Genomic DNA, 72,089 nt, shown 5'->3' with positions numbered 1-72,089 from the left:
TGTCTTTACATCTATTTGTTCAATTTCCCAGTCCATTTTGAGCTGCTAGAGCAAGCATTAGTTTGATGGTTTTCATCTTAATAACAGGAGAGAAAATTTCATCGTAGTCTACCTCTTCAACTTGAGTGTAGTCCTTAGCTACTAACCTTGCCATGGACCTTTTTGGACTTTTTCCACCGGCTTCTTCTTTTATCATGTAAATCCATTTATTTTCAATTATTTTATGATTACTTGGTGAAATTCCGTTTTTGTAAGATTACCAACTGAATTTAACAAACAATTTAATTAATGCGGAATACTTAAACAATTGTTTGATCAGACATATATTCTGATGTATTATGACAGATTGCTAATGAATCAGAATATACGAATAGAAAGTAAATAAACTAAAAACAACGTGACACAAGAAGTTCTTTACGTGGTTTGGAAAACCTACTCCATGGGGCCACGCCCATAGATAAAATAAATTAGTAGTCTCAAGAATATAATAAGAAATTGACTTATACAAGTTTAGACTCCCTCTAAATTCTTGTCGCAACCTTGAAGTACTCCACTTTAATAATCTAATTTTGATAAACACAAAGAACACGAAATCCCTTCTGATCTTGATGAGTGCTCGCTTCCTCCCGAAGTAAGACTTATGGAAATCTTCTCCCGAAGATTGTATGTCACGTTCACAAGCTTTATGACCCGTTTAAGAATAAACAACATAAATCAAAACAAACAAACAAAGATATAGTTGAACAAAGACTACTCTTTACATAAAAAAGATCTCTTCAAAGCATGAAATGTTAGAAGGGTGAAGAGATGAGAATGACTGCTTAGGTCTGGTATTTATATAGTTTATAATCCCCTAAGTTAGCCAATATCGTTAATGGCCTAAATCAGACCAAATCAAGAAGTTACTCAAAATAACATCTCATTTCATTTACTGCAGGAATTTCCAGATGTGACAGACAACTATTCTATAGCATCAAGAAATGGACGAACCTGGTCTTAAAACCCAACTAGGTTCATTTTGAATTTTCCTTCCTTTGGGCACAACCTTCATTCAATTTCCTTATTTTAGACAGATAAAATCAAGGGAAAATACACAGAGAGTAATTCTTTAATATACACTCATTATAAACAAGTTTACCATAAATGTTTAAGGAAACTTGACTATATATAAAATGCACTTAAGAAAGAATTGATTCTTACCAAAATGAGACACAATCACACTTAAATACCCAATATATAATTTCAAAAAATACCAAATAAATAATAAAATATATTTATTAAAAAGGTTAGCCAATAATAGGACTTTACAATCTCCCCCTTTGATAAATTTTTAGACAAAATATATTTTTAGCAATATGAGCTCAAAAACCTGCAGCAAACACTTTGTTAGAAAAAAAATAAAAGTTCCTAAGAACTCCCCCTGCAAACAAGCATACTAACAAAGAAAAAAAGATTTTTCAGCTTTTTGGAAAAGTTTAACAAGACATGTTAACAACTCCCCCTGAAAATAGGGTCCAGAGTTGTACACAAAAACAATTAACCACTACTCCCCTTTCTGTCCATCAAGGAGCCAAATTAACAAAAATAAAAAACAAAAGACAAGAGACCTTGTTCTTTGGACACAAAAAAGTTTAACATGATAGAGAATTAAGCAAGAAAGAAAACTAAACACCCTTGGATTTGGCAGAAAGCTGAGCAAGGATTGCTTGTTGGCTGGCCTCCATGGTTCCAAGGCGAAGTACCAGATCAGCTTTGACAACGAGAATGTATGTTGTCTCAGGAATAACATCAGATGGAGCAAAGGAACTGGAAGCACCTACATAGGGCTTGGGAGAACCGACGGTCGTGGTTTGAGCCATTGATTCCTGCACACTAGGAAGCACAAGAGAGAAAAACAACAGAGAAGAACCAAGAAGAAATAACCAAAAAAAAAATGATAGAGTGAGTAAATGGGAGAGTGATAGAGTGATCGTGGGAGTGAGGTGCCAAACATGGGATATAGGCAGAACAAAATGGGCAGTTACCTGTTTTTGACTATGAGAGAAAAATGCAACTTTTGTCTTCATTGTGACCAAACCAAAAAGGCTGCAAATATATATATATATAAGGAAATTTTCAAACATTACTTTTTCTTCACACATAACACAATTAATAATTAGACAACCTTAACTTTAGAGAGAAAGATGACAAAAATAACACAAAATCATATTGGACCAAAAAAAATGAACACGCAATGAAATTCAATATACCCCACGAGATTCAATTGGTTTACTCTTCAATTTTTTTTCGATATTTCATTTTTATATATATATTTTATTTAATAAATGACCAAAAAATTTCATTCTGCTATTATCAAAAATGTGAAAACTGAAAAACACTAACCAACCAATACAAAAATTAAGTGAGTACTGATAATGTTAGAAAAATGATTTGATCTATAGAACATGCTTGAGAGTGTTGGAATAAAGATAAATTTTTCTAGAGCACAAAGTATTTTTTAAGAAAAACATTAACATAGAGGATGACTTACACTTTTTATTTTTTCTTCATACAGAACATGTATTTGTGTGTGAAGTGTAAAAATAGGGTCATTGCCCATGTTGGCAATTTTGGCCTTACCTGTAGTACCCAAAGGAGACGTTGTCACACTACACCAGTGGTAGCCCTTTTCAATGGTAGCGTGTCCTCTACATAGGTCTAATTACATAGTCTCAACTTAAAGCTGGCTTTTACACACTGACATAGGTAGCTCTATTCTCACAGAGGAACCTGAAACTGAAGAAGATTTGTTAATTAAGCTCAATGCCCTCTTAGTAGGTGTTTTTCCCAAAAATAAATTGTGAAGACATTTTTATTTTGAAACCAATAAACTTAGCATGTCATATATAAAAAATAATTAATCTAACAGAAAGTACTCACAAATTTTTTAAAATTGTTTGAGAATCGTTAAACAGGAAAACACATAAAAGATAAATAGCTGGGATGGTCATGAGAAAAATAAATAATTACATACTACAAACCCCCAAGGATTTCCTGAGGGAATCAAACCGAATCGAATCCAGGGACTTTGTGAAAATATTAGCAATTTTCTTGTCACTCTCAATGTATTCCATGATTAATGTCTAATTCTCAACAAGCTCTCTAATGAAATGGTGTCTAATATCAATATGCTTTGTGCGTGAGTGTCGAACATGATTTTTAGATTTATTGCACTGGTGTTGTCACAAAAAACAGTTAAAGTATCCAATTGAAACCCATAGTCAATCATCATTTGTTTCACCCACAATAGTTGAGTACAACAATTTCTAGGAGCAATGTACTCGGTCTCGGCAGTAGATAATGAAATTAAAATTTTCTTTTTGTTGTGCCACGACACCAAGTTATTCCCCAAATAGAAACATCCTCCACTTGTGCTTATCCTATCTTCCTTTTCTTTCATAGCTTTAATCCAAGACTTATCAGTTAAAGCTTCTTTCACATTTTTTGATTCAAGTGAAGAGGTAAAGCACACATATTGGATGAGATTTACATACCTTTTCCTTGTGGCCATGCTTCTAAATCTCCCAGAATGAGATCAGCTGGAAGATTATTTTTAACCCTGGCTGAAGGTTCTCTCTGAATTGGATCAATGATAATTTTAGGCATTTGCGTCTCTGTCTGTTCAGATGAGGATGTATCAGATGTGTCAGGTGATGATTCAGCTTCAGTTCCTGTGGCAACAGATGGAATTGCTGATACATCATTCTGGACTATTGATTGATCAGGAGTTCTTCCATAAATTTATCTATCTCGTCTTCTATTGAAAAATTTGAAAAGTCTTTGTGATCATCAACAACAACATTAACAGACTCCATAATAGTTTGAGTTCTCATGTTGTACACACGATATGCATTACTGTTTATGGAATAATCAAGAAATACACCTACATCACTTTTAGCATCAAATTTTCCAACATTTTCTCGATCTCTTAATATGTAACACATACACCAAAAAATGTGAAAAAAAACTTACATTTGGACGCTTACCTTTCCAGATCTCATAAGGAGTTTTGGTAGTACCTGGACGCAAAAGTACCCTGTTTATAGTGTAACAAGCAGTATTAATAGCTTCTGCCCACAATCTTTTGGATAGTTTCTTGCTATTCAACATTACTCTTGCCATTTCCTGTAGAGTGTGATTCTTTCTTTCAAAAACTCTATTTTGCTCAGGAGTTTTGGGAGCTAAAAATTCACGAGATATTCCACAAGATTTACAGAATTCATCATACACAACATTCTCAAATTCTTTTCAATGATCACTACTAATCATAACAATTTTGTAAATATTACAGTCTTTTTTAACTTTTAATTTTAAACAAAGAGTTTTGAAAGCTTCAAAAGTGTCAGATTTTTCTCTTAAAAAATAAACCCAAGTAAAACAAGAGAAATCATCTACACACAAAAATATATCTTTTTCCATTTAAGCTTTCAATCTGTATTGGACCTATTAGATCCATGTGAAGAAATTCTAAAACCTTGGTGGTATTCACATTTGTGATACCTTTGTGAGTGATCTTTAATTGCTTACCAAGTTAGCAAGATTCACACTTACTGGTAGATTATCTACCCAGTTTGGGTAAACCACGAACAATACCTGCATTTGACAATTTTTTCAAGTTTTTGAAATTAATGTGACCAAGTTCTTCATGCCACAGATCAATAGAATTGTTTATGGCTGAGTGACATGACAAATTTTGAGAAAGAGTATAACAATTGCCAATTGATCAGAAACCTTTTAAAACACAATTTCCATCTTTATCAATCACACTATAATCATCACAAGAAAAATTAACAATAAGTCATTGATCAAAAATTTGACTTATGCTAATTGGATTAGCTTTCAATCCATCAACCAGTAGGACATTTTTCAGTTTAGATAACCCTTCCAAATTTAGGGTTCCCTTTCCAAGTACTTTACCTGCCACACCATCACCAAAAGTGACTGCACCACAACTTATAGCTTTAAAATGAATGAGAATATTTTTGTCACCTGTCATATGTCTACAACATCCACTATCAAAGTACCAAGAATTAGATGTATAAGTTCTATGACATGTAAATGTAGCAAGACAATTATTCACATTCTTTTTGACCCATTTTTGTTTAAGTGTAGGATGTTTCTTTTGCACCTTTTTGAATTTTGCATGATGAAAATAATTTGTATTGAAAAAATTCATCATTGTAAAACACTTTGGTCAAATGTGGCCTTTGATTCCACAAAAATGGCAAGTGGGAATGAATTTCTTAGTCCTTTCATTGGACGTAAGATTCTTACCTATCTGTCTCTTTCTTGATGAGACATTTTGAGATGTTGATGGTTAAGAAACCTGCAATATTAGATCAAAAGACTTCATAGGTAATGAACAAGCTTGAACAAACATTGTTTTTCCCTTTGATTTAGACCCTTTGGCTCCTAATCCAGCATTGTTTCGTTGACCCGCATTCTGGACGTCCTCAAAAATTGTAGAACCTGGATTAATCATTTTAACATTTCTCTTTATAAGATCAAACTCCTTTTTTAGGCGGTTAATTTCAACATTTTTATCAAAAATCTTAGTTTCAAATTTTTTAGCATTTGATTCAAGTTCATCATTTCTACAAGAAAGAGATTTGACAATTTTTGCATTTGACCGATTTACAGCACATAATTTAATCTATTCAACATACATTTTTTCGTAAGATTCTTCTAGCGCATCTTCATTGACTTTTGATTTATCAGAATCAATGTCAACCACATCATCAGTACCAGTCCTATCTGTTATAAAACTTATACATGATCTTTATTTATTTTCATGTAAATCTAATATTAAACAAGTTAATTTGAGACAACCTAGAACATGTTTCTAAAATTGAATTCAAAGAGAAATAATGATAAGAATACTTACATTATGCGTAGTGGAATGAATGACATTCCTTTAATTTCTCTAACCCTTGTATCCTTTCTGTCGTAGAGTATTACCAAGAAACTGAACCAATCTTCAATTTTCTTCACAACCTTCCAAAGTATCCTTAGAATCCCCTAAACTAGAGTGGGAAATTCTCAACACATGAGATAGATACAGAGAGAAGAAGAGAAAAGAACAATAAGGCTTAGAAAATGACTTATGTTTAGAGAGAATCTAAAAATTATCAGAAAACTAGTGTCTGTCATCTTGTGTTTTGAATTATGTTTTCAACTCTCTCTTAACATTCCTTTTATAAACTCAATTTGGTCATTTATTTAATTAAAAAATCAATAAAATAATAGCCAATAATCAGCCCTAGGTCAAAATTATCATGGGCTTTAGGCTTGTGAAATTTCTCATTTGATTATAAGCCCATTGGACCTAAAATCAAGGCTTGTATTATATTCTATTGATTTAATTAATTAAATAATTATTCAAATCCTTTATAAAATTAATTATTTATAATTTGAACCTTGATTTAAACTTTTTATTAATTTAGATACCAATTTATCTTAATTAATATATCTGCCCTAATTTTTCTTTTCTTCTCTGAATTGTATAACTCTATGAAACTATCCAAAATTGACCTGGTCAACTTTGATAATTCTAATTAATAATTAATCAATTAATTGAGACTGTCTAGATAATTTTATCCAAGGTACAGTGGGGACCATGGACCTACGAAATCAAGCTCTAATAAGTTATCATAAATCTAACAAATAAATTTACCAACTTATTAATTCCTCGTGACTCCACTAAAGACTCAGAATTGCACTCTTGAATTCATAGAACGCTCTATAAAAAATATAGATACATTATTAATTATCCATTGTTACTACCATAATTGTCACTCAATCCTTTATAGGCGATCTACAATGAGATGGGACTAAAATACCGTTTTACCCCTTATTGTATTTTATCCTCAAAACATTTAGTTCCTTGTAAATGATATTTCAGTAAACTAATATTAATTACTGAAATGAGATCTCTATCATTTAACACCTTTAACCAAACTAAAAGGAAAATATAGTTTCACTTCTTCACCAGAAGCTATAGATGTTTATATCTTTGATCAACACTTGTAGAGTCCCAGAATGTTTACTTAGCTAGCTAGATGGTAGTAGTAGTAGTAGTAGTAGTAGTAGTAGTAGTAGTAGTAGCAGCAACAGGCAGCAGGCAGCAGCAGCAGTAGTTAGTATTAGTTAGTAGTATGTTAGTTACCGTGGATTTTGATACAAGTCGGGACTTAGTTGGAAACTCATAGCAACCGTTATGGATTTTATAAGATTAACCTATAGTTTAAGAATATTAATTATAACATAAGGTTTGATTAATGTTGCTGGTCATAAAGATATTATTTATTATAACCTAAGGTTTAGATAGAGCCAACAAGAGCATGACACTTGTCATAATCATGATTATTAAGGAATTAAGTATTTTGATGAATAGTTTTAATAAAAGAAAGATCTAGAAGCTCTAGAACCTTCCAACAACAGTTAGGATCGTATTATGACTCAGTCAAAGCTGTTTATCCAATTCAAATTATGTTGAAAAAGTACAAATACGTGTTTAATATATCCACATATGCCGATATATCGCAGCATAGGGGCCGATATATCACCTATGGAAGATACGGAAAATACGTCGACTTTGCATGAACGTACGAATAGGGGCTCGGGATTAGAGTAGAGCCAATATATCGCCTATGGAGGGGGGGGGCGATATATCGCCCTTTGTGTATATTTTTGGAAGTTTGACTTTTTGAATTTTAAAAATAGCCTTAACAACTTAGACTTGCCTTTGAACGATTTTGACCGAGTTCTGGGCGTCAGTTGAACGAAAATTCAAATTTTTTTCATTTTATAATCATTTATTTATTCAAATTAAAAGGGGTTAGTTTCACTCCTTGAACTCTATAAATAGGACCTAGTGCTCAACCATTTTCTTCATTCTTCAAGCAATTGATCAGAGCCTCCAAGTTGCTAGTGTTACTATAGAGAGATACACTTGGGTTTTGGGTTAAAAGATTTATTATTCTAAGATTTTATAAACACTTGGGAAGTGAGAAATAGTGTGATTATGATATTGAGGTTTAGACCAATCCATAAGGTCATTCAAGGTATTCCTATTCCTTAAGTTCAGTTCTTTATAATTCTTTAGTTTTCTTTAGTTTCTTGTATTCGGATCCTAACTCTTGTTATTGATTCTTGATTAGGTATTTAAGTTCTTGAAACTTAAGGTCTTTCTTGGTAAGTTTCTTCTTGATGGTTTAGTTCTCATATTCATCTTTATTCTTAGAGATTCTCACCTTTTCTACCGTTGGTTTATAGGAGTTTCTAAATCTCGTTCTTGTTCCCAAATATCCCGGCTTTTGGTAAGGAAAATAGGATAGATTTTATGTGCTTATATGTTTATGTTATGATATGTTTATGCTATGATATGTTTATGCTATGATATGTATATGTATGATATGTTTTTAGTCGCTTGGGCATATGACTTTCTTAGATAGTAAGCCCCAAGATTATTTATCATTTCACGGGTAGAGTTATGATTTACTCTACCTTGACTAGTAAAGGACCAAATGGGTTATCATATACTACCATGTGATCTACCTACCTCAATTAGTAGACAGAGGACCTAGATGATTTATCACATGCCATGTTAATGAGTTAATGTCCATTAATATTGTAGTCCTATGTGATATATGTTTTAGAGTATATGTTTATGATATAATCTTATGTTTATGATTTATGTTATATGATTGTTAGTAGATTTTTCCTTGCTGGGCATTAGGCTCACTCCTTTATTTTTTTTAGTATGATGCAAGAAAATAGATATGGAGGCGGAAGGATTCTTGGTAGCTTGGCTTGTGTGTTGAGGATGAATGGACTGCGTGTCGATCGAGGACGAAGTTATTTATTTTTAGTCTTTTAAATTATGTTTTCTTAATGTAATTCTGCATTTAGTATTTAAAATTATGCTTTATGTTTTGTAAACAATGGGATCCCATACCCTATCATATTTTATTTTATACTATTGATACAATAATTATTTTAGAGTTTTAATAAAGTTATGATTATTTCTTATGTATGTTTTCTCCAAAAATAGTAGCTATGCTAGTAGTTTTAATGGTCCAAAGTCTTAGAAATAGTTGGGCCATTACAGTTGGTATCAGAGCAACGGTCCATATGCATGAAGTTCTCCTTGATACACACGCTCAAGCTCCGAATCTAACTACTAATGTAAGTGTTTATGTTATAATTAATATGTTTAGCTAATGTTTTTAGTTAAGAATGGATGGAGCCTTAACCTATGAGGATATCCAAGCCATTAAGGCCTTGAAAAGAATTAGAGAGCCAAGAAATATAGTAGGAGTGCTAGAAAGAATCACTCGAAGATTACTCTTATTCCACAATGAGATAGGTCACCTCCAAACAACTAAACAAATCATGATGAGAGCAACAGAGCAATATCTTTTATTGATTAGAATTTTTAAAGATTATCCTACTGTAATTGCAGCTTTAGAAGAAATATGGAAGACTATAGATGATGAAGATGAATTACCAGTAGCTATGAGATATTATTTTCTCATACTTAGGTTCACCTCTAAGATGGAATTCCAATTCACAAATGAGCAAAAACATAGAATCTTTACGAATCTTCCTAGAGGAAATTTTGACGCTCAAGATAATGATGATTATGAGGAGATAGATGATGATATGTTAGATGAAGGGTCAGATGTAGAAGATCCTAATTTTTAGATTAGATTAGTTTCTTTATTTATTTTATTTATTATCTTTGCATTTATGAATGTATATAGTGAATTTTTTTTTCCAAATAAATATCATTGTTATTTTTGAATGACATGTATGAGTTTGGTTTTTTTTTTTACAATTATAATAAATAATGACCAAGTTTGGTGAGGGTGGATACAAATCAATGGAACAGGTTCTATATTGAGAGTTAGGGGGCCATAGTAGTGGGAACAATTTTACTGATCCCAGCCCTCCCTCAATATGGTTAACTTTGGAACAACGACGAGTTTCGAGCCTGAGAATTAAGTCATATAGAATGGTTAGAAACACACTTAGAAAATAATAAAGATGGCTTATTTTTTTTTCTAAGTATAGAAACACACCCTAATTATAAGAAGGCTTATATAATTATTTTCATAAGAAGTCATAATTAATAGGTCCGATTTATGTTTGCTTAGATTAAATTTTGTTTTAGAGCCTATAAGGGTAAGTTCTAACATGTTTTTCTCGACTGTTAGAACTCTGCTGAAGATGTCACTCAGAAGGTCTGCATGCACCAATGGCAATGCCTCCAGCGTCGCTCCTAAAAATAATGAAGCCCCTCCTGTTCGCAGAAGGGGAGTGCGTGCTACCACTGCTGCTGCTAACAGAAGTGCGCCACCGCCGCCACCGGTTGAAAACACTGCAGAAATTGTCAGACTTCGACAACAAGTGGAGGAATTGCTGTAGCAATAGCGACAACAGGCTCAGCCGCAACCTCAGACTCAGCCTCCACCTCAACTGCAACCGCAGCCTCAACAAATGGCTCAAGCACCCCATCAAGTAGGTCCTTATGGGGGATGGCCAATGGCAAACTATGCGCTGTACCCAGCTCAGCACATGGAGCCAATCTATGAGCAGTTTCATAAGCAACACGCTCCAAACTTTGAAGGGACAACTGACCCCTTCGAGGCGGAAGAATGGCTCAGAAATGTAGAGCTGATCCTAGTGCACATGAATCTTGGCAACGCGGACCGCATATCCTGCGTTTCGTCTCTACTAAAGAAGGATGCTAGAATATGGTGGGACTTAGATCATCAGACTCACGACGTCACCTCCATGACATGGACCAGATTTGTGGAGCTGTTCCACAAAAAGTACTACAACTCGGCAGTCATCGCCACAAGGGTCGAGGAGTTCGCTAGTCTGAAGCAAGGCAACTTGACGATAGCAGAGTATGCTTGGCAGTTTGACAGACTAGCCAAGTTTGCACCAGAGTTGGTTCCAACTGAATTTCTGAGGGTTACCAAGTTCGTTAGAGGACTTAGACCAAAGATTGAGCTAGGGGTTAAGCTAGCAAACCTGGGAAATACTACTTATGCCAATGTTCTAGAAACAACAATAGAAGTAGAAAGGCTTCAGGCGAATGTTACTAAAGAGGAGGCCAGCAAGCCATAACCTAAGCAGCAGAGTCAACCTTAGAATGATCGGAACAACAACCACAACAACCATCAGTCTAGCAACAATAGTAATGGTCAGAAAAGAAGGCATCCTGGCAACAAGCAGTCTGACAACAATAAAAGAGCACAGACAAACAATGGAGGTAGTAGGTCGGGTTATGTAGAATACCCGCAATGTGCTAAGTGCCAAAAGAAACATCCTGGTGAGTGTCGTGCAAACACCAAGGGATGCTTCAATTGTGGCTAGTAAGGTCACCAGAAGAGAGAATGTCCCCAGCTCAAGCAAGAGGAGAAAAAGGACAACAAGATGGTTCCTGCTAGAGACTTTTCCTTAACCCAGGGAGAAGCTAATGCTAGCAAAAAAGTAGTCACAGGTCAGATTTCTATCCTTAATAAAGTATATTCAGTATTATTTGATTCGAGAGCCACTCACTCGTATATCTCGTTAGGAATGATAGAGAAATTAGACAAACCTTGTGAAAGATTTAGAACTAGGTTTGTAACAGAGTTGCCTTCGGGCGAAGTAGTCCTATCATCATGGATAGTACGAGGCGTACCGATCAAAATTGAGGACGTAGAACTAGAAGGAGACCTGATAGAACTAGAGATCAAAGACTTCGACATTATTCTGGGCATGGATTGGCTAGCAAGGCATGGCGCAACCATCGACTGCAAATGCAAGAAATTGATATTCGAGACTCCTGACGGTCAGAGACTATACTTTATGGGACAAGTTTCAGGACTACACACACTGCTTATTTCATCTCTCAAAGCTCAGAGGATGATAGAAAAAGGATGTCAAGCATTCTTAGCCAGCGTCATGGATGTGGTAAAGGAAACACCACTAAAAGTTGGAGACGTCCGCATTGTAAAAGAATTCCCAGAAGTATTTCTTGACGACTTACCAGGGTTGCCGCCGACTCGGGAAATTGACTTCACAATCAAGCTAGTACCGAGCATCGAGCCTATCTCCAAGGAACCATACCAGATGGCACCTACCGAACTCAAGGAATTAAAGACGCAGTTGCAAGAACTCTTACACTTGGGTTTCATTAGATCGAGTCATTCGCCATGTGGAGCACCGGTTCTATTTGTGAAGAAAAAGGACAGAAGCATGCGGATGTGCATAGATTATCGCGAGCTGAATAAGGTGACAATTAAGAATAAATACCTGCTACCCTGAATTGACGACTTGTTTGATCAACTCTGAGGAGCAACCATGTTTTCAAAGATTGATCTACGGTCCGGGTATCACCAACTCAAGGTACGGGAAGAGGATATTCCTAAGAGAGCTTTTAGAACTCGTTATGGACATTACGAGTTTCTAGTTATGTTTTTTGGTCTTACCAACGCTTCGGCCGCATTTATGGAGTTAATGAATATGGTCTTCAAGGATTACTTGGACAAATTCATCGTTGTGTTCATCGACGATATCTTGGTGTATTCAAAGGAGGAAGACGAGCACGAGGAACATTTAAGGTTGATCTTGTTGCGATTAAGAGAGCATAAACTTTACGCCAAGTTCAAGAAGTGTGAATTTTGGCTTTCGCAAGTAGCATTCCTCGGGCACATTGTATCCAAGGAAGGAGTAGTAGAGGCTGTGAAGGATTGGCCAAGACCAAAGAATGCGTCAGAGGTAAGAAGTTTTCTGGGACTATCAGGTTATTATCGGAGATTTGTTGAGGGATTTTCTAAGATAGCCACCCCATTCACTGACTTGACTCGGAAACAGCAGAGGTTCAGCTGGACGGATAAGTGTGAAGACAGCTTCTAGTTGCTTAAGGATAAGTTATGCTCAACACCAGTACTTTGTGTGCCGACACCCAACGAAAAGTTTGTAGTCTACTGTGATGCGTCGAAGCAAGGATTGGGTTATGTGCTGATGCAGAATGATAAGGTGATAGCCTACGCCTCAAGGTAGCTGAAGGAATACGAGCAACGCTATCCAATGCACGATATGGAGTTGGCAGCGATGGTCTTTGCATTGAAAATCTGGTGCCATTATCTTTATGGAGAACTGTGTGGGATTTATACGGACCACAAAAGCTTAAAGTATTTCTTCACGCAAAAGGAGCTCAACATGAGGCAGCACAGGTGGTTAGAACTAGTGAAGGATTATGATTGTGAAATCCTATACCACCCGGGAAAGGCTAACGTAGTTGCTGATGCGCTAAGCAGGAAGAGTTATGGAAGTCTAGCAGCGTTAGCTAGAATAGAAAAGCCGCTTCAGCAAAAGCTGATTAGTGCCGGAATAGAGATAGTCATTGGTAAACTGGCTAACTTGTTCATCCAGTCAAGTCTATTAGATGATATATAGATTGGGCAAGGGAACGATGACACATTAGTAGCACATATGGATGCAGTTAAAGAAGAAAAGGCCACATATTTCTCAATATCAGGACAGGGGTTCTTGAGATATAAGGATCGGGTATGCGTGCCGAATGATAAAGGGATTACGATGAAGATTTTGGAAGAAGCGCACAATACCCCATACTCAGTTCACCCAGGGTCGACCAAGATGACTCACGATCTTAAATCACTGTATTGGTGGCTAGGAATGAAAAAGATATAGCGGAGTATGTGTCTAAATGCTTAGTATGCCAGCAAGTGAAAGCGGAACATCAGCGGCCTGCAGGCTTATTACAACCACTTAGTATTCCAGAATGGAAGTGGGACGGCATAGCCATGGATTTTGTGACAGGACTTCCACGAACAAATAAGCAGCACGACTCGACTTGGGTAGTAATAGATAGACTAACCAAGTCAGCTCATTTCTTGCCTGTCAAGACTATGTACATAGAAGATCAGTACGCAGACGTTTATGTTCAAGAAATAGTAAGACTGCATGGAATTCCTAAGAAAATAGTATCTGATAGAGGATCAGTGTTTACATCGAGATTTTGGGGAAGTTTGCAGCAAGCCATGGGAACCAAGTTAAGTCTTAGTACAACATTTCATCCTCAGACAGACAGTCAGTCCGAGCGTACCATACAAATTTTAGAAGATATGTTGCATGCTTGTGTACTTGACTTCGGAGGATCTTGGAGTAAGTATTTGTCGCTGATAGAATTCTCCTACAACAATAGCTACCAATCAACAATCGGGATGGCACCCTACGAGTTACTTTACAGAAGAAGGTGTCGATCGCCGTTACATTGGGACGAGGTAGGAGAAAGGCAACTTCTTGGACCCGAAGCCGTTAGAGAAGATCAGAATACAGTAGCGTTGATTAGAAAGTGAATGCTCATTGCTCAGAGCCGTCAGAAAAGTTATGCGGATGCCAAGCGGCGTGATGTGGAATTCAAAGTCGGAGATAAAGTTTTCTTAAAGATATCTCCTATGAAAGGTGTGAAGCAGTTTGGGAAGAAAGGCAAGCTTAGTCCCCGGTTTATAGGTCCTTTTGAGATATTGGACAAAGTGGGAGCAGTTGCATATAGATTAGCCCTACCACCAGCTCTCGCAGATAGCCACAATGTGTTCCACATATCGATGCTATGTAGATATGTGACAGACCCATTTCACGTCCTCAAGTATGATACGATAGCACATAGAAAGACTTGAGTTACGAGGAACGACCGGTTAGCATCCTAGATAGAAGGATGAATGAATTACGGTCTAAGAGTATTCCGATAGTCAAGGTCCTATGGAGTAATAGTTCTGAATGGGAGGCAACGTGGGAGTTGGAGGAGGACATGTTAGCCCGGTATCCGGAATTGTTTGGTAAGTAAATTTCAGGGACGAAATTCTTTGTAGTAGGGGAGAATTATAGGTCTCAGAATGTTTACCTAGCTAGCTAGATGGTAGTAGTAGTAGTTATTAGTATTAGTTAGTAGTATGTTAGTTACCGTGGATTTTGGTTCAAGTCAGGACTTAGTTGGAAACTCATAGCAACAGTTATTGATTTTATAAGATTAACCTATAGTTTAAGAATATTAATTATAACATAAGGTTTGATTAATATTGCTAGTCATAAAGATATTATTTATTATAACCTAAGGTTTAGATAGAGCCAATAAGAGCACGAAACTTGTCATAATCATGATTATTAAGGAATTAAGTATTTTGATGAATAGTTTTAATAAAAGAAAGATCTAGAAGCTCTAGAACCTTCCAACAACTGTTAGGATCGTATTATGACTCAGTCAAAGCTGTTTATCCAATTCAAATTATGTTGAAAAAGTGCAAATACGTGCTTAATATATCCACGTATGTCGATATATCGCAGCATAGGGGCCGATATATCGCCTATGGAAGATACAAAAAACACGTCGACTTTGCACGAACGTACAAGCAGGGACTTAGGATTAGAGTAGAGCCGATATATCGCCTATGGGGGGGGGGGGGGGGAGATATATCGCCCTTTGTGTATATTTTTGGAAGTTTGACTTTTTGAATTTTAGAAATAGCCTTAACCACTTAGACCTGCCTTTGAACGATTTTGACCGAGTTCTGGGCATTAGTTGAACGAAAATTCAAATTTTTTTTCATTTTATAATCATTTATTTATTCAAATTAAAAGGGGTTAGTTTGACTCCTTGAACTCTATAAATAGGACCTAGTGCTCAACCATTTTCTTCATTCTTCAAGCAATTGATCAGAGCCTCCAAGTTGCTAGTGTTACTATAGAGAGATACACTTGGGTTTTGGGTTAAAAGATTTATTATTCTAAGTTTTTATAAACACTTGGGAAGTGAGATATAGTGTGATTATGATATTGAGGTTTAGACCAATCCATAAGGTCATTCAAGGTATTCCTATTCCTTAAGTTCAGTTCTTTATAATTCTTTAGTTTACTTTAGTTTCTTGTATTCGGATCCTAACTCTTGTTATTGATTCTCGATTAGGTATTTAAGTTCTTGAAACTGAAGGTCTTTCTTGGTAAGTTTCTTCTTGATGGTTTAGTTCTTATATTCATCTTTATTCTTAGAGATTCTCACATTTTTTACTATTGATTTATAGGAGTTTCTAAATCTCGTTCTTGTTCCCAAATATCCCGACTTTTGGTAAGGAAAATAGGATAGATTTTATGTGCTAATATGTTTATGTTATGATATGTTTACGCTATGCTATGATATGTTTATGCTATGATATGTTTTTAGTCGCTTGGGCATATGACTTTCTTAGATAGTAAGCCCCAAGATTATTTATCATTTCATGGGTTAGAGTTATGATTTACTCTACCTTGACTAGTAGAGGACCTAGATGTGTTATCATATACTACCATGTGATCTACCTACCTCTATTAGTAGATAGAGGACCTAGATGGTTTGTCAAATGTCATGTTAATGAGTTAATGGCCATTAATATTGTAGTCCTATGTGATATTTGTTTTATAGTATATGTTTATGATATAGTCTTATGTTTATGATTTATGTTATATGATTGTTAGTAGATTTTTCCTTGCTGGGCATTAGGCTCACTCCTTTATTTTTTTAGTATGATGCAGGAAAATAGATATGGAGGCGGAATGATTCTTGGTAGCTTGGCTTATGTGTTGAGGATGAATGGAATGAATAGACTGCGTGTCGATCGAGGATGAATTTATTTATTTTTAGTCTTTTAAATTATGTTTTCTTAATGTAATTCTGCATTTAGTATTTAATATTATGTTTTATGTTTTGTAAACAATGGGATCCCATACCCTATCATATTTTATTTTATACTATTGATACAATAATTATTTTAGAGTTTTAATAAAGTTATGATTATTTCTTATGTATGTTTTCTCCAAAAATAGTAGCTATGTCTAGTAGTTTTAATGGTCCAAAGTCTTAGAAATAGTTGGGTCATTACAACACTCCCACTCAGTTATACTACTGAGTTCCCAAGATGTAAGTATGGGCTAGTCCGTAGGGTAAGCTGGTAACGAACAAGTCAAAGAACTCAAATAATACAATCAGTTAGAATACTAACCACTCAGAATTGAGATTGAATTAACCTATGGTCAACTATATGATATGACTAGAATAGATAATAACGGTATGTTTACTTATCCTATCAACTATCAATATCGGTCCAGTCCGATGTAACAAATACATCCGATCTTATCTATTTTGCTAATGTTCTGGAAAGAACATAACACTATAGTGTGTAAGTAGATCATATCGTAGATTGGCAAGTCAGTGTAAATCCTGTGCACTGACTAATCTTAGGACTAACTTTTTTGGAACATATAATCATATTTATATTCCACTGTGATTATGTCATTGTAAATATGATTAGCTATATGCTCGGTGTAACGCCCTGGCTACCCCAGAACAGTTACGGTGAACGGTGGAACGGAAATTTGACTCGTTACCTGAGTCCTTTGGTCAAAAACGTGCTCTAAGTGTAATTAACGGGTTAAGGTATAAAACCAATAAAAAGGGAAATGGAGATTTTATTACAAACTGCTCTGCAGAGCTAAACAAAACATTTACAAGTGGTTCTCAGTACAAAATGGTCATTACTGTTTAAGATTTACAATCCCGCCAACCTAAGCGGCAAAAATAGGGTAATCCCCCTAGTTCCTCTGAGAACACCTTGGCCGTGGTGGTCAAGCGGCCGCATATGTACACAACACCACATCAGCTCTCCACTCAAGGCTAGGTGAGCTTTTCTTTTCCTTTACCTGCACCACATAGCACCCATGAGCCAAAGCCCAGCAAGAAATCATAACATTTTTCATAAACATTATCAAATGATTATCATTATAACCACACTGAGCATAAAGCTTTCAAACAAATGAGTAACACATGACTTTAGCGGGAGAGTGGATGTTAGGTAAGCCACCAGCCTCCAAGCTCTGTTTTCTAGCGGGAGAGTGGCCGCTAGGTAAGCCACTAGCCTCCAAGCTCTGTTTGTTCATCGACCCTCAGAGTCGGTCAGGCATTAATGCTCCTTGAGTCATTCAATGCTAGTAGTCGATTAGATCTAATCTCTGTTGGCTTGCGTGACTCACGCTAAGGCCGTTCTGACAAATAAATCAGCGCTACCTGACCTGTGTCCAGTATCACTGCCGAACCTGACAAATAAGTCACAGCTTCATAGCTGATACTAACACTTTTGTCGCTTCTGTATTCAATCCATGACCATATTTATACAATCAACATGCCTCACAAATATCCATGCATGTCACACTTTGGGTGCAGTTTTCTTACCTTTGTTTCGAGCTAGAAATAATATAAGAACATCCCTGAGAACGATCGACTTTTTGGTCCTTTAGCGGTTACCTGGTCATAAGAAAATTATGGGATTCCATCAATAAAATGAATAATAAAAGGTTCCCAAACCAAAACCTAACCTCCGGGACCTCAAACACTACTCAACCGGGTAGTAGGTTCAATCCCGAGGCCTTAGGTTTGAATCCCCAAGCCAAAAAGCTCACTTTGGCCAAAAATGCCTTAAGGGCCGCGGCCCTCCTTGGCCATGCCGCGGCCCGCCCCTCAAACAGAGGCACCTAAACCCAGCAGCTCCCAAGGGCCGCGGCTCACCCCTGCCATGCCGCGGCGCAAGCTCCAGCTCAGCCAAAACCCCTGTTTTTCTTCCCTTGCGTTTTCTCTTGGAACCAACCCTTCAAACCCAATTTAAACACCACCCAAACCTCTTTCAAATACCCATTTAAACCACCAAACATCACTCATAACTCTCCCTCATCATAACCCAAGTAAAACACCACAAAAACTCCCCTTGATTCCAACTTTCCACACCAAATTCTAAAGCTGAAATCCTAAAACGAAAACAGAGCATACATGGAAACTAATGGCTAAAATCTTACCTTAAGTTCAGGTTATGGTGCTCTTCCACAGTGGAACACTCTCCCAAAGTATCAAGGCTTAGCTCCTAAGCTCAAATCCTCAACAAGATCACAAAACTCACAAGGAAGATGAAGGAAGGTGAAGGTACGGGAAGGAGGAGAAGTAAACTCTGTTTTTGGTTCTGTTTTTACAGCCATCTAAACCATATATATCCAAATCCCAAATGAACATTATACCCCTAGGTCCTTTAAAGCTTCTAAAACCAACTCAAGGGCAATTTTGGCACTTTCCACTAATCACGTTAATCATAACTAACGCTTCCCAATTCCCGCTAATCTCAATATTCCCAAACACCAATAATTCACCTCCCGTTACCCTTTAATGCCCGGTAACACTCTAATCATTAAAACATCCCGAGACTCACCCCGAGCCCCGAGCTTAAGCCTGTTATGACCAGACCGATATTTAACATTCCTTGATCGTCTCATGCCAAATAGCTCGAACAAACCCACATCATAATGTGGTCTCAAATTATATCACCAACATGCGAATAAATAATCAATTTACCCTCAACGGGCCAAATTACCATCACACCCCTGTGGATAGAAATATGGACTCACATGCATGCATTTCACATCATATCATAATATAATCAACATATACATGCATTTTATCAATTAACAGCATATTTAAGCAAGTATGGCCCTCCTGGCCTACTGTTCACGCCGTTAAACACAACGGAGAATTCGGGGCATTACACTCGGGATTTAATAGAAGTTTATATTAAACAAATAAATATGAAAATAAAACATGTGGGCAAAGTGATTGACCATGTCAAAAAATGATTTCTATTCTTTTATTGATAATAAAATAGATTAAATTGAGTTTTAATTAGGGCATAAAACCCTAACAGTATCTTCAGTATCTTTATTTATCGAAACAATATTGTTTAGACAAACAAGTTTTTTTATTTTTCTGCAAAAAACAAGGAAGACTAGAGAACACAAATGTTAAAGCAACATTTTCACCATCTTCGTCGCTACTTTCAGAGTCATTATCACTCCAAGTAGCATTCATACCTTTTTTATTTCTTTTCAAGGTATTTGCAAATTCTAACTAAATATGACCAAAACCATCACAATCCCTGCATTGAACTCCCTTTTAATTGTTAGGAACAAAATGTTTAGGAGATGTGTTTCCTTTTGAGAATTTAGAAAAATTCTTTTTATCGCCCAATTTTTTCATGTATTTTTGAAAATTTCTAGTCAATATGGCCAACTCATTATCATCTTCATCATCTGAACATACATTTTCAGAACTTTTCAAAGAAATATATTTTTCTTTTTCTTTTACCTTGTTCGGCTTTTCTTTTTGTCTAATCTGTTGATTCATTTCAAAGGTTTGTAGAGAACCCATTAGTTCTTCCATTTTCATGGAATTCAGATCTTTGGCCTCCTCCATGGCTGATAGCTTAATAACCACAAACAATTTTTCAAACTAAAACAGATTCATCTAATTTTTCACCTAAGGCAAAAAATTCATTAGCAACATCAGACAATCTCTCATAAAAATCAGTAAGAGTTTCAATTTCAGACATTCTAAGATCCTCAAATTTTGTTTGTAACGTTATGGACCTAGAACGCTTGACATCAATAGTTCCTTCAAATTGAGTTTTAAGGATTTGCCAAGCTTCTTTGGCCAAATCACAAAATGATATAAGTTTAATATACCCTTCACCAACACCATTGAACAAAGCGTGTAAGGCCTTGTTATTGTAACTAGACAATAAATCACCAGTAGATGACCAATTTAACTCAAGATTTTACCGTTGTTTCACCAGTTCTTGCGTCAACCTCAGTCGGTGTTGACCAACCTATCAAGACAGATCTCCATGCCTTTTGATCTTGAGATTTGATGAAGGCTTTCATTCTAACATTCCAGTATGGATAGTTTGAATCATTAAGCAATGGTGGGCAAGTTATAGAACTCCCTTCTGCAAAAAATGACATGTTGCAAATAGAAACACAAACAAACGGAAAGAAAAACACAAGATCTCACTAAGAGTTTACTGAACCGCTCTGATAGCAATTGAAATTCCATTTTTTAAGAATACTAATTGAATTTAATAAACAATTTAATTAATGTGGAATAGTTAAACAATTTTTTGATCGGACAGATATTCTGATGTATCAGGACAGATTGCTGATGAATCAGAATATACAAAGAGAAAGTAAATAAACTAAAACTAACGTGACACAATAATTTTTTTACGTGGTTCAGAAAACCTAGTCCATGGGGCCACGCCCAGAGATAAAATCAATTAGTAAAGTCTCAAGAATACAATAAGCAATTGACTTATACAAGTTTAGACTCCCTCTAAATTCTTGTCGCAACCTTGAAGTACTCCACTTTAATAATTTGATTTTGATAAACACCAAGAACACGAAATCCCTTCTGATCTTGATGAGTGCTCGATTCCTCCCAATGTGAGACTTATGGAAATCTTCTCCCAAAGATTGTATGTCACGTTCACAAGCTATAGGACCTTTTTAAGAATAAACAACACAAAGAAAAACAAACGAACAAAGAGATAGTTGAACAAAGACTACTCTTTACACAAAAAAATCTCTTCAAAGCATGAAACATTAGAAGGGTGAAGAGATGAGAATGCTTGCTACTTAGGTCTGGTATTTATAGAGTTTAGAATCCCCTAAGCCAGTCAATCTCTTTAGTGGCCTAAATCAAACCAAATCGGGAAGTTACTCAAAATAACTTCTCATTTCATTTACTGCAGGACTTTTTAGATGTGATAGACAACCATTCTGTAGCATCAGGAAATGGACGAACCTGGTCTTAAAACCCAACCAAGTTCATTTCAAAATTTCCTTCCTTTGGGCACGAGCTTCATTCAATTTCCTTATTTAGACAGATAAAATCAAGGGAAAATATACAGAGAATTATTCTTTAATAGACATACTCATTATAGACAATGTTGCCATAAATATTTAAGGAAACTTGACTGTATATAAAATGCACTTAAGAAAGAATTGATTCTTACCAAAATGAGACACAATCACACTTAAATACCCAATATATAATTTCAAAAAGTACCAATTAAATAATAAAATATATTTATTAAAAAGGTTAGCCAACAATAGGATTTTACACTTGGTTTTGGGACTAAAACCCAAGTTTCATTTTTCTTCAAAGACTCAATTTCTTCAAGCATGGCTTGATTCCAAAGTGCACCTTCGTTACTAGAAATTACTTCAATAAAATTACTCGAAGTTGTGCTTTCTAAGTTCTTCATGGCAGCAAGAGCATAAACTATGATGTCGACTTTACCAAATTTGACCAAAGGCTTAACCTGTCTTCTTGTTCTATCTCTAACCAATTGATAGTCATCTTGAATTCCTACTTGAAAATCCCCACTAGCTTCAAGTTCTTCTCTGATATGTGCTTCAAGAGGTTCAATTTCTTGAGCATTTTGTAAGTGTTCCACCTCAAACTGAGTAAACTTATTCACTTGAACCTGTGAACCTGCATCAACAGAATTACCCTTCTGGTTGTTTTAAATTAAAATTCATCATTAAAAGTCACATCTCGACTTATTATTACTTTTCTATTTTCAATTGACAAAAGTATATATCTTTTTGTTCCTTCTTGATAGCCTATGAATACACATTTAATGGATCTCCCTTCTAATTTATCTCCTACATGATGCGCATAAGCATTACATCCAAACACTTTTAAATGAGATAGAGATGGAAGTTTACCAAGCCATTTTTCTTATGGTGTCTTAAGGTCAATAGCTTGACTAGGACTTCTATTAATAAGAACACATGCAATATATGAAGCTTCACCCCAATACATTTTAGACAAGCAAGATTTAATAAGCATGCGCCTTACTTTATTTAATAGAGTTTTTTTCATCCTCTCAGCAACACCATTTTGTTGAGGGGTGTTCTTAACATTCTTATGTCTTATAATTCCATTTTCCATACAAAGTTTAGTAAACTCAGCATTAACTCCATTGTTAGTTCTTAAGATTTTAACTTTTGAATTCATTTGATTTTCAACTTGTATCTTCCAAAGTCTAAATTTTTCCAAATACTCATATTTATGTTTAAGTAAATACAACCATACTTTTTTGATGTAATCACCTCCTATAAATAATAAAAAAAGATTACCCGTTTGAGTTGGTGTTCTACTTTCACCACACAAATCATCATGTACATATTCCAAGCATTGAGTTGCTCTATAGTTGCTCTTTGAGAACTTGATTCTATGTTGTTTTCCTTGCTCACATATTTCAAAAAATGGCAATTGTCCATGTTTATATTTACCTAATAAACCTTGTTTTGATAGTCTGATTATCCCTTGCTCACTAATGTGGCCAAGTCTCCCATGCCAAAGTTGAGTTTTTGATAAGTATCGAATTTGTCTATTTTTAATTCATTATTCTTCTATGATTATGTACTTGATTATTTGTTTATATATGTTTAATAAGTTTATTTTGTGTTTTTAGAATTTTCAAGACATTTGGATGAAAAAGAAATAATTTGGGATGTTTTACAAGCAATGGTTAAGCTCGAAATTACAAGTCTGAAACTTCACACTTGATTTTGATAATTTTTCAATACTCTTTTGAAAATATTTCAAGAAATACAAGTTTTAGATCTTTTTCTTAGATTTCCATAGATTTTTTAATTTTCCAATTTCGAGCTATATCGAGGAAGTTATGGTTAAAATACTGTCAGTGTTTGCAGCTGAAGAAAAATGAAAAAACAGAAAAAATACTATGGCCGCGGCCAGCCACATCCCAGGCCGCGGCCACACCAACAGAGCCCAACGCCCGTGGCTAGCAATGTCCCAGGCCACGACCGGAGCCTGATTTTATCAAAAATACATGTTCCAGTGGCCGCGGCTGCCAAGAAACACTGGCCGTGGCCGGCGATCAATTTTTTCCTTAATTTTTGAATTTTAAATGTATTTTTGAAATGGCTATTAAAAGGGTTAGGGTTACATTTTATAATAATTTTGGATTGAAAATTTTAGAGGCTATAGCAGTAGAGGAGAAGAAAATACATCATCATCTACATTCTTCAATCTAGTTTTTCTTTCTTCTCAAAACTTCTTTATTGTCATTGAGTAATTATGTTTGTGAATATGAATGTGATTATGGAATAGTTTTCTTTTTAGGTTAAGGAATATTTCAAAACCCTAGACATGAGAACTTGAATGCATTGATGAATTTTATTCCTTTTATTCCCTTATATTAAATTGCTTCTATTTTTCTATTTGAATGCTATGATTCTTGTAAAATATTTTTTAGATGACCACTAATTAGAGTTTTGCATTGTTCTACTATCATCTTAGGATTGTTACTCACCTAATAGTTTAGGATTCTAAGTAGAGTGATAAATTGCAATTAGGTATTGTGACATGTATTTTAATTGTGATGAAGAATAGAACCTAGGTTAAATGAATTGCATGCTTATTGAATTTGTTTACTAGATTAACTTGTTTCCATTGAATGTAATGCTTTTCTTGGGTTAAATATATCACATGCTTAATGGGTTTTGTGGATACCAAAAATCCTAGTTGCATGGGACTCCCACCTTTTGCCCTTCAAACCATAGATTTGATTTGGAAGCAGCGAAGCCCGACTTGGCGCTTTCCGCTAAGAGCCTCGCGGCAGAACCAAGCGAGACATGGTCTTGAGCCACAGGCCTTCGTCTCGCGCCAAGAGGGTCTTGCATCAAAAGCACCTCATGCCAAGAGGGTCTTGTGCCTGGAAGGTGCCTCGTGCCTCGGAGGGGCTGCATGTCGAGAGGGCCTTGCGCCTAGAAGGTGCCCCGTGCCTCGGAGGTGACTCATGACTCTGCCTCGTGCTCGAGGGCCTTGCACCACAGTGCCTCGCGCGCCACACCGTCTTGCCCGCACCATCCCTGCGCACCACGACATCATCTTGCATGCAGGGGCATTGCACGCCACACCATCTCGCATGTACTAGCCCCGTGCACCACGCCATCGTCTCGTGTGCAAGGGCCTCACACCACAGCGCCTCACGCGCAGGGGCCTCATGTGCCACATTGTCTCACGCGCACTAGCCCTGCGCACCACAGCATCGTCTCGCGCGCAAGGCCTCGCGCCACAGCGCCTTGTGCACCACATCGTCTCGCGCACACCAGCCCCACGCACCACGACATCATCTCGTGTGCAAGGGCCTCGCGCCACAGCGTCTCGCGTGTAGCAGACCCTCGCACCACGGGCCTTGGGAGGATCTTGCCTTCTATTTTCCTAGAGGTACGAAATGCACATAGAGGTACGACCTTGAAAATCACAGATGGCAGACCCTATCCCCACGCCAGACAAGTAGTGTTCATACGCGCCAGGTACTTGACGGTCCTTCTCAGCCAACCTCTGATATCTGTCCCCGACAAGTAGTGGAGGTACGAGGAGTGGTGGCATGACCTGTATGCTTCTGACCATTTATCAACATCGGCACCACTACCTTCTACTCCACCACGACCTGTGCCACTACTATAACAACATACCCAAGTACCTTCTTGTCCCCTGGGACCACCTTGTATCCAAGGCTATTAGTGCCAAGCTATAAATGGATCTTCTCCTCTCCATCTAGGGGGTTGAAATATTCTTGTAATATCAAACTATTCTAAGAGCCATATACAAGTTTTTCTTCTATTGTTCACTTGCAATTTTCCTCCAAATTTCTACAAGTTCTTTTGCATTCATTAAGTTCTGATTAATTCTTTGAGTTTTCCATCCATATGTCGTTGACGAGTTTCTTCCGTCAACAGGTTTATTGCTTATTAAAAATAATTAATTAAGAGTGCTTAGCTTTAAGTAATTATAATAGGGATGCTAGGGTAATTGATTGCTTAAGTGTTATCTGCGGGGTTAATAGTTTAATTGAGAAAATGGAATATTATTTGTCATTCTTGATAGATTGATTGTCGAAGGTGGAGAATAATTCTTAGCTATTTTCTAAAATCGTATTATCCATTGTTCTTTGTTTATTACTTCATTTTATGTTATTAAATCTTGAAACAAAATTCTCTATTTAATTATTGTTTTAATTTTGAATGATAAATTGAATAATAGTCCTCGTGGGTTCGATCCTTACATCCATTTTACTAATAATTTAGTGAGTGATAAGAAATAAAAATATTTAAATTTGATACGGCATATGACACACATCAATTTCTATGTCAAAATGTTTAACACTGTTTGCTTTCACTGGTAAGGCAGTTTCTCTATTTAAAACATACAATCCATGTTGCCTGAGGGTTGCTTGAGGCCTCTCCTTAATATTAATAAACCCCTTGCAACTTTGAAAACCCCATTTAATGACTTGTATGTGCACTTCTCATCATCAAGGACTCAAGATTACCAAGAGAAATTAATTTTCTCTTAAGGGTTGGAATGTGTCTGACATAAGTTAATATCCTAGTTAAGCCATCAAAATGCTTTATGGATATAGAACCAATCCTAACAACTTTATACATTTGATCATTTCACATTAGCACATTACTTTCTCTGTAGTCCAAAAATCAGTTTCGTTAGGACACATGTGGTATGTGCAACCACTATCTAGTATTCATTCTTTAAGCTCTCTCTGAGTTGTGAAAATAAAGGCTTGTTATGATTAATTAAATATAAAGTTGAGTGTTTTTCACAAAGTGGCACAAAATACTAAACGATTTTACATAATGGTGATGTGAAATTTGAATTTTTGTCATAAGTATTACAAATTATCTTTTTGGGTCTAAAGTGATAAAATGAGGTGCCTAAACATGCACAAAAAGTTTGAAAACTTTTGGAGGTGTTAAGGTTAGTTTTGGACAAGTGGACCATGCCTAGATGCGACGCGTTGGGCATACAATTAAGAAAATGGATTGTCTACAACATACAACAAGGCGACACATGACTAGTTGGGTCTGTACAAGGCACATTTTTTGCCTCCAAAATGTGTTTTAAAAAGATCTAATTGGACTAAATGGCAATGCCTAACCTAGTTCTAAGTGGTTTTTTATTTTGAGTTTTTGGGACTTGATCACTCCTTCTAACTCTCCAAGCCTCTCAATTTTCTCTAAAAAATTTATTAAGATTGCTTCACTTATGAATTTCATAGGCTTGTATTTCACTCCTTATTACAACTTGTGGAAACCTTAAGCAACTCTCATAGTGGTTTGGAATAAAGGTTTTGAACAAAGATTCTCATCTTGTGCAAGCTATTGTGTTACTGTTTCATTTGTTCTGCGATTATTGTTCTAAGTTTTGTAGATCTCCATTGTTGTGTTAATCACTTACCCCAACACAATCAATTTTTTTATTATCATACTCTTGGGATTTCTCCCATATCCAACAATGGAAGAAGGCTCTACATCCATGGTGGCTCTCAATTTCTTGCATCAATATTTGGTTAGGTTGTATTGCTTTGATGGGGAAAGTTTTGTGCATTGGCAAGAAAAGAGTCGGTTTATACTCACCACCCTCAAAGTATCCTATATTTTGGATCCGAATTTGAAGGCTCCCCCACTCCCAAGGATGAGGACACCATTAAAGTTATCACCAAATGGAAGAAGAGGGAAGATGATGAACTCATTTGTAAGGGTCACATTCTCAACACACTATCTGATGGGCTCTATGATCTCTACACCAACACAAGTGGTGCAAAGGAAATTTGGGAGGCACTTGAAAACAAGTATAAAGAAGAAGAAGAAGAAGAAGAAGAAGAAGAAGAAGAAGAAGAAGAAGAAGAAGAAGAAGAAGAAGAAGAAGAAGAAGAAGAAGAAGAGGAAGAAGAAGAAGAAACCAAAAAGTTCCTTATTACTCATGTGGATACTCAAAACTCCATGTTTATAAAAGGTCCAAAGCACGTGCTAAGGTCCCATAAGTGCTTAAGTACATACCTGTGCCTACGCCCCTAGGTGTGTATTGATAAACCTTGCTAAATGAAACCCCAGCAGGTGAGCTGCATAGGACCCCCGTCCCGTGCCTCGTGCCACGCCCAGGCTAGCGCCTCACATGCCCGTAGTTGCCCAGGCGGCCTCGCGCCTTGCCTAGGCCAGTGCCTCGCACGCCCATAGCTGCCCAGACGGCCTCCCACCATGCCCAAGCTAGCACCTCGCACGCCTGTAGCTGCCTAGGCGGCCTCGCGCCTCGCCCAGGCCAACATCTCGCGCACCCGTGGCTGCCCAGGTGGCCTCACGCTTGGCACCTCAAGATGAGGTATCCTATGAGGACTTGCAGAAACTCCAACGTTTAGAGGTAAAAGGAACAAGTATAATTCAAAAAGATCGTACAAGTACGGAGCTCATACGGGGTACGACCTTTAAGACCCCGTATGTCAGATCCAAATACTCATGCCAGACAAGTAGTGGGAGTACTAGGAGAGGGGGCATGGCCTGTATGCTTCTAACCAGATGTTAGAGTCAACACCACCACCAGCACTACTATGCCTGGTGAAATTCCCCTGACACTTGTACCAAATAAGTAGTGGAGACATCCCCATGGAATCTGACCATGCACTGGAGTCAACACCACTACCCCTGAGACCACTCTCCTGACAGTGTACTTGTGTACCATCTGGTCCCTTGGACCACAATGTATCAGGGGCCATTAGAGCCCACTATAAAAGGAACCCCACTTCCACATGGAACGGAGTTGGAAAAAACACTATAGCATCATACCATAAGAAATACAAGTTCTTTTCACCATTTTCTTTCTGCAACTATTCCCTAAGTTTCTGTTTAGATTTTTGAAGTTATTCATTGATAAGCTCTATACTTTGATTTTTCTAACTTAACTTCGTTGATGAGTTCTCACCGTCAACAGTTTGGCACCGTCTGTGGGAAGAACAAGTGTCGAGCCACTGTTCTTCCATCGATTCTGATAAGAAAGAAATGCTGCAACGTTCAAAATGATTGAGAGAGCCGCGAGAGGTGGAGGTCCATCTCGACGGAGATCAGCTAAAAGCCTCTATGAAGGATCCTCCTCCATCCACAAACGTGGAGGCCCCAAAGGAGCCTGAGGTTCCCAGAGGTGAAAGGGAAGCCTCTTCCCTGGCAGTCCCACCTGAGGAGGATCATCCAAGGCCAACGACAGCCCTAGCAAGGGATGCCAGTGAGTTTCTGCCTCCAAGGCTGCCGCAGGTGCCAAACTCCGGCCGGCAGGATCCAGGCCCATTGGTACACAGACCTGACAAGCACCCTCGGGCCTACTCCGTGAGCTTAAGTTCTAGATCTCGATTGTACGAAGATGAGATACGTGAACTGCACCGTAAGAACCAGAGGCTAGAAACCACCCTGGAAAACATGCAAGAGGTGTTAAATGGCCTGTTGCAAGGGAGATCGAATGTAACACTCCCTAAGCAAAAATAGAGAGGTCAAGAGGGGGCAGAAACCACCGTCCTAGTAGACGACAGAAGGACTCGACTCTCCACCAGTAACACCCCCCAGACGAAGTAGCACGAATGTCCCGGACCACCGAAGCATCCCCAGAGGTCTGAGCCGAAGACCAACACTGGCCCTCGTAAAGATGTCGAAGTTACCTCAAGGAGAACACCCTCAGATTTACGAGAGGAACTAAACAAAAAGAGGGCGGGTAAAAGGACCATGCCTCCCATGGCACCCCGGGAAGGCAAAGGAAAGGGAGATCCTAGCCCATCCATGTTGAGAGACTCCTTGAACAAGAGGAGACAAGACCTAGACACATAAATGAGGAGCCTACGAAGCAAAATCATCACCGCCTTTGGGGGACAAGCCATTGAGGACGAGTTCGACTATGAGTCGCCCTTCGTTAAGGAGATCCAGGCCATCCGGCTCCCAACCAACTTGAAGGAGCCCCATATGACCCCATATGAAGGAAGCACAGATTCTAAATACCATCTGGATGCATTTAACGATATGATGAAGTTAAGGGGGATTAGTAGCGGGGCCAGATGCCATTGCTTCGCTGTCACATTGAAAGGACCAGCGTACAAATGGTTCAAAAGACTTAGACCAGGATCCATCAGATCTTGGCAAATTTTTTTTGATGAATTTCTCCAGCAACACCACGCCGTGCGGGACTACACGATGCCGGGCACCAGCCTCGCCAACGTGAAGCAAGGAGAAAAATGAGAGTCTAAAGAGCTACATTCACAGGTTCAATATAGAGGCTGCCAAAGTAGGGAGTTTGACCTGTAGAGAGCTAAAAATGGCCATCACAGCCGGAGTACGCCTGGGAAGCAAGTTATGGGATAACATGCTCAAGAGAGAGGTCACAGATTTGGATGACTTCTACGAGCGGGCGCAGAAATATATTCGCGTGGAAGATGGCCACGAAAGCCTCAAGGCCGGAAAATGCCAGTCGCCACCAAAACCCTCGATCCATGAAAGCCAAAGTGGCGCAAAGAAGAAGAGGGTATATGAAGGAACGAGGGATGATCGACCCCGGAAGCATCAACGCACTGATGAGCGTAGGCAGGGCCCCTACACCTTTTATACTGACCTCACCCATGCTAGAGAGCATATTTTCGTCACGAATGAAAACCAGGTCCCTTTCAGAAGGCCCCCGCCAATGAAAAAAGACCGGTCCAAAAGAGACCCCAGCAAATATTGCCAGTATCACAAAGATATCGGCCACACCACCGCGGAATGCAACCATTTGAAGGTAGAAATTGAGGAGCTTATACGCAGGGGACATTTGGGTAGATATGTCCGCAAGGAGAACCAAAGGCCGGAAGAAGGAGCATCCTCTCCGCGAGCGCGAGAGGTGGCCCCGGAAGTAAAAGGAAAGGTCAGGACCATCTTTGGAGGGCCAGGATTCGGGGGCGAATTAAGGAAGGGGCGAGATAAATATGCCAGGGAGGCCAGACGAAGTCCACCACCGTGCGTCTTAAGTTTGGAGCAACGCCCTCCGAAGAGTTTTAAGGGTGAAAATGACTCAATAACCTTCACTGAGGAAGACGCCCAGGGTGTACATTTCCCCCATAATGACCCCCTAGTGTTGACTGTCTAGCTTGCTAACATGAGGGTACATCGGGTCTTGGTGGATAACGGAAGCTCTGTGGACATCTTGTATCACCCAGCTTTGGAGAAGATGGGGCTAAACATCCGGCACCTAAAGCCTTGCAATACCTCCTTGTATGGATTTACGGGAGATTCAATACAGCCCCTAGGGACGATCGAGTTAGCTTTCACTATGGGAGAACATCCCAGACAAACCACCATAATGGCCAACTTTATTGTGGTAGATTGCGCCTCAGTCTTCAATGCGGTATTAGGGAGACCTTCCCTAAGAGAATTGAAGGCGATAACTTCTGTATACCACTTAGCTATGTTATCCACTAATGTAAACACACATAATCAATAATCAAAAGGTCTTTAAAAGCTTGTAATGTGAGGCTAAGGTTAGAGGTAGATGAAAAATGAATATTTAAGCTTAAATCACACCATAGCCTATAATTTTCTTTTTTCAATTATCTAGATCTTCCCACAAATTTCCTATACAATTAAAAAAAATATATAATCTTTCCATTTTTTCTTTCCACATTGATCTTACTACTTCCCCCACACTTATACTTTTGCAATACTTTTTTTTTCTTCATATTTCTCAATGCATATTTTTTTTCTATTTTTTTACTTTTCAATTCAACTCATTGGAAGAAATAGTAGATCATATACTTTCACATTATAATCCAACAAACCAATACAACTTCACATTCTTACAATCCATAATCCAACCCACCAAATCAAACAATCATATAAAACTATGGTGTAATGGGTCACAAAAAGGATAAAAATTTTAAGTTGCAAAGGTTCCGATATTGGCTTATAAAAGAAAAAGATTAGTCATTATGGCTCAAAAATAGGAAACTAGGATATTTAATTTCATAGGTAAGCTTGAAAGGCTCAAACGATCCAAATAACATGCCTTAATCATCTTCCTAATCATGTGTACTTAGGATTTCACCTCAAACAATTAATCAATGGTTTCTAGAGTGAGACTATATATATATATAGATGATAGCATGCATAAATATCTCCAAACAATAGTGAAAAAGTAAATCTAATTGAACACATTATGTTTAAAAATTAAAGATCAAGCTTAAGTAACAACTAGACAAGAGTTAAGCACACAATTCATGCAGAATTCATCAATTTCCTAAACATATTCTTATCTCAATCAGAAGTTTTATCACTGACAGACAACTTTCAACATAACCATGCTTATAACAACCTATTTTTTTTTTAAAATGACACTATAAACAACTAAACAACAAAAAACAACTAAACAACACAAACACAAATAACAACTAAAGAAATGACAAATAAAAATTGAACAGACAGTTTTCCCTTCCGCCACACTTAATTTATGAATTGTCCTCAAGGCATATACTAAATAAAAAATCAATGCAAAATAAAAAGATAAAGGTAAGAAAAACTCTCGCAAGTTTGCTTTGTTTAATGTCGTTAGCTCGACTGAATGATGTGGTCATGATTGTCATGGTAGGTCATTTAACAGAACCTTATTCTTTTTGTACTTCTCAATAGAATTCAACATATCAAACTGTATAACTTCACCATTAAATTTCATTGTAAGTGCCCATACTTTGACATCCAGCTTTGTACTTCTAATAAGTCGGAATGGCCTACCAAATTGAACCTGCACCAAAACATCTTCAACTACCCTTAGGGGATAAGCATTAGTGCGATCAGCCAATCAAATAATAACACTAGTTTCTTTTAATAACCCTAGATTTAAAGAAGCAAAAATATAATAAGACATAACATCAATAGGTGCTCCTAAATCTATCATACAATGATCAAAGCTGCTTTTACTGATAGTGTATGGATTTATAAACATCCCAAGGTCTTGACACTTGGGTAGCAACTTCCTTTGGAGAATAGCAGAAACATTCTCCCCCACACTTATCTTTCTGTCATCTTTCAACTTCCTTTTATTTGTGGACAACTCCTTAGGAAGCTTAGCATATGGTGGTACTTGCTTAATGGTTGTAAGGAGATAAATATTGATTTTAAGGATCACCTTATTTTCCTCCTCATTCTTAAATTTTATCAATCTGTTCAGAAAAGGAGGAATAGGGACATACAATCTGACAGTTGGCTTATGTAGCATGTTCTGTGATGATGGACCAACTGACGTGAAAGTTTCGATCTTCGGTTGAGAAGGTGCTTCTGGGGTTGAATTATTGACTTCTTGAGTTGGAATTAGATCAAATGTTATGTCTGGATAAGGTGGCATGTCAAGTTATTGATTACTTTGAAGAGTTAGGGTACCATCATTCTCTATTGGATTACTCTATAATTCTGTGGGTAATTCTCCAATATTCTCAACCTCAAGATTATTCAATGAAGTAACAATTTGTCCCATAGTACTCTCCAAATTCTTGATGGAAGCTTCTGTACTCTAAAGAATAACTTGGGTCTGCATAGTTGAAGCCAACAATATTTTTAGCATATCTGAAATTGATGGTTCCTGATCTTGTGACATTCCTGTAGGAGGTTGTTGAGGAAAAGGCCCATAAGCCTGCTCTGACATCTGTTGAAGTTGGAGAGTGCTAACATTCAATGCATTGATGAGATCTCCAATTGATGGATCTAAATATAGTGGGGGTGAGCTCATTATATTCTGATTGAGAGTAGTAATTTGGCTCAACATATTGATTTCCACCATAGAAAGTATTAGAATACTCCTCCCATTGTGAATTGTAATTGCTAGAATAGGAGTCATATCTATTCATTTGAGGATCATAACAATGTTGATAGTACATTTCCATGTCTCAAACTAAGTTCAATGCAAGCCCTAAAAACATCAACTACAACTAATAGACCAAGTTAGTAAAAAGAGAAAAAAATGAATAACAAATTAAATAAAATAGTCCCCGGCAACGGCGCCAAAAATTTGATGCGTGTCGTATGCCGTATCAAATTTAAATATATATATTTTTTATATTCACTTACACCAGGTACTTCAGTATAGCGGTAAATAAGGGTCGAACCCACGAGGACTATGATCAAATTATTATTCAAAATAATACTAGATTGAAATTAAAAAGGGGTTTTAGTTTTAATAGCTGAAAACATAAAATGAAATAAATATCAATGATTGAATAACTAAGGATATAACGATATTAAAGAAATAGTCAAGAATTACTCTCCACCTTCAACAATCAATCTGTCAACAATGATGAATAATATTGCCTATTCCCAATTAAAATATTAACCCCGCAAATAACACTTAAGCAGTCAATTATCCCATTTTCCCTAATATAATTAATTAAAGCTAAGCGCTCTTAATTAACCCCTTTTACCCAGCAATAAACCCATTAAGCATGCAATCTATTTAACCTAGTAAATGCATTACACTTTGTAGAAACAGGTTAATCTAGGCAACAAATTCATTAAGCATGCAATTCATTTAACCTAGGTTCTATTTCTCATCACAATTAAAATACCCGTCACAATACCTTAATTGCAATTTATCACTTTACTTAGAATCCTAAACTATTAGGTGAATAGAAATCCTAAGATGACAGTAGAACAATGCAAAACCTTAATTAGTGGCCATCTAAACAAGATTTTACAAGATCCATGACATTCAAATAGAAAAATAGAAGCAATTTAATATAAGGGAATAAAAGGAATAAAATTCATCAATGCATTCAAGATCTCATGTCTAAGGTTTTGAAATAACCCTTAACTATAAAGAAAACTACTCCATAATCATATTCATATTAATAAACATAAATATTCAATGAAAATAAAAGAGTTTTGAGAAGAAAGAAAAACTAGATTGAAGAATATAGATGATGATATTTTTTCCTCCTCCTCTGCTGCTCTAGCCTCTAAAAATCGCAATCCAAAGTTATAATAAAAGTTAACCCTAATCCCTTTTATAGCCCCCCAAAAATTACATTTAAAAATTGAAATTTAAGAAACAAATCGATCGCCGGCTGCGGCCAGTGATTCTTGGTGGCCGCGGCCACTAGACAAATGTATTTTCCAGAAAATCGGGCTGCGGCTGCGGCCTGGAACATTGCTGGCCGTGGCCACTACGTTCTGTCCCCCAGGCCGCGACGTGGAATAAGGCTGGCCGTGGTCGTAGCAAGTTTTCCCCTTTTTTGGTTTTCTTCTACTGCAGCGACTGAAAGTATTTTAAGCATAACTTCCTCGATATCACTCTGAATTGGACGATTAAAAAAGCTATTGAAAGCTAATAAAAATATCTAAAACTTATATTTCTAGGTATATTTCCAAAACAGTATTGGAAAGTTATCAAAATAAAGTGTTAAGTTTCAAACTTGTAATTCCAAGCTTAACCATTGCTTGTAAAACATCCCAAATTCATTCACTTTCACCCAAATGTCTTGAAAATCCTAAAAACACAAAATAAACTAATTAAAAATATATAAATAAATAACCAAGTGCATAATAATAGAAGAATAATGAATTAAAAATAGACAAATTCGGCACTTATCAGGCAGTCCATGGCAAAAAAGGCCATCCACCAAGGGTATTATTGGCCTACCATGGAGAAGGACGCGAGTGACTTCACAAGAAGGTGTGACAAGTGCCAGAGACATGCAAATTACCCCCGACAGTCACCAAATGAGCTGGTGAACACGACCAGTCCGTGGCCCTTCGCTGTGTGGGGAATTGACTTGATTGGAGCGTTGCCAACAGGAAGAGGAGGAGAAAAATACGCAGTGGTGGCAGTCGATTATTTCACTAAGTGGGTGGAAGCAGAGCCTTTAGTCAACATAATGGCTAAGCAAATCACCACCTTTGTCAACAAATACGCCGTCTGCAGATTTGGAGTACCTTACAAGATTATCTCCAACAATGGAACGTAGTTTAAAGGAGGAATATTTGAGGAATACTGTAAGGAAAAAGGAATCAAGAGGAGTTTCTCCGCAGTAGTTCACCCACAAGCCAATGAAAAAGTAGAGGCCATCAACAAGATCCTAAAAAGGAACTTGAAAGCAAAGTTGGAAAAGTTGAAATGAGCCTGGGTCGAGGAACTCCCCAATGTACTCTGGGCTTACAGGACCACCCCTCGTTCCACCACTGGGGAGACGCCTTTCGCCCTGGCCTACGGTTGTGAGGCTGTCCTTCCAATAGAAATGAAGATTAACTCCATCCGCACAGAAGCATATGATGACCAGGCTAATATCGCAGCATTGGTCAGGAATTTGGACCTGTTGGAAGCCAAGAGAGAAAGGGAACTAGTGAGGTTAACCACATATCAACAACGAGCAGTGAGGTACTAAAACTCAAGGTGCGAGAGAGAATGTTCAAGGTAGGAGACTTGGTACTGAGAAAAGTACTCCCCAACATGCGAGACCCGGGGGCGGGGGTACTAGGGGCGAACTAGGAAGGACCCTACCAGGTCGCTCAATGCATACCACCAAACACCTACAAAATGGCCCGCATGGATAACACCGTCATACCTCGAGCATGGAATGCGAAACACCTCAAGAAATACTACCAGTGAGACTTCTGTACCCGATGCAAAGAAGACCTATGTTTAGTTTGTTCCTTGTTATGTTAACTTAGTAGGTAGGAATCAAAGAGGCTACCTGGGTAACCTCCCAATTAGATGTAACCTTTTCATATATGTCATTGTAACCCGCATGTTATGAATGAAACTGTTCGCAACTTCACGTGTTATTCTTCTTCTCTATAGCATCCACCAAAGTGCCTGCTGAAATAAATTTCACCTAGCACTTGGGGGGCTAGGACAGGAGGCAAAATATACAGCAAAGAGGAGGGTCCTAAAAGGACCCCCTATCAGGAGGATCCTAAAAGGACCCTAAAAGGATCCCTTATCTCAGGACCCTTATACCAAAAGGATCCTAAAAGGACCCCTGATATCAAAAGGATCCTAAAAGGACCCCTTATATCAGAGGGATCCTAAAAAGGACCCCCTATCAGGAGGATCCTAAAAGGGCTCCCTTATCAGAAGGACCCTAAAAGGATCCCTTATCTCAGGATCCTAAATGAGACCCTCATATATATGTATATATAAAAAAAAGGAGAGGAAAAACCCCTTATAAATCAAGAAGAAGACCTTGTAAGGTATCACTTGAGTTCACAAGGATTAGCTACCCTTATGAACATCAAGAAGGCCAAAAGGTCCTACAAGAAAAGCATCTAAATAAGAGAAAATGCTTCCACAAAAGGAAGTACCTCAGGGGAAGCACACCTTGATAAGCCTAGAGCGGCCACCAAGCCGTCTAGCCAAAAAAGGTCCTAAAAGAGACCCTTGCAAAAATAGTACAATGAATAATGACGAGAAGGACCCTTCTCGCAAGAAATAATAAGCGCGCACAAAAATATATAAAAGGATAACTAGAACCCAAGGGGTCAATATATCCTTATAGGAACAATCAAGAGGCACCAAAGAGGGACCTATTGAACCCTTTTGCATGGGCTCCAAAGGACCTTAAGCCTGATAAATAAAAAAGAGAACCTATCGAACCCCATTGTGCAGGCTCAAAAGGACCTCAAACACAGAGGAATAAAGATGAATGATCACATATGTATATATATATATAAAAAGATTTTTGATAATATAACAGGACTTGGAGAAATTACAAGCAAAATAGGGCTCAAATGAGCATACAACTGCATTGGACTAAATGGCAAAAATTGCAGAATGATAATCTCAAGGCCTCCTGCCATGGGCGTTCCACTCAGCTGCCCGGGCAACTGCGTGCTCACTGAAGGAGGAGAAATTAAAGTTAGGATTTTGCCTCCATACTCCACAGAGGGTGCGCTCAATGGATCTATACTCAATAGCCACCTTGTCCGCCTCTAAGGAGGTGACCCTCCCCTGCAACGCTGCGATGGTAGCCTTGGCACCATAAAGTTTTGTCTCTAAGAGAGTGACCTTTTCCTGTAGCATTGTGGCCTTGGCAATCGCCCTCTTCCTCTTTTTTGATGAGGAAGAGGCCTTCACCAAGGCCTCCTCTAGCTTAAGCCTGGTTTCAGCAAGTTCCCTCTCGAGCCCCTGGACCTAGACCGTAAGATGGTCCCTCTCAGCATTTGACGTGGAGAGGTCTAAATAAGGACAGACAAAACCCCTCGGCATGGCCTGTTGATCCTGGAAGCAGGAGGCCATGTCACGGTATGCAGGGGCTAAAGGAGAGCACCCCCTGGGAGACCAAGATGGTCAGTGGGGTTGCCCATGTCCAGGGGAGACCCCCTCTGGCACACGCTCAGCCTTGCCCCCGTCCGAGTGATGTTCAGCCAAAACAACCTTCTTCTTCTTTGTTCCAGAAATAGTCCAACAACCCGGGCTCCAAAACCGGGGACAGCTTGTGAAAGTTGAGTTTGTCCATGGTGAAGAGGTGTACAACCATTTTCTCGGCAGGGTTAGCCTCGAGAAATTTATCCATTGCATTCGCCTTCGATCTAACAACTTCAGGCGTGGTGAAATGCTCTGCACAATCGACACAGTTGCAGACACAAACATAAGTTCCAAAATAGTAAGTTCCAAAGAAAAAAAGGGGCTTGAAGTACTTACTAGGAGCCAAGCAAAAGTGCTCACGAACAGAGAAGGGACCCTTCACAAAGAAAAAGTCCTACTTCCAAGACCATGGGTTGGATACAAAGCCCTCTATCAAGGAGACCAAAGTATTGGCTTTTTGCAGGAAATAAAAGCCCTTGGATTTAGGAGAGGGCATGAGATTGTACATGAAATGCACCTCTTGGGCCGTAGGAGCACGCTCAAAACGCTCCATATACGAGATGAAGAGGCAACTCAAGGTCAGCCAACTGTTGGGCGCTAGCTGGAGCGGAGCAAGGTCAAAATAATTGAGAATCGTGACAAAAAACGGCTGTAATGGGATTGTGCCACCCACTTTCAAGATATGCTCGCTCATGGCCACGTAACCTGGACTTGGGCAATCAGCCCGACACTTGTTCAAAGGAACGTAAAACGTGTATTCTGGGCCAACATGGTAGTTCTCCATTATCTCCAACAGTTTATTTTTGGACACATGGGACACTAGAGTGGATGCCAATAGAGGGCCAGTGTCTTGATCATCAACAGTCACCTGTCATCGCCCTTTCTTTGGCATATCTGCAAAACCAAAAGAAAAAGGTGAGGTGGAAACAGGGCACTTTACCCTCCATTTTTTCTTCCTAGCAAGTGTCTTCCATCGAGGCGCCGAATGTGAAAGCGCTAAGCAAGGATAGATTGAGAACAAGGGTTGAGGAGAAGACAGGACGACCCCATGATAGTCATTAGGGGAAAATGGGGTAGGAGGCTCAGGGGGGAGATTTCCCTCCATAAACTCCAACTCCATCTAAAAATCTAGAAGGGTCGCCCTAAAGCTCGCTACATGGTCGTTAAGGTCAAGGGGGAAAGGTACTTCGTCTCCCCTCAAAACCGAGTCTATTTCGCTCTCTACCACCCAAATTTTATGCCTAAATTCAGCCATATGCTCAAGATGACGAATACAGGCCTACCTTAAGGTGTCTTAGTCATGGTGAGGATTGTCCTCAGGGGACTCCGAGTCTGAAGACAAGTCAACAAACTCGACCCCCGGAGGAGCGTCGAATGGACCTTCACATGCCATGAGACCTTGTCCCGAAAGCAAAAAGGGTTCACAAATAAATGAGAGTATTGCTACAAAACACAAAGGAATGGGCTCAAAACCTCTAGGCTCAAGAGCTCTAAATAACCCACTACGGGGTATAAATGTGGACATGCAATTGGGTTAACTCACGACGAGTTCAGGCCAAAGTACCCCATCCCGAGTGGTGCTAATTTGGACCCAATAAACATAAGGGAGAAAGAAAGTATACCTCAAGAAAGTAAAATTGGGCACTGTTGTGGTCAAAAGGAGATCGAGAGCCAAAAGCACCATCATTGTCAAATAGAGGCAAGTGGTCGAAAGTACTCGTCTGCAAAAACAAAGGGAAAAGGTGTTTTAGTCCTCAAATGCCTGCATGGATATAGACATGCAAGAAATGAACTCAAATATATATATATAAAAGATAGCAAAAGTGAGGTGGTGGGGGATTGAACCCCTTACCTCTTGAAAGGAGCAAGGATCTAAAAACCACTAAGCTAAGGAGATGGAGTGTAAATAATTGGCTAGATGTGAAGGCTTATTTATAGGATCCACAGGCTCATCTCAACCATCGAACCTAAAGACTGATCAATGGCCAAGAAGGGAGCTTGGCATCTAGATTGAGATCCACGAAGGAAGACGATAGGCTCACGATCAATCTCAAGAAATCATAAGGATCACCACTAACATCACCCGTGCTTTCACGACACCATACTGAAAAGTCTACCAGAGCGCCCAAAGGTACTCTCCTAGGCTGGGGGGCAAGTGTGGATGCTCAAAACTCCACGCTTATAAAAGGTCCAAAGCATGTGCGAAGGTCCCATAAGTGCTTAAGTACGTACCTGTGCCTATGCCCCTAGGTGTGTATTGATAAACCTTGCCGAATGAAACCCCAGCAGGTGAGCCGCACAGGACCCCCGTCTAGTGCCTCGCGCCACGCCCAGGCCAGTGCCTCACGCGCTCGTAGTTGCCCAAGAGGTCTCATGCCTTGCCTAGGCTAGCGCCTCGCGCGCCCATAGCTGCCTAGACCGCCTTGCACCACGCCCAGGCTGGCGTCTTGCACGCCTGTAGCTGCCCAGGCTATCTCGCGCCTCAGCCAGGCCAGCATCTCGCGCACCCGTGGCTGCCTAGGTGGCCTCGCGCCTGGCACCTCAAGATGGGGTATCCTATGAGGACTTGCGGAAACTCCAACGTTTAGAGGTAAAAGGAACAAGTATAATTCAAAAGATTGTAAAAGTACGAAGCTCATACGGGGTACGACCTTTAAGACCTCGCATGTCAGATCCAAATACTCATGCCAGACAAGTAGTGGGAGTACTAGGAGAGGAGACATGGCCTGTATGCTTCTAACCAGATGTCAGAGTCGACACCACCACCAGCACTACTACGCCTGCTGCAATTCCCTTGACACTTGTACCAAATAAGTAGTGGAGACATCCCCACAGAATCTAACCATGTACTGGAGCCAACACCATTACCCCTGAGACCACTCTCCTGACAGTGTACTTGTGTACCATCTGGTCCCCTGGACCACAGTGTATCAGGGGCCATTAGAGCTCAATATAAAAGGAACCCCACTTCCATATGGAAGGGGGTTGGAAAAAAAACTGTAGCATCATACCATAAGAAATACAATTTCTTTTCACCATTTTCTTTCTGCAACTATTCTCTAAGTTTGTGTTTAGATTTTTGAAGTTCTTCATTGATAAGCTCTATACTTTGTTTTTTCTAACTTAACTTCGTTGACAAGTTCTCACCGTCAACAACTCAATATATGGAGTTTAAATTTTATGATGATAAACCATTGCTTCCACAAATTCATGAATTGAGTTAGAGGGTCTATAGAAAGAGGATTCTTCAAAAAAATGAAGAGATTTCTTTGAAAGAGATTCTCGAACTATGAGAATTGAAGAAAAATCTCGCTATAGAGATAAGAATGAAAATGAGGCCAATGGAGGGACCTCAAAGGTAATTATGGTAGATACTCCCAATCTATCTCAACCTTTTCATCACAAGGGAAAAGTAAACCAAAGGCCAAATGGTAAGGGTGACAACCTTCTAGCACAAAAAAGAATAAGGGATAATTCAAGGGTAATAAAGGATCTTGTTCTGCATGTGGCAAAAGTGGCCATTATGCTAGGGAGTGTAGATTCTACAAGAATCCAAGTGGGGACAAGGTGAACTCTAAAAATGATGAGATAGTGGCTGCTCTAAGTGAGATGAATGTCATTCAAGGCAAGGTTCAAGGATGGTGGTGTGATACATGTGTCACCATTCGTGTTTCCTATGATAAGACTCTTTTCAAAGCTCTTGATGTGGTCAAGGAGGGCCATGATATACAAATGAGAAATGAAAAGAAGTCTAAGATTGAGGGAAAGGGCACCATTGATTTTATTTTCACTTCTAGCAAGAAAGGGGTGCTCACCAATGTTCTCTATATACCCAAGAAGAATAGGAACCTTGTTAGTGGTGACTTACTAAGCAAACCGAGCATCAAAGTAGTGTTTGACTCTAGTTAGCTAATTTTTTCATGTGGTGGGAACTTTGTTGGGAAGGGATACTCATGTGAAGGCATGGTGAAACTTTGTACTATTGAAATTTTTTCTTCGAATAACAATACTTCTAATTCTTGCTATGTTTTTTTATTCTAATTCTTCTCTATTATGGCATAATAGACTTGTTCATATAGGTTATAGTACTATTAAAAGAATTGTTAGATGTGACATGTTGAATTGTGATGTTAGTAATGTTGATAAATGTGAATTATGCATCACTTCTAAAATGGTTAAGAAACCTTTTCTTAGTGTTGATAGAAGTGCAAACTTCCTTGAGTTGATTCATAATGATTTATGTAAATTAAATGGCATGTTAACTAGAGGTGGAAATAAGTATTTCTTGACTTTCATAGATGTTTATTATAGGTTGACTTATGTATATCCACTTCAGAGTGATGAAACTTTTAATGCCTTTAAGATTTACAAAGCCGAAATAGAAAATCAATTAGATAAAAAAATTAAGGTTCTTAGAAGTGATAATGGTGGTGAGTATTTATCTAATTAATTTAATATGTTTTGTGTTGAACATGAAATATTCATGAATGTACAACTCCACACACTCCACAACAAAATGGTACAATCGAAAGAAAGAACAGAACTTTCCTTGAAATGGATAATGCTATGCTATTACATGCTAAGTTGAATTATAATTTGTGAGGTGAAGTATTGGCATGTCATATATTTAATCGAATTCCTATGAAGAAAAATAATATCCATCCATATGAGATATAGAAAAGTAGAAAACCAAATATTGCTTATTTTAAAATGTAGGGGTGACTTGCCTATTGTGAGAGCACAAATTCTAAAAGGACCAAGTTTGGTCTAAGAGCATTAAATGTGTTTTTATTGGATATGCTTTCCATACCGAAGCCTATAGATTATTGGACTTAGAGTCCAATGTAACCATTGAATCTAGAGAGGTGAAATTCATTGAGAATTTGTTACATGGAGATAATGAATCTCAAAAACCCACCATGATAGAAGAATCGCGAAAACAGATATCTTCAATGGTTGTTGAGCAAGCCATATTACCTAGAAGACGTCAACAACTTAAAGAGTTAGAATCAAGTGAGACTTTCTCTCAAGTGGATTCTTTCTACCTAGTAGAAAGAAACCTTGAAAAAGTCATTAGAAAAATTCATATGGTTCTTCAAGTTAAAGATGATCCTAAGACCTTCCAAGAAGCCATCTCTTCAAGAGACCACACTTTTTGGTAAAAGACAGTAAACAATGAAATGTATTTAATAATGGCTAACCACACTTGAGAATTAGTTGACCTTCCACAAGGTTTCAAACCAAGTGGGTATTTTAGAGAAAATATCACACCAATGACACTTCACAAACTTTTAAGGTGAGATTAGTTGCCAAGCGTTTTAGACAAAAAGAAAGAATCAATTATATTTGACACTTACGCATCAGTCGCTAGAACAACCTCAATAAAATTTCTGTTTGTATTATCATCAATATATGGTCTTTATGTTCATCAAATGGATGCCAAGAAAACATTCCTAAATGGAGACCTCGATGACGAGGTCTACATGGAAGAACCGGAAGGCTTTATTCTAAAAGAAAATGAACATAATGTATGCAAGCTTGTTAATGTTGGGTTTTATGCCCTTATAAAACCATGTCGGACATGTAACACGATTTTATATTGTCAATAAAAGAAGTATAAATTATTTAGTTTGACAACTATGTTGCTTGCTTATTTTATTACATGATTATTGGAATAATACAAAAATTTATAAAATCTTGAACATACAAATAATTACAATTATAGTGATTAGGTCACAGTGGATTATAATTGTAAAGATATGTTCAAAAGAACAAGCCCTATGATTAAGTCAGTGCATTGGATTTTCACTGATCTGGTTATGATATGATCTACTTACACATTCGGGGTGTGATGTCTTATCCAAGGCATTGACCAAGTAGATAAGATCGAATGTTTTTTTACATTGGACTGGACCGATATTGATTATTGATAAGACAAGTAAATATCGTTGTTATCTAATCTAATCATATCACAATGTTGACCATATGTCAATTCAATCTTAATTATGAGTGATTAAATTTTCTTCTAATTGTATTATTCAAGTCTTTTGATTTGTTCGTTACTAGCTTACCTTGTAAACTAGCTCATACTTACATATTGGAGATTTGGTAGTATAATTGAGTGGGAGTATTTATCATAGACATGAAATCTATAGCTTCTGTTTAAGAAGTGAAACGATGATTTCCTTATAGCTTGGTTCAAGTGTTAAATGATAGAGTACTCATTTCTGTAATTAAGTTTACAGAAATATCATTTACAAGGAACTTAGTGGAAGTTAAGGATAAAATACCAATGAGGGGAAAAACGATAATTTGCACCCATCTCATTAGTAGATCATCTATAGAGGATTGAATGACGGTTATGGTTTTAACAATGGATAAAGTATTTACAATTGGTGTAAAGCGTTCTATGAATTCAAGAGTGAAATTCTGAGTCTATAGTGGAGTCACGAGGAATTAATAAGATAGAAAGTTTATTTGTTATAAATAAACTCACAGAAACTTATTGGAGCTTGAGTTCATGAATCCATGGTTCCCATGTCATCTCTTATCAAAATGAACCTAGTACTCTTGAATAATTAATTTAATTATTAATTATAAAAATATCATATTGACTAGTTCAATGGAAATAAATAATATTAAATTATTTATTGATATTTTGTGAGAAAAGAAATAGAAGAAACTTAGAGGTTTTTATTGCAAAGTCTAAAAAATATAGTATTATATCCAATTGGGACTATTTTGTTAATATTGATAAATTTGTATTAATATTAATAAAATACATTAAATAAATGTCAAAAGTATAATTGGTTAATTTTGAAAAGTATTTAATTAATTATAATTATAAAATAATTAACTTAAAATGGGAAACTAAAAACTATTTTATAACCTTGCTAATTGCCTACATATATTAGTGTTATAGAATACATTAAAAAAAGCCGAATTTGACAAGGTAAAAATTCACTACTAGTATGCTATACCTAGCCGCTCACTCTCTCTTTGTTTTCTCTCTAGGAATTCTCTTCTCATGTGTTGAGACTTGCCCACACAAACACTATGTTAATTTAGAGAAAGACTTGGAAGACCGTGGTCTTGTTTCAAAGCGGTTTGGATTCCTTGCAATACTTAGCATTCAACAAGGACAAAATATTAGGGAAAGGGTGTAGTCATTGTTCCGCTACGCATCTCATAAGCATACTAATCATTTTATTATTGTATTTTCGTATCTCTGTATGAAAATCACTTCTTTGCATGTATTTATGTTTTCTATTGTATGTTATTTTGTGCAATAGGGAGCATGCATATAGACTTATATAAAATAAGATCCTAAAGTTAAATCATTATATAGTTCAAAACAAGCTAAAAGACAATGGAATGAGAAGTTTGATTAAGAAATTATTTTTAATGGATTTAGACATAACAATGAAGACAAGCGCTTATACTCTAAGACTTGTGAGAAAATTACAATCTTAGTATGTCTATATGTTGATGATATGCTAATTTTAAGCAATACCATGAAAGACATCATAAAAACAAAGAGGTTTTTTTTCTTCCACATTTCAAATGAAGGACCTTGGAGAGGTTGATACCATCTTAGGTATCAAAGTTAAAAGAAATAGTGGGGGTTGTGTCGTAAGTCAATCACACTATGTAGAAAAGGTGCTTGAAAAATTTAGTCATCTTAAAATTAAGGAAGCAAATACACCACTCAAAACAAGTGTAAGAGGGTATTTCGACGCAAGTTGGATATCAAGTGTAGGAGATAATCTCTCAACAACTGATTGGTTGCTTACACTAAGAGGCGGTGTGGTTTATTTGGGCTCAAAGAAATAAACTTGTATTTCATACTCAACTATGGAGGTCGAGTTCATAGTTCTAGTGGCTACCAACAAAGATTTTGAGTGGTTAAGGGATCTCATCTTGGATATCCTTATCATAAATGAGAAAGTGACAACTATCATAATACATTATGATAGTCAAGTTGTTGGAAGAGAGTGAGATTACACCACTACAATAATAAAAACCTACACACAATTATCCTTGACAGAGTCCAATAAAAGATTAGGATAGAATAATGCAAACCCTACTTGTAGAAGAAACTCTTGGATCTTCTTGCAAGCTTCAAACCCTAGTTAGAACACCACCTGAATCCTTTGCTGATGAGAATCAAAACCAAGGCTTATACATGAGATGTATCATTGACAAAATTATCTATTTCCTAGCCCTTGATGGAGGCTTAAGGCTTTCTCTAGTAGGAAAGGGTATTAGGATTGAACAAACCTTAAAATTCACAAAGACATGCACTTTCCTTATGAATTTCTTGGAGAAAACTTATGATCTTGTGAGCTAGAGAGAGAGAAAGAGAGAGAGAGAGAGATTTGAAAGAGTGATCAAGTCTATCAAACACAATAAGAGAACCATTTTATAGTGTAGGCACCGTCATTAAGTCCAACCAATAGGATTAGAACTTTAAAACACATCATTTGGAGCTTCAAACATGTGTTTATATGGATACGTCATGTGATGCATTGCTTGACTATAGATGATTCATCGCCTACTAGGCAATGCGTCACCTACTAGAAGGCGATGCATCGCTTACTGCGTTTCACCCAAGTGCTAAGGTTTTAGGCGATACGTGACCTCCATGGAGGCGACACAACACCATATGGGCAGGTCCAACTCCTTTAAAGTGACCTTAAATACCTTCAAATGCTCCCAAACATTTTGGGCATCCTTAGATACCTCAATGTATTACTTTGGACCCAAAATTACAATTTTTAAATGTCTACAACAAAAATTTATTTCACATGTTTACTATGTGAAACTGTTTAGGGTTTTATACCTAACTTGTGTAATACCACTTTAGCTTTGTATTTTAACCAATCCCAACAAGAGCAACAATAGTTAGAACTTACAATAGTGTTTACAATGGAAAGTGTAATGCCCCGATTACTCAAAATGTTACATGTGTGAAATTAATAAAAAGATTAACAAATAAATAAATAAACCATAAATCCTTATTAAAAAAAATCCAAAATATTATGTATTTTAAGAAAAATAAACAATTTAACTAAAATTGTAACGAGTGTGATATGCTTTTAAGAACTCCTATTGTTGACATCGTTTTTCGTCAACTTGAGAACATAAGAGCATGGATTCAAGAATAGAGATATGATAAATAAATTACACCATATTTTATAGTGGTTCGGCCCTAAAAATATTACCTATGTCCACTTAGTCACTTTTATTGATATTTAAGCTTAAAGAATCATAGTTTCCGGCGAACTTACGTTGCCAGTTGTTCTATAGCCCTCCTTCACTTTTACATTACATAAGGACTGGTTATGCAAGAATGGAGTTTCAACATTATGAATTGCCTCCTCCGTTTCTATCCCATCTCCTCCTATTTATAGTGAGGAGTTTAGGGTTACATATAAATCATGGGCCTAAGCTATTGGACTTGGCTTGTAAATAATACATACAACATTATAATAACACAAATATAGTTGTATTTTGATAAATGGCGACTCTGTCTTCCGTTGCTAATTCTGTTAGCGTAGATAGTCTGTCTTGAACGAACATGCATACAATAACCTAGAGACACGAACACATGTCTTCATTAGCAAATTACCACCTTCTTGAGCGAACAAAAGTTGAAGAATATGGATAGGCGACCAGAACTCTTCTCTGAGCATTTAGTAGTTTACTTTGTGCTTTGTGGGAACATGAATCCAATTACTCAAGGCTCTGCGATCAGGCGTCTCTGTTAGTGTCCTGTACGCACTCATGATCGAACAGGAACAAAAGTGTGTTACTGGGCGACCAGAATCATCCTGTTAGCATGTGATGGCTTGCCTTGTGCGAACAGAGGTAGAATAACTTGCCTTGTCTGAACAGAGGTAGAAGAACTTCTCTATTAGTACATGATGACTTGATATAGGAGAACAAGCACACTATACTTGCTTGTTAGCGCATGAATGCCATGATTGTGAAAACAAGCATGCTATAAGTTCTGTCCATATTTTCTTCGAAGGAAATAATTAGTAGGTTTGAGATCATTAATATTGCTATTCTTTGACACACCATCATGCCCAAAACATGGGTAACATTTGCCCCCAAGTCACACTACTACAAAAATTGGTTTTTAGGACACTTTTTTAGGGCACTCACATAGATACGAGCCCTAAAAACATCTCCTAAAATTTTTAGGAGACTTAGTAAGAGTCCTTAAAAAGTACATTTTAGGACAGTGTGGGCCCTAATTACATATGTGGGTCCTAAGAGACTATGAGTAAATTTGAGTGAGTGGACACTTATAAGGGAACACTTTGAGTGTCCAAAAAGAGTATTATGGGCGCTCAAAGTGGGCCCTAAAAAAAAAAAAAAAAAAAAAAAAAAATCTTTATTTTAATAACTAAATTAAAAAACATAGATTTCTTTTATTTTTTTAAAAAAAGAAAGAAAATTTTATTTTATTTATTTGGGGTTAGTTTCTCTCTCTCTCTCTCTCTCTCTCTCTCTCTCCCGTACACCCTCTTTCTGTCTATCTCGTCTACTTCTCTTCTCTCTCTCTTGGAAGCTCTCTGCTAGCCATGAATGGTGACTATTTGACCACCGCCCACCTACACGCGCCGCCCAGGCGTGTTCCCTAGCCCCCGAAACCCCCAGTCCCACGAGCCCCACGCCGTACACGCCGCATAGCCCTCTCGACAATGCCTTCAAAGTTTGGAAAATGTGTGGGTTTCTGAAACTTCTTGGTCATTTTCCGCCCGTCTCGAGCTACCTTGAGCCAAATGGCTACCACCATTGCATTCCTTATGCTTTGGGCTTCCAAACCCACTCAAGGATCGGGCTCAACGGTCGTCAAAATTTAAGGTCGATGTTTGCCAAAATCCATGGAGATCCGAGAATGCATGGCTCTATCCGGTCACTCTAGGTCATTGCAAGTGATAACTCTAGGATATAGAGTTATTTTACCATTGTTAAACTAATATTTTGAGCAAAAAATTGTGTTTCTCGAGTGATTTACAATTATTTTAAATGCAATTTTTGTTAATTTGCTAATTAGAGCTATTAAATGTTAATGCTTGTAAATTGATGAAAAGAGGCTCATAAATGCTATGTTTGTTTTTGAAGTTGGGCAAGAGATCTAGTGGAAAATGTAGAGAAGATTTGGAGTTTGAATGGAGAAGTAAATGATTAGGTTTCTGCAGCATTTTCATAGAATTTTGATCAGGCAGCATTAAGGATTTTCACATGTATTGGGCTGCCACTTCATCAATTATTGAGGCCTTTGTATTTCATTAATATATATATTTTGGGCTGAAGGTTGGGCTTTTATTAATTGGTTGTCCAAAAAGCTTGAGAAAGAGACAGAGAGGGCTTGCACGTGAGGGAGGAGCCCTAGCTCATGTGACTTAATATTATCATCATCTTCCTTTTTGGACAAAGAATAGACACCAAAAAAAAGACCAGCTGGGACAGAAAGAAAAAACCCAATTTAGAAAGCTTGGATAGAAAAAGAAGGAAATAGGATTCTAAGGAAGAAGAGAAAAAGAGAAGGGCTATTTGGGGGACACTCCACAATATTCTTGGCTTGCTTTCTTCCCCTTCTCTCTTAGATTTTAATTCTTTCTTGCATTTTATTTTGAGTTATGGATGATTATAATTTGGGTTACTTTTGTGTTTGAAGCTATAAACTAATTCTCTTAAAGTTAGGATGATTAAGGAACTTTATTATGTAATTGTGAAACTTTGCTATTGATGCTTAATGCTAATTGAGGTTTATTCATTCAAGTAATTTTCATGCTTAATATTTACTATTGCTTGATCACCTTTAGTAAATGATTGAAATAATTGTGATTGCTGAAAAGGATTATAATTATTGGACAAAAGACTTGAATGGTGCAAGATTAATTTCTTTGATTTTAATTTTGTAAGGGTATAGACATATATCTTTTCCTTGCAGAATCTAATAGAATTGGTGCTTGATATGAAATTCTTGAAATTAAATTGGCTTAGACATAAGTAATTTAATTAGAGAATTAAACCCATTTGATTTCGATGGAAACTTATGGACCTGATTAAAATTCTTGATTAGTAAACTGTCAGAGTGCCACAACATTTTAATAGCATTATTTCCAGTAATTGCATAATAGAGGGAATTAATTATCCTAGCTTACTATTTCATTATCAATAGTTCATTGTCACTTATTTTCATATTGAATTCCATTAATTTAGATTTTAAATTAAGTTTTTAGTTATTTTTAATTGCATTAAAAAGAAAACTTCCAATTTAATTTGAGTTTTGTTCTTTTATTTTTAATCATTTTGCTAGATTTTATTTTTGCAATTTTAAGCTTAAAAAAATCCTCGTGGATACGATATTTGGTTCTTATCACCTTATTACTTATTGACAGTGTACACTTGCACTTAGTATCTATGTTGCACAACATGTTTTTGGCGCCGTTGCCGAGGACTGTTAAAGTCTTTTATTGTGAAATTAATTTTCTTGCAATTTGGTTTATTTTCATTTGTTCTCATTTGGGTGATTCTTGTGCTTAATAGGTGCAATCTTGTATGAATGAGAATCAAGACCTTACTGATCCTGAACTATTCCCTATTGATCCTAAACTTGAACGCACCTTTCGAGACAGAAGACGAGCACAACGATTAGTTCAAGAAGGGGTAGTAATGATGGATAATCGGAATGAGGAGCAGCAAGTTCAAGGGGGAATAGCTCAAAATGCAGTGATTATGGCTGATGACAGAGACCAAGCCATTAGACAATATGTTGTTCCCCTCTTCAACAAGCTTTACCCGGGCATTGTCAGACCAGAGATTCAGGCACCACAGTTTGAATTTAAGCCAGTCATGTTTCGAATGCTTCAAACTATGGGACAGTTTAGTGGGATGCCTACAAAAGATCCTCACCTTCATCTCCGCCTATTCATGGAGGTGAGTGATTCCTTTAAATTTCCCGGGGTTATTGAAGATGCTTTGAGGCTGAAGCTATTTCCATACTCCTTGAGAGATAGAGCACGAGCTTGGTTGAATTCTTTATCGTCAGCTTTAGTCACTACTTGGCAGCAATTAGCTGAGCGGTTCTTGATGTAATACTTTCCTCCCACCAAAAATGCCAAGCTTCGTAATGAGATTACTTCTTTCCATCAACTTGAGGAATAATCTTTATATGAGGCATGGGAGAGGTTCAAGGAGTTGTTGAGAAAATGCCCTCACCATGGGATTCCTCATTGCATTAAGATGGAGACCTTTTACAATGGTCTCAGTGCACACACAAGAATGATAGTGGATGATTATGCTAATGGGGCATTGCTTGCTAAGTCTTATAATGAGGTTTCTGATATCATTGAGAGGATTGCTAATAACAACTATCAGTGGCCCACTAATAGAGTAACTACTGGGAGAAGAGTGGCTGGTGTTCATGAGGTAGATTCCATTACTTCTTTGGCAGCCCAAGTTTCTTCAATTTCCAACATGTTAAAGAATATGAATATGGGTCCACAAATTGGGCAACAAATGGGTCAGTTTGAAGAAGTACCATGTGTTTATTGTGGTGAGGGCCATATTTTTAATAATTGTCCATCTAATCCTACTTCAGTTTGCTACATAGGAAATAAAAATAGGGGTGGTTTTAATTCAAACTCATTCAATCAAACTTGGAAGCATTACCCCAACTTATCATGGAGTAATCAAGGGGTTGGCCCTAGCACTTCTTCTATGCTTCCTAGACCCAACTATCCACCTGGTTTTTCTCAACAAGCTCCTCAACAAAGATCCCCGCAAGGTCACAAACCAATTCTCTAGAGAAAATGATGAGAGATTTCATGGCCAGAACTGATAATTACATGGCAAAGACTGATAATTTTATGGCAAGGAATGACACAAACATTCAAGGTCTATCATCTACTGTGAGAAACTTGGAGAATCAAATGGGGCAATTTTCCAATGAGCTGAGAAATAGGCCACAAGGCACCTTTCCTAGTGATACCAAAAATCCAAGGAGAGATGGTAAGGAACATTGTAAAGCCATCACTTTGAGAAGTGGAAAAGAGTTGGAGAACCCTAAAGAAAACTCTGGGCATGAGGGAGAGCCCTCTTCAATCAAAAATTGTGAAAAAGTCCAAGAAAATGGGGAGAAGTCTAGTGAGCCCAAGCATATCTCTGCCCAGGATGTTGTAGAAATGCCGCAGCACAGGAGCTCAGTAAGTACAAAATTCCAGCAACAACCACGAAGGTTTGAAAAGAAAAAGCAAGATGCTCAATTCAAGAAATTCTTAGATGTATTGAAGCAGCTGCACATCAATATTCTGCTTGTGGAAGCCCTTGAACAAATGCCCAACTATGTGAAATTCATGAAAGATATCCTTACCAAGAAGCAAAGGTTGGGGGAGTTTGAAACTGTAGCTCTTACCAAGGAGTGTAGCTCATTTTTGCAGAATAAATTGCCTCCTAAAATGAAGAACCCAGGGAGTTTTACCATTCCATGTACTATTGAAAATTCTTATTGTGGGTTGGCTCTATGTAACTTGGGGGCTAACATCAATCTGATGCCAATGTCTGTTTTCAAGAAATTGGGAATTGGAAAAGTCAAGATTACTATAGTTACTCTTTAATTGGCTGATAGATCTCTTGCTCATCTTGATGGAAAGATTGAAGATGTATTGGTAATAGTAGATAAGTTCATTTTCCCTGCTGATTTTATTGTGCTTGACTATGAGGCAGATAGAGAGGTGCCTATTATTTTGGGGAGACCATTCCTTGCTACAGGAAGAGGTTTGATAGATGTGTAGAAGGGAGAGCTTACCATCAGGTTCAAGAGGAAAAGTGAATTTTAATGTTTTCAAAGCTATGAAATTTCCCGATGAGGTTAAAGAATGTTCTCGGGTGTCAGTTGTTGATTCTTTAGCATTAAAAGAGTTTGATAAAGTTTGTATTGAAGATCCTATAGAAAAGCTTTTGTTGGGTGATTCTTATAGTGAAGATGATGAAGAGGAATGTCTAGCATGGTTAGATGTTAACTTCGAAGGATTGAGACCAAGGGCTCGGTTTAAATCATTGAAGCTCTCGTCTAGAGAGTTTAAAGTTCCAAAGCCATCTATTGAAGAGCCACCTAAACTGGAGTAAAAATTCTTGCCTTCTCACCTGAGATATGCTTATTTGGGTCCATCATCTACCTTGCCTGTCATTATTTCAACAGAGTTGAATAAAGAACAAGAAGAACAATTGCTTGATGTTTTAAAGAAGTTCAAGAAGGCTATAGGGTGGACCATTTCTGGCATTAAGGGTATTAGCCCTACTCTATGCATGCACAAGATTTTTTTAGAAGACAACAAAATGAATTCTATTGATGGGTAGAGGAGGTTAAATCCTATTATGAAGGAGGTGGTGAAATAACAGATCATAAAGTGGCTTGATTTCGGTATCATTTATCCCAGATCTGATAGTTCATGGGTTAGTCCAGTACAGTGTATGCCAAAGAAAGGTGGGATCACAGTGGTAAAAAATGAAGACTATGTTGATTCCTACTAGAATAGTCACTAGGTGGAGGATTTGCATGGGTTATAGGAAATTGAACAATGCCACTAGAAAAGATCACTTTCCTCTTCCTTTCATTAACCAAATGCTTGATAGACTTGCAGGGCGTGAGTACTATTGTTTTCTTGATGGGTACTCAGGTTATAATAAGATAGAAGTGGCTCTTGAAGACCAACACAAGACCACTTTCACTTGCCCATATGGTACTTTTTCCTTTAGCAGAATGCCCTTTAGTTTGTGCAATGCTCCAGCAACATTTTAGCGGTGTATGATGGCTATTTTCACTGATATGGTTGAGCAATTTCTAGAGGTATTCATGGATGATTTTTCTATCTTTGGGGATTCTTATGATGATTGTTTGAACAACTTGGCCAAGGTGTTGCAACGGTGTGAAGAAACAAACTTAGTCCTTAACTGGGAGAAATGTAATTTTATGGTCAAAGAAAGCATAGTTTTTGTAGAGTCCAAGAACTTTACTTAGCTAAGTTAGATAGTAGTATAATAGTAATAATAGCATTATCTTTATGACTGTGGATTTTTGGTTCAGACCGGGATTTCTTTGGACACTCATAGTAGTACTTGTAGATTTTCTAAGTTTAACCTATAGTTTAGGAATATTAATTTTAACCTACGATTTGATTAATATGACTGATATTGAGGATAATATTTATTATACTATAAGGTTTAGATAAGAACCAATTAGATAATAGCACATGTTATGTATGGGTTTATTAATGATTAAGTATTTTGAGGATTAAATTTATTAAGGTTAAAATTTGAATACTCTAAGGTCAGTCAGCAGCTTTGAAAACGTTAGAGGGCTTAGTCAAGGCTGTTTACTCAATTTAAATTAAGCTAAAAATGTGTAATTTCGTGTTTAAATAATCAGTGTATGTCGATATATCGCAGCACGAAGATACGAAAACCACGAAACGTTGCACGATTGCCTCGGGCATACTGGCCCAGGCGATATATCGCCTCTCTCAGCATATTTTGAAAGTTTTAAAAAACGTTCTCCATTCAAACCTTCAACCTCTTGATAAGTCCAGCATCTTTTTGAACGAGTCTTCAGCCTCTGCTGAACGATAATTCAAATTATTTTCACTTAAAAAGCCATTATTTTTATTCAAGTTAAATGAAGATCTTTTCATTCCTAAACTCTATAAATAGGACCTAGTACCCAGCCATTTATTCATCTATTACTCTAAGTTCAGAGGCTGCAAGTTGTTAGGTGAGTGTGAGAGTGTAAACACTTGGGTTGGGAATTTTAAGCTTGATCACTATAAGCTTACCGAACACTTGGGGAAGTAAGGTTTATTCACATTTCGGTTCAAGGTTTAGATTGGTCATATAAGTCTTCAAGGTATCCCAAACTCTAGTCCATTTCTGTATTATGTTCTTTAAAGTTCTCATGGTCTTCTACTCATTCTAACCTTATTCTTATTCTTGGTTAGGAAATCCAAGTTTTTAAGCACAAGGTTTTTGGTAAGTATATTTTGATAGCATAGTCCCTTTTTCACTTTCATCCCTTTTCTTCAATATACTCACCATATTATAAATGGTTTTTAGGAGTGTTCCAAGGTCCCAAATCAGTTCTCATATCCCGGCTATTTTGGTAAGGAAAATAGGATAGGATTTATGTGTTATATGCTTTTATATGTTATCTTATGATTTTATGTTATGTAATATGTTATGTTAAGTATGCTTGTAGGCTTGGGCATATGACCTATACAACTAACAAGCCCCAAATAGATTATGGGCATATGACTTGCTTAGCTAGCAAGACCCCACTAATCTAATGGGCATATGACTTGTTTAGTTTATGGGGCCCCAAGTAATAATGGCCATTATAGTATATATGTGACATAAGTGTTATGGTATGTTTTATGTTGGATTATGAATTTCTATGTGTATGGCTATATGTTAGATTTTCCTTGCTGGGCATTAGGCTCATTCCTTTTATGTTTATATGTGCAGGAAAATAGCTATAGTGGCGGAAAGGTTCGTGGATGCTTGGGGATTGTGTATTGAGGCGGAATGGATTCAAGGAGTCGAGAGTTTCGATTTCGAGGATGAAGTCTTTGTTTTATGGTTTATGTGTATTTTTTCGCACCTATTTATGTAATCTCTTTTTAATTACCATTATGTTATGTTTTGTTTTTAAAACAATGGGATCCCATATCCTAACTTAAATTTTATGTAAGTTTAACATTTGTTTTTTTTTCAAGTTTTAATAAAGTTATGATCTTATCACTTGTAAGTATTATTAAGAATTAGTGTTTATGTATAATTTTTGTTAATGGTTCAAAAGTCTAGAGTAGTTGGGTCATTACAGTTTTGGGGCATAAAGTATCCAAGCAGGGTATTGAAGTGGATAGAGCGAAGATTGAGGTTATTGAAAAGTTACCGCCTCCTACTTCAGTGAAGAGTGTTAGAAGTTTTCTTGGGCATGCTGGGTTCTATAGAAGGTTCATTAAAGATTTTTCCAAGATCTCCAAGCCACTTTGTAATTTACTTGAAAAAGACACTCCTTTCCATTTCGATGAAGCATGTTTGAAGGCATTTGAAGAGCTAAAAGGGCGGTTAGTTTCAACACCTATCATTGTTACATCGGATTGGAGTTTGCCCTTTGAATTAATGTGTGATGCTAGTGATTTTGTGGTAAGGGCTGTTATGGGGCAGCGGAAGAGCAAGATCTTTCATTCTATTTATTATGCTAGTCGGACCATGACAAGTGCTTAGCTTAATTATACAGTGACAGAGAAGGAGATTTTGGCTATTGTTTTTGCTTCTGTTCTTATCTTGTGGGCACCAAAGTTATTGTCTATATTGACCATTCCGCCATCAAATACTTGATTACAAAAAAAAAATGCAAAGCCTCAGTTGATTAGATGGGTGCTTTTACTCCAAGAGTTTGATGTGGAAATTCAAGATAGAGAAGGAGTTGAGAATCAAGTAGCCGATCACTTATCAAGAATGGAGGGTGAGAAAGAATCCAGTGTATTAGTGCCTATTAAAGAAACATTTCCGGATGAGCACCTATTTGAGGTAAGCCAATCCCAAATTATTCCTTGGTTTGCTGATTTTGCTAATTATTTGGCTAGTGGATTAATGCCTCCAGAGTTGACAAGCCAACAAAGGAAGAAATTCTTGCATGATGTGAAGTCTTACTTTTGGGAGGAGCCTTATTTGTTCAAGCAATGTGTGGACCAAATGATTAGAAGGTGTGTCGCTGAGCATGAATTTTAAGAGATTCTTTTTCATTATCATTCCTCTCCTTGTGGGGGGCATTTTGGTGGTAATCGCACTGCATCCAAGGTACTTCAATGCGGTTTCTTTTGGACCACTTTGTTTAAAGATGCTCATTCTTATGTGACTAGATGTGACTGATGTCAAAGGGTAGGCAATATCTCAAGGCGGAATGAGCTGCCTTTAACTAATATTCTTGAGGTTGAGTTGTTTGATGTGTGGGGTATTGACTTCATGGGTCCTTTCCCTCCTTCTTATGGTAACTTGTACATATTGGTGGCTTTGGATTATGTCTTTAAATGGGTGGAAGTCGTTGCTTATCCCACCAATGATTCTAAAGTGGTCATGAAATTCTTACACAAGCAGGTTTTCACTCGATTTGGGACTCCAAGGGCTATCATAAGTGATGAGGGAACTCATTTTGTGAACAAGTGGTTGGCTGGATTGTTGGCTAAGTATAATGTGAAACATAAGGTGGCAATGGCACACCACCCCCAAACCAATGGCCAAGCGGAGTTGTCGAATAGAGAAATCAAGGGTGTTCTTGAAAAAGTGGTGAATCCAAATTGTAAAGATTGGTCCAAGAGGTTAGATGATGCTTTATGGGCCTATCGAACGACATTCAAAACTCCCTTGGGCATGTCTCCCTATCAATTAGTGTTTGGCAAAGCGTGTCACTTACCGGTGGAACTTGAGCATAAGGCTTATTGGGCTCTCCAACAACTTAATCTTGATTTGCAACTTGCTGGTGAAAAAAGGATGTTGCAACTTGATGAACTTAAAGAGATGAGGTTGTTTTCTTATGAAAATGCTAATCTTTACAAAGAGAAAACAAAGAGGTGGCATGAAAAGCTCATCCAACCCCGTACATTTGAAGTGGGGCAGCGAGTTTTGCTTTTAACCTCAAGACTTAAGTTGTTTCCTGGAAATCTTAAGTCTAGATGGTCCGACCCGTTCACAATTATCAAAGTATATCCTTATGGAACGGTTGAATTGCGTGATAATGAAGGGGGTGAGTTCAAGGTAAATGGGCAGAGATTGAAGCATTATTGGGGTGGTGAGGTTGAGCACAACAAGACCTCACTCACCTTAAATGATCCAAGAAAGTTTTTGTTGGAAGGGCTGCTGTGCTTATAGATGAATCTTTAGAGCAGCTAGATATCTGTACATACTTAAAAAAAAGTCAGTTATTTCCATTTTATTTGTCATTTTCTTTCTTTTTAGTTTCAAGGGAAGTTGAGGTTGAGGCTAGCTTGTCAGGTGGAAACTTCTGTTTTGGGATGACTTAAAAGTGGGCTAGGAAATTATAAAAAAAAAATGGAGATGAGAAGAGCAAGTCTGCAATCCTAGGCTAAAATGCTCTGAGTATTCTGCAGAATATGATGAAAAGTCTGGGAATGAATACTACAGAAAGGCTGCAGGATTTTCGCAGCATGGAACATTATTCATTTTGAAGCAAAATCAAAGAATGGCAGGAAGCAATTCACTAGCTTGGGGTTATTTTTAGGAATTAATTTATTTTTCTTTATTTTTATCTTATTTTTCTCAGTAATATAAAAAAACCTTAAAGTTACTTTACTTTCTTCTTCCCCAAACCTAGCCGTGCTCTTTCTTTCCCTGAGTTCTCAGCCCCCACTTCTCTCTCTCTCTCTCCGCCTGGTTGTCCAAGTGGTAGATCACACTCCGGCGTCCCAAGCTCCAGTCCACTCCACACACCGTCACAAGCTCCACTCTTCATCTCTGTTGATCTGGTTCTTCGTTCCCGACGGCCAGCGAAGCCCTACTCGAGCATCCTGGCTTCCCCTCGTTCAAGTCTGTCAACCTCGAGAAACCCAAGGCCTACAACTTAGCCATATATTTAAGGTGTACTCCTTTCTATTTTGGTTCACACTATCCTTTTGGCTGAAATTATTGTGTGATTTTCATGGATTTTGGTAGTTTGAGCTGCTAATCTCCTGTTATACTATAAAAAAAATCGATTGATGAGGAGAAAAGAAAATTGATTGTGATTTGCTGTGAAGAGTTTCTCTTTGTGGGGAGTAGATTCTTTGGGTTTAGTGTTACTTGAGATTACAGGCTGGTTTGTTATTGTTGGAACGTGGAGTTGAATTTTTGTGGCATTATTGGTAAAGTTCCAGAGCTGTGGTGATAATTTCTTGGGGTTCCGTTGTGTTTCATTGTCATTATCATGCCGAAAACTAGAGGTTCCAAGGCTGCCAAGGCTTGGCCGCCCAAGAAATTCCACTCTGATGAAGCTGAGCAGCGCTTCCATGATTTCTTTGCCACTAAGCAGTTGATGTGTGAAAGAGGTTTTCAGGTTTCTAGCTCTAATTCAGAAGCGTTGTTAGCTTATGTAGCCAATGTGATAACTCAGGCAATTTGGACAGCTTTTTGTCAACAACAATCTAATCTTGATGAAGAAGTGGTTCGCGAGTTCTATGCTAATCTTATTTCATCAGACCAAGTGACTGTTATGGTGCGGGAAAAGCTTGTCCCATTCTCTGTTGCTGCCATTAACCAACTATTCAGATTAAAAGATATGGAAGATGACTATTAAGCATTCTTAGATAACGAGGACCATGGATTGAGATCCAAAGTGCTAGAAGTCATCGCTGTTCCTGGTAGCAAGTGGAAAATTCTTAAAGAAGGAGCTCATAAGTGCAAGCATGGCGATTTAATCATCGCTGTTGCGGTATGGTTTTATTTCATTCAGTACAACTTCATGCCTACAACCCATACCTCCTACTTGTCGTTCTCGCGCTCTCTGCTCCTTTACTATTTGTTGGCTAGAAAAACAATCAATGTGGGGCGCATACTTGAGCAACAAATTAAGGAGCGCTCCCAGAAGCGTGTTGGAGAATTATACTTGCCATGCTTGATCTCTAAATAATGTTTGGCAACAGAGGTGTCCTTGTCTACTTCTGTTGGTCCCGGACGCTGTAAACACATTAGTCCTGCTTGCATTCAGAAAATCCTTCATCTAATTAGTTACTCTAATTTAGTACTAGCCTCCTCTAGTTCTGCCCCTAGTGCTAGTCCATCGAACACTCAAGTGATGGACTTGCTGCATACAATCTATGCCAATCAACAAGCCTATTGGAATTATGCCAAGGTGCGCGATGAATCATTTCTGGGTGCACTAGAGAGACAATTTCCTGACGCCTTGCACACTTGGTCTCAGTCTCCGGAGTATATTCTGGACCTTTATGAAGAGGTTTACGAAAGCTGCTGCGGGCAGCAACTAGTGTGGGATGGAGTTTCTCTTTACCCTTTTTGTTTATGTTCTTTACGTTATTTTTCTTTGTTTATTTTGATGTTTGTTTAAGTGTAGTTTGTCTAGAGTTTAGAGTCTAGGTTTGAATGGAATCAATGAATGTAGTGTTGTGCCAAAGTTTGGGGGTTGCTCGATGATAAAAATTCAATTTAAAAAAAAAAATGATGAAATGTGGTAACTTTTGTGTGTAAATGAGTTGTTAGTTCTTCAAGTTTTTGATGCTAACTGAATTTTAGTGAGAGTGTGAATTCCATTTAATGCACATATTCAACCATGAAAACTCCAAAGTCCTTAGAGAAGAACTAAGCATGCATGAAGGTTCAAGCTTTTAGAATTGGCTTAATAATTCTCTTGAGGCGAAATCCTAGGAGGCTTAGCAAGTTAGATAGGATTTATAAATTTTCTTGGATCGTTTGAGCTTTTTGAGCCTACCTTGTTGAAAATTATCCCTAGTTGAATCACTTTGAGCTTAATGGCCTAAACATTTAGTTGATGAACCGTGAAATTAAATAGCCCATCCCTTTGTGAATATCCTTCGTTTTTCTTCTCTTCCAAGCCACAAGCTTAGCTTGTCTTGGATATAATCTTGATTAAGTTTGGGGAAGTAAAGAATGAGTATTTTTATCTCTTGGGGTGTTCACAGTTAATATTCATACACATTTATATGCTCAAGTTCTTGTAGTTATGATTTTGTTCTTTTATTTTAGTGTTATTTGTTATTTGTTGTTTTATTCATCTAAAAAAAGAAAAGAAAAAAAAATATATATCAGAAAAATTTAAAAACAAAAAAAATATATGTTTATTTAGTAAAAAAAAAAAGGTTATAAATAAATAAAAGTTTTTATAGTTGCATTTGTAATCGTATTAGTTGAGCATTTATTTTGTATTCAAAGTAAAGAGAGTGGGACTTGTTGGGTGATTTTAAGGGCTCATTCTATGTAAAAACGCCCTAGTCTAATACTTTGTAAAAAAATTTCATGCACATAAGTTTACAAAAGAAAAAACCACTTATTATAAAAAGTCCCAGCGGAGTCTTGCTAAAGCATGCAAGTTGGGCCCAATAGTTTAAAAGAAAAATAATAGTTTTCATGCAACGTTTGTAAAAAACAATTAAAGTTCAAGTCCCAATGTTAAGTTCTTGAAAGTTAAAAGTAAACATAACATTATTCTGTAGAAAATGGCGTTTAATTGATCGTTTCTCATCCATAGGATGCCCCGACGCCATACACACCCCGACGATAGAACTTCCCACATCACCACGCGTGCCAAAGAGAAAACCTATTTGCTACATAGAAGGGAAAGTAAGGGGGTCAGCTAAAAGCCCAGTAAGGAAGTACAAATAACACACAAGTACGACAAAACATATTCATATTCATACATCGTCATACATCATAAGCATCATTATCGTAACCATTATCATCATACACATAAACATACTCATCATAACACAACATCATATACATAGTCATCATAAACATAACATCATATCATAAACATCATATCTTTGTGAACATGGCCCGCTAACTTGTCCATGTCACATCTTGAGGTAAACAGGATCTCTGGTCCTTGAATAACCTCGGCGCGTCCGCCTTACGAGTTACGTCTTCTTATCCTTATTAACTTGGGTTACATGTTCACATCCTTAGTAACCCCTTTTTTTTGAGTCGCGTTCATCACGCTAACAACCATTTCATAACATACAACATTCAAATGACATACAATCTAGTCATATCAACACAATATACCATTTCATAATTCATATCGCAAAAGTATCATCATTCGTAACATTCTTATTCATACAAGCCAACCTTACCATTCACACATAAACAAACAAAACTCTATCTAACTTCCTTACCTAAGGTCCAAGCAAAGCACAACTGACAAACTTCACAACGAGCCTATACCATAACCAAATAATATTCTTTAGCATCACATAAGACTCTATTGTGCCCACTCATAAATCCCATGTGTGCATGGGCCATGCACACATGGTGAAAACTACTCATCATTCTCAAAATAAGCACAATTACACATCAAATCACCAAAAGAATAATGCAACTTATACCTATGTTACATACATGGTTTTTAAATAAAAATCACATGGTTGCATAATAGGCATGTTTTTTAACGTAAAAGTGAAATTGCATGCGACATGCATACGTGAGAATATTATTAAAAAGCAGCGGTAAAAATAATAATTCCTACACGCTTATTTCTATTATTTTGAAAGTAATGAATTAGTAATACTTTGATTACCATTATTTATCAATTTAAAATCTTTAAGTTGATTAAACCTCCAAAGCATTATTTTTATTTCATAAAATAATTTATTTAACCATTTTAAAATATAATAATTCCATTATTTACTTTTAAATTTCATAACATAATAAGGACTACAAATTATGTAAAAATACTTATAATTTAACTTGTTTCCTTAGAAAATAACATTATAATCAAATTAACAAATTTACAAACTGAATGTGAGAAAAATAAAATTTTTAGGTGTGGAAAAATACATTTTTCTTGTATTATTTTAAGACTTGATTTTAATTAGAATAAATCCATATGTGAAAATCCAATAATTGTTTTTATAAATATTTAACTAAACTTTCAGCCATGATTTTATTTGTTAAAAAAAAAATTACAAGTGAATTAAATTCAACATTTTTCTTAATTGAAATAAAGAAAAGTCATATATATTAAAATAAACACTCACTGCTGCCAACAGTCTTTCTTGGGAATTCTACTTCGCGGGTCGATCCTCCCCTCCCATTTGTTTTAGAAGGCAGCCGCTCCAGCAGCTTTAGTACTTAGTTAACGCCCCAGCCCTTATCCCGCCGATGAGAAGATAGCTACTCTATGCCTACTAAAAGCTTAACCATGCCCTACCACCAAGAACCCCCCATCCAATTCAGTGGAAGCTAGAAAGAGTGGTGTGCAAAAGTATCCGACATGTACTGGGAGAGTCAAAAAGACTTCGAAGCTTCTTGGTTGATAGCTCGATGTAACAGCATGACTTTCTGGATGTTTCACCCAGAGATATGTAGTCAAGTGGTAAGGCAGGGCGCTATTCGATGAAGAAAACAGACTTTAGGAAAGTGGTGCTTTTGATCAGTGCCCGTACGTGACCTTTGTGAACTTATGGTCTGTCATCCTGGAGATGGTAAGTTCACAAGAGCGAGACGGTTCAATGTCTTACAATGTTCAAGCAGTATTCTTCGACTTTCCTGTGTTAAAACTTTGGCTCGTAAACCATACGGAGTTGTGGAATTTCAACCAGATTTGGAGGATGACTGTGAGCCTTCAAATCAGATATATTCGGCTTTCGCAGGTAGGAAGCTTTCCAGCCCATCTTTATATGTTCATTTTGATTCAACTCATGGAAACTTTGATTTCATTCGGCTCCTTTATGGAATATAGATAAATTTCTGAATGTAAGATATGAATGAAATTAAAAAAATTCAACCTATAACATCTATGTCAGCTTTTCTGTATGAATGCATTCAAAACGACCTCCTATAGCTCTCCTCTCTGGTTAGTCAAGGGTACACACTTCTCTTTTTAAAATTTATGTATCTCCTACTCCTACTTGTCTTAGAAGTCAAAATCAGCATCGAGACTCTTTGAATAAGTGGAGAAACCACCATTTAGTGAAGCAGACCTTCGCTGACAGGGATACCGTAAACCCGCTTCTGGGAGATCAAATAGAGCTCGATTAGTTTCTGCTAGACGAGAAATGAAGAACATAACCAATACAAGCATTTCGAAATGAAAATATTTTCAAATTCCATTTCTAAATGGAAATTGTGACATAAAAAAAACACCTATATATTACGCTATTACTTGGCTTGGCCGAGAATCCTTGTTTTCTAGTCAGGCATCACTACAGCACAGGAAGGCAACCACTCCCCTATGTGCCGATTGCTAGCGCATCCAGGGCCTCGGCGCCCAGCTCAGCTGGAGAGGCCTAGCCTGATCTGAGAAGTGCTAATTATTCTAATAGTTGGCAAGGCGCTTCTTTCTCAAAGTCAAGTTTCTCGCTTGTTGGCTCCTTCCCGGCCTGGAAGTTCGCTTCTGGCGACTAGCTTCTACCGCTAGCAAGGGCTGATTATTTAGTTCCCTTTTTGCTCATAAGTAAGTGAGCGTTGGTAGGAGTGGTGGGATGATGAGTACATAAATCAATAAAGACCCGAAAATGTATCAGGGCTCAAGTGATTCACCGAAGAGGAGCTTCTTCCCCACATATCCTAACCGGACATTTGACTATTTGGTCGAGCGGAAAGCCGAGTTTTTCATTCCTAGTGGGTCATCACATAAGTGTGGGACTTCCATCAAGTTAGGAATGCCCAACCAATACAAGGGGTTTCCGCCTTCATTTGGTCGTGCTGCTATGATGTAACGTGCAGTCACCCCGAGATCTGTGCAATCTGAACGGATCAGATCCAATCGGATCTGATCGTAGCTTCGAGTTCAGGTGCCAGAAAGTCAGAAAAGCTAACAGCCGACAGAGCAGAGAGAGCTTCCAACCGCTTCCGTCATTAAACACATTAGAGATGAGGTCTTTTCCTCTCAAAAGAATGTACCTAATCTCAACGAATCCCTAGCTCGAGAGACCTTACCTGCCAGCGAGCTTGGGTGGATTGCTTTTCATAGCTATGTCGCTAAAGCCCTTGCGATTCGACTTTCTGGAGAGAATGCGTTGGTATAGAATCAGCAACAATCCTTCCCGCTAGGCGAGATCTTTGAGCCCTGATTTGATTCACTGCGCTATTTCTTTTTATGTGTATAGAAGTGCCGGCGGCCGCTCAACTGTACGAGCGCAATGCAGTGGTGGTTGGTTTCGATTCGACAAGGGTAGAATGCCTGGTCGGAGGTCCAGTACAGTAGGTAGCAGGCGTGTTCGTTTTGGCTCCCGAGCGAGAACGAGAAATAGGCGATGCACCTTCCTTGCTGCTACGTACGCTGACCTTGACTTGACAGATTCATCCAATTGAACCCACACTCAAAGGATCGAGCAACTAGTAGTCCTATCTATCCACCTCTCCAGACACAATATCTTGAGTACCTGTCGCATAAGTAGCGACCTGCACGAATGGTGTAACGACTGCCCCGCTGTCTCCGACATGGACCTGGTGAAATTGAATTCTCCGTGTTCCCTAATGAGGGATTTTAGGAGATTAGGGTTCTCCTTTATCTCCTCCGCCCATCCGCGGAGGGTTTCAGTATCCACCCCAACTCTAGCGGAGAAGCCCCCTCCATCGATAGCATGTAGAAAGGGGCTACTCCAACCCCTTGACAGGCACTCCAAGACCCGCCAACGCTCATGAAAACCCGGGTCGGTGACAGCTGCATCATCATGGTGGTTGGAGGTCGAAAGAGCATGGATTCGTCATTAGCAGCTTCGGTAACAACGGCGGTTCTTTTCTTTCTCCTCCCCGCCCTACCTAAGTAAGGCGACTTCTACATGCTTTGTTTTTTCATAGAAGACCGACTTGGAGGCTATGTGGATAGCATTCTGATTCTCACAGAACATGTGTCATGGGGTTCTACTCTTCTGACTTTCTGTTTTCCAACAGAAATTACACATATTTTTACGGAATCCCAATGAATAGGATCAAACCTTATTGAACTGATCAACGATGCCCTCTAATTACCACGATGATGCTGGTCCAAAGCGCGCTAGTGCTCGTTGCATTTCCCTCCTACTCAGGTAAAGTATTCCGCTCGTTTAGAACTTGCCTTTTGACACCAAGGGATAATAACTTTTTTCTGGCGATGACTTGGTGTCCATTGGGATTGGGCATGGATGAACCTCGACTGAGCCAACATTGATGAAAAAATGTGATCATCTAGCCTTGGTCCTCTCATCACCTGATTCCCGAAAGGCAGAACTGAAGAACGCACGAACTCCTTGGGGCTGAGAAGAAAGCTTAGAATTCGATTAGAACATGCGGAGGGCGTGTAAGGTTCATCCCGTGCTCTTCCGAAAGAAGCATCTGGAAATGACTTGTCATGGGCTTATGCGATGAATGTTAAATGGTTTCTTGAGGCATCTTCCCCACTCCGATATCTAAAAATATCCTTTCTTAGAATGTTGTTGTTAAATATATATCTATATAGTTGAGAAGCAACTGCATTCTCATCTTCCAAACATCTACATTTAGAGGTTCCATTTTGCGATGCTTGACAATCGTATGCAGGCCTAGTAATAGGAAGGAAGCCAGCAAGTAAGCCGGTCAGTTAGCAGGAATAGGAAAAAACTCCTCCGGGCATTAGGAATCTGGGAGTAGCAAACCAGCTGCAAAGGCAGTTGTAGGCAGGACCTTAGAGCAGTCAAATAGGGGGAAAAATTCCATGACAAGGTTCAACTCTTCAGGTTCACAAGGTTTAGTTGGTTTCGAAGTGATTCATCGACAATGGGCAATGCACTAGTTGGAGTGCCACCAATCGAAGGTTCACGCATTTTAGATGGTGGTAAAGTGAAACCACATAAAGAGCTCTTCCTCATTCAGTAAGATATGGTTTGACCCTTTTTCTTTTTGTTTGAATCTTCATATAGAAAGCCAGCCTTCCTCATACTCCTCCCTTCATTCATTGAGTTGGAGGAATCCATAGGAGGCCCGCCCGTTATGCATTGCCCCCGATCCCTATAGAGCGAAAGAGCTGTCACAGTTCAGATAAGATTCGGATCGCCACTTCTCTGAAAGCATGGTTCTTGCCTCCCTCCCTCCTTGGAGCTCGTGCATAACAAAATAGGATAAAAAGAGGCTTCCCTCGGAGGAAGATCCAATTGCTTACTAATAAAATAAGGCTCGCGCAGGGGCGCTCACGTTTTTTGGCTGAGCCGTATCTTGCTGGGTGGGACTGAGAGAAAGAAAGGACGGGGGGCAACCATGCATGGTACTCCAATCACCTGGCATTGGGTCAAGAACTTAAGTCCATGCGAAGCTTTCGGGAAGAGGGGTAGTCTTATTACCTCCAATAGAGTTGTTCTAACACTGCAAGGTGTTATTCTGGGAGTGTTGCATGCCCAATAGAAATCTTTCTTAGACTCTACCCCTTACAGAGAGAATAATACAAACTTTAATACCCGAAACTCCAACGGAAGTTATATTAAAAATACCATTTTAAATATTTTCATAGTTTAGGGAATTAATTTATTTCATCATACACACAAAAATACTTTTATTTAAAAGTACAACCTCACATTTTTTCTGAAATTCCATCAACTAAATATATCATCAAAATCACTATTTTTATTTTTTAAAACCCATATTTTCTCAAAAATATAAAAAAAATATGTAGGTAATTATTGGTGCAAAAATATCATTTTAAGTGTGAAATAAAACACCCTTTTATTCACATGAAATCAACATATCATTAGAGACATCACTTATGCATTCAAATCATTATTTCATCAAATCTACTCACCAACTAAACACAAAATCAACAAGCATAAATCATGATGAAATTCATCTTTAATTTATGCTTCTCAAAACTCAATCCATAACCTTCATGAAATCACTAATATATCAATTTATAAAAGATTCAAGACAATCCCATCTTTTTTTTTAACCAATTAACATGTTAGCATGTTCCTAACATGTATAAGTGACACAAAAATAAAAACAACACATCATACATCACACCCTATAGGCCGAAGCCTTACGAATAACAATTCCCACATATTAACAACTTACCCCAAACTCATAAGCATGTTTACCAACAATTTCCAATAAATTTATGAACCCTAACAAAAATATAAGATCACATAAACCCAACATGTTTTCCAAGAGTGAGATAAAATAATGATTCAACAACAACAATAATACATTTGCATGTATCCATCATCATCCTTATATTCTTATTACATAAACCCTTTGATTCAAAAATAACCATGAAAACATAACCATAATATTTTAGATTTCATGTATGACCAAAATCTCTAATCGTGTTTGCCTATATACACCACACGCCTATGCCTAAACCTTCATGCATCAAACCAAACAACCCTTCATCCCAAAATCAATAATATCAATCAACACCACATAATATCATACCCAAAACACAAACCCACTTTCAGCAATGTTCTCTCAAAATAACAATAACCTATAAATTGAAGGGAGAAAAAATCCAATACCTCTCATGATAGAAATCAAGAACCCAAACTAGAACTACCTCCTTGCTCACAATCCTAGGGTTTCGAACACCATAGAACCAAAGAAAAAAAAACACCATTATTCTAAGATTAAAGAAGAAGAAGACTCTTAACCAAGGGTTTTTAAAAAAACACCACAGATGAATACATACCTAGAGCTTTGAAACCCCTTTTCTTTCTCCTCCTTCTCTTCTTTCTTTCCTCATTCTCTCTAGAAAATGGCAGCCCCTCTCTCCCTTTCTCTCTCTAGCTCGCCACACACTCTCTCTCTTCTCTCTAGGCCGACGGTCCAAATGAGATAAAATTCTCTTCACTTCTTTCCTTCCCTCTTTATTCTATCTACCCATAATAGCCTAAGGTAAATAATTGGTAAGTTTCCCTTTTGTTGCTTATTTTCTTTTAATTTTATTTAATTGATTTTATTATTAATTTGTTATGGAATAAAGATGAAAACATCTCTTCCATTTTTAACCAAATTCACCCAAATAAAATAGGAAATGAAATTCCCCTTTCCCACTAAGCTCTCACGTCAAAGCCCCTTTCCTTTCCTTTTTTTTTTCTCTAATTAATTTAATAAATAAATCTAATAAAAGGAAACTACAAAAGTGTGTAGAAAATTCTACACATGTGCACCATGCAACCATGCACATGCACACACTGAATAACTAGGGTGCATCACTACCTACCATGCACCTTAGTGCATTCAATCAAAATTCAATTATTCATATTTTTAAAATAAAATAACAATTAACAATTAAATTCACAAAATTATACCAAACAATTATAACAATTAATTTAAACAAATAAATAAAATAATTCACAATCACTTAACAATTAAATAAAATAAAGCACAAAATTTAAAATAATAATAAAAAAATTTGGTGCGCTAGATTCTAATTTTACATAGGGGTAAAAAACGATGTGTTTTATGGGGTCCAAGGCATGCTAGGTTGAAGGTTGTAGCTTAAAAATATTTACCTCCATCCATACCTTTAGCCTACCCAACATTACAACCTAAGAAAGACCTATTGATCTAAGTTGCTAAGCCAACTACATTAGTGGAGAGGGGTTATTAAGTCCAACATATGAGGGCATGAAGTGAACCTTAGGATTGTTGTTTAGCTTGATATAGGGAATATGAGTTGATTGGAAAGAATTATTCACACACTCACGGGAGTAACATTCAAATCTTGATTTTGTTAGCATCTTAATACTTGTGGAATTTGGCTTATGAGTACATTGGAGTTATCATTTGCATAATTGATTTGAGAGCTTTGTTCCCCTACTTTGACATGATCTTTTGAAAGAATTGGTTCCATTTGGTTGTTGTGTCTTGTTCTATTGTTGTGTTTGCATCCGTTTGAATTTTGTTTGTTTGTTTTGTGTTGTTTGGGTTGTGTTCTTAGGTTCGTTAGTGTCATCACTTGGAACAAGCAATGAATTAAGTTTGGGGGTGTGATAACTCTAGGATATAGAGTTATTTTACTATTGTTAAACTAATATTTTGAGAAAAAAATTGTGTTTCTCGAGTGATTTACAATTATTTTAAATGTAGTTTTTGTTAATTTGCTAATTAGAGCTATTAAATGTTAATGCTTGTAAATTTATGAAAAGAGGCTCATAAATGCTATGTTTGTTTTTGAAGTTGGGCAAGAGATCTAGTGGAAACTGTAGAGAAGATTTGGAGTTTGAATGGAGAAGTAAATGATTAGATTTCTGCAGGATTTTCACAGATTTTCGATCAGGCAGCATTAAGGATTTTCACACGTATTGGGATGCCACTTCATCAATTATTGAGGCCTTTGTATTTCAATAATATATATATTTTGGGCTGAAGGTTGGGCTTTTATTAATTGGTGGTCCAAAAAGCTTGAGAAAGAGACAAGAGAGGGCTTTCACGTTAGGGAGGAGCCCTAGCTCATGTGACTTAAGATTATTATCATCTTCCTTTTTGGAAAAAAGAATAAACAGGAAAAAAAAGACCAGCTGACTGGTATAGAAAGAAAAAACCCAATTTAGAAAGCTTGGAAAGAAGAAGAAGGAAATAGGATTCTAAGGAAGAAGACAAAAATAGAAGGCCTATTTGGGGGACACTCCACAATATTCTTGGCTTACTTTCTTCCCCTTCTCTCTTAGATTTTAATTCTTTCTTGCATTTTATTTTGAGTTATGGATGATTATAATTTGGGTTATTTTTGTGTTTGAAGCTATGAACTAATTCTCTTAATGTTAGGATAATTAAGGAATTTTATTATGTAATTGTGAAACTTTGCTATTGATGCTTAATGATAATTGAGGTTTATTCATTCAAGTAATTTTCATTCTTAATATTTACTATTGCTTGATCACCTTTAGTAAATGATTGAAATAATTGTGATTGCTAAAAAGGATTATAATTATTGGACAAAAGACTTGAATGGTGCAAGATTAATTTCTTTGATTTTAATTTTGTAAGGGTATAGAAATATATATTTGCCTTGCATAATCTATAGAATTGGTGCTTGATATGAAATTCTTGAAATTAAATTGGCTTAGACATAAGTAATTTAATTAGAGAATTAAACCCATTTGATTTCGATGGAAACTTATGGGCTTGATTAAAATTCTTGATTAGTAAACTGTCAAAGTGCCACAACATTTTAATAGCATTGTTTCCAGTAATTGCATAATAGAGGGAATTAATTATCCTAGCTTACCATTTCATTATCAATAGTTCATTGTCACTTATTTTCATATTGCATTCCATTAATTTAGATTTTAGTTATTTTTTAATTGCATTAAAAAAAAACTTCCAGTTTAATTTGAGTTTGGTTCTTTTATTTTGAATCATTTTGCTAGATTTTAGTTTTGCAAATTTAAGCTTAAAAACAATCCTTGTGGATACAATATTGGATTCTTATCACCTTATTACTTGTTGACAGTGTACACTTGCACTTAGTATCAATTTTGCACAACAGCAAGGGAAGCTGTCAACACCACGAGACTCCCCCAGACCACCACCTTTGACTAGTGGCGCCGTCGTAATCGTTGCTAGAGTTTCATCGCAGGTCTCGGCCATAAATATAATATTATTTTTTAAAAATTAAAAATATAAATTTTAAGGGCATGCATTGCGAGCCCTAAAATCATTCTTTTAGAGCTCGCAACGGGTGCCCTGAAAAACTCCACTTTTTAAGGCTCTCAAATAGAGGGCTCGTGGGGGGCGTGCCCTAAAAAGCCTTTTTTTTTTATAGTAGTGTCAGTTTTCGTGCTTTGCACAATTGTGATTTAGTTATGTGAATAACTGCGCCATTCTTTTTTGGTTATACATCCAAGTGACATTTAACGCGAATAATTTTTCCTTTTTGTAGTTCTATTTGCTTTACATAGGTGTAGCTGCACGAACATGCAACTTTTGACCTCCTTCCTTAGCTACACGAACAAATGGCTTTTTACCTCCTTTCTTAGAAACACGGACATATGGCCTTTAACCAATTTCCTTAGCTACACGAACATAATTTTCTTTGAAAATGCAAATGAACAAAATTTACTTTGAAGATTCAAACGAACATGATTTGCTTTGAAGATGTAAACAAATAGGATTTGCTTTGAAAATGCAAATGAACAGGATTTTCTTTGAAGATGCAAACGAACTGGGGCATACCATTATAAGGGAACATGCATACCACTATGGGCGAACTAGCTATTCCTGGTAGCTTTGTTAGGCTCCG

The 72,089-nt window shown here is 37.4% G+C and overlaps 2 protein-coding genes and 1 non-coding gene across 3 annotated transcripts; 2 read left to right on the top strand and 1 right to left on the bottom strand.

Moving 5' to 3' along the window:
* Window positions 1-51,280: 51,280 nt before the first annotated feature.
* LOC133787262 (small nucleolar RNA R71) lies at window positions 51,281-51,387 on the bottom strand. Its single transcript, XR_009872292.1, has one exon. It is a non-coding gene; the product is annotated as a small nucleolar RNA R71 (small nucleolar RNA).
* A 585-nt stretch (window positions 51,388-51,972) lies between these two features.
* On the top strand, window positions 51,973-52,776 carry LOC133785694 (uncharacterized). The gene has a single exon (XM_062224913.1). It carries the CDS (start codon window positions 51,973-51,975, stop codon window positions 52,774-52,776), a length of 804 nt encoding a protein of 267 aa, XP_062080897.1.
* An 890-nt stretch (window positions 52,777-53,666) lies between these two features.
* LOC133785693 (uncharacterized) lies at window positions 53,667-58,084 on the top strand. The gene is made up of 5 exons (XM_062224912.1): window positions 53,667-53,901; window positions 54,007-54,074; window positions 56,015-56,359; window positions 56,576-56,922; window positions 57,097-58,084. The coding sequence occupies exons 1-5, from the start codon at window positions 53,667-53,669 to the stop codon at window positions 58,082-58,084; spliced, it is 1,983 nt and encodes a 660-aa protein (XP_062080896.1).
* The last annotated feature ends 14,005 nt before the right edge of the window (window positions 58,085-72,089 follow it).

Source organism: Humulus lupulus, chromosome 6 (assembly GCF_963169125.1).
Source record: "Humulus lupulus chromosome 6, drHumLupu1.1, whole genome shotgun sequence".
Classification (NCBI taxonomy): domain Eukaryota; kingdom Viridiplantae; phylum Streptophyta; class Magnoliopsida; order Rosales; family Cannabaceae; genus Humulus; species Humulus lupulus.
This window is presented reverse-complemented; position numbering and strand designations above follow the sequence as displayed.

Bases quoted from the DNA above. Each gene is read 5' to 3' on its own strand.
- LOC133785693 (XM_062224912.1), top strand. From the start codon at position 53,667: ATGAAGACTATGTTGATTCCTACTAGAATAGTCACTAGGTGGAGGATT. The intron at 54,075-56,014 runs GTGTTGCAACGG...TCAAAAGTCTAG, and splicing joins GTTTGAACAACTTGGCCAAG to AGTAGTTGGGTCATTACAGT. The intron at 56,360-56,575 runs GTAAGGGCTGTT...AAAAATGCAAAG, and splicing joins GTGATGCTAGTGATTTTGTG to CCTCAGTTGATTAGATGGGT.
- LOC133785694 (XM_062224913.1), top strand. From the start codon at position 51,973: ATGATGAGAGATTTCATGGCCAGAACTGATAATTACATGGCAAAGACT.